Below are 70,508 nucleotides of genomic sequence, written 5' to 3' on the forward strand. Positions count from 1 at the left end.
ACTTTGCCAGAGATGCCAAATACTCCAATAGCTACACTGGCCAATCAAATATGAGGTCCATGTTTGTCTGTCGTGTGTTGGTGGGAGATTACACCAAAGGGCACTCCCACTACCTCCGGCCCCCATCAAAGGACGGAGGGGACACCATCTTCTACGACAGCTGTGTGGATGACGTCAGCAACCCCTCCATCTTTGTGGTGTTTGAGAAGCACCAGGTGTACCCAGAGTACCTCATCCATTATGGTGAGGACGTCGCAGGGTCGCAAGTCTACCAGCCATACTACCGTCCAGCTCCTGTACCTGCTCCAGCACCTAGACCAGCACCAACATACAGACCAGCACCAACCCCTGCACCTAAACCTGAAAGCTCATGTGTCATTAGTTGAGGCTGATTGTGAGGTGTGAACTGTGAACCCTTTGATATTAAACTGAGGGAAAAAACGTACGCTTTCGTGAATTAGAGAAATGGATTTAGCACTCTGTTAAATGTGTTTGACAAATTACAGCTAATCTTGGGATGCACCTTACTATGATTACTACATGTGCAATTATCCGTTTTCGACAATGGACACATTTTTGTAGTGCTATTGACTTTATATAATGGCAAATTGTAACCCGCACAACATGAAGTAGTTGTGTACATTTTAAGCTTTATACCTTTACAGTACAGTACTTTTACAGTATCTGCTGATGTGCATCAGTTCAGTGTTTGTACGATTACGGGGTTCATTCATTTCATGAATATAATCCGTCTGTTTTCTTTGCATTGATGGGTTCTGACTTCTAAACTTGAAAATATGAAATATCCTTATTCATGTCACTGAGGGAGAGAGGGGAATGCAGAACGTTTACATTCTGTCAGAACATGTTATGGTCAGGTATCCTATGGAAAGGAGTAGGGCCACAGTCTGGTACAAGGCAGCCGTGAGTTGGGGAGAAGTGAGGAATTTGGGCCGAAGTCAGGTCCGATGAAGTGAGAAAGAACAGGAAGTCCTGTTCTAGCACAGAGATCTATTGGCTGTCCAGATGTGTAAGGAGGAGACTCGGCATAGGAGGAAGGTTTAAATACCAGTGTAAATATGTCTTTGTCTTTCAGCTGTTTGAACCATTGGGTGAATAAACTTGGTTTGAGCTTTACTAGTCGTCTGTGAGTTTTTACTCTGTTTATTTAGAAGCTAACAGTTGGTGCTGCGAGCAGGGTTCACCACTATTTACAGTCAAACTAGAGAGTCCGAATCTGTGAAAAAAATGCCGGCACCAGAAACAAGGTAGGCACAGTTCCTACACCTGTTACCACTCATTCTGAAATCTTGGGGAGATGAGGATCGTAGGCTGAACAATTATAGGATACGGACCTACAAAACATGAGTTTATTCAATAGTGTAACGACCGGTCGTAAATACACTCAGCAAAAAAAGAAAGGTCCTCTCACTGTCAACTGCGTTTATTTTCAGCAAACTTAACATGTGTAAATATTTGTATGAACATAACAAGATTCAACAACTGAGATATAAACTGAACAAGTTCCACTGACATGTGACTAACAGACATGGAATAATGTGTCCTTGAACAAAGGGGGGTCAAAATCTGGTGTGCCCACCAGCTGCCTTAAGTACTGCAGTGCATCTCCTCCTCATGGACTGCACCAGATTTGCCAGTTCTTGCTGTGAGATGTTACCCCACTCTTCCACCAAGGCACCTGCAAGTTCACAAACATTTCTGGGGGGAATGGCCCTAGCCCTCACCCTCCGATCCAACAGGTCCCAGACGTGCTCAATGGGATTGAGATCCGGGCTCTTCGCCGGCCATGGCAGAACACTGACATTCCTGTCTTGCAGGAAATCATGCACAGAACGAGCAGTATGGCTGGTGGCATTGTCATGCTGGAGGGTCATGTCAGGATGAGCCTGCAGGAAGGGTACCACATGAGGGAGGAGGATGTCTTCCCTGTAACGCACAGCGTTGAGATTGCCTCAATGACAACAAGCTCAGTCCGATGATGCTGTGACACACCACCCCAGTCCATGACGGACCCTCCACTTCCAAATCAATCCCGCTCCAGAGTACAGGCTTCGGTGTAATGCTCATTCCTTCGACGATAAATGCGAATCCGACCATCACCCCTGGTGAAACAAAACCGCGACTCGTCAGTGAAGAGCACTTTTTGCCAGTCCTGTCTGGTCCTGCGACGGTGGCTTTGTGCCCATAGGTGACGTTGTTGCCGGTGATGTCTGGTGAGGACCTGCCTTACAACAGGCCTACAAGCCCTCAGTCCAGCCTCGCTCAGCCTATTGCGGGCAACTGCGCACTGATGGAGGGATTGTGCATTCCTGGTGTAACTTGGGCAGTTGATGCTGACATCCTGTACCTGTCCGGCAGGTGTGATGTTCGGATGTACCGATCCTGTGCAGGTGTTGTTACACGTGGTCTGCTACTGCGAGGACGATCAGCTGTCCGTCCTGTCTCCCTGTAGCGCTGTCTTAGGCGTCTCACAGTACGGACATTGCAATTTATTGCCCTGGCCACATCTGCAGTCCTCATGCCTCCTTGCAGCATGCCTAAGGCACATTCATGCAGATGAGCAGGGACCAGGGCATTTTTCTTTTGGTGTTTTTCAGAGTCAGTAGAAGGGCCTCTTTAGTGTCTTAAGTTTTCATAACTGTGACCGTAATTGCCTATCGTCTGTAAGCTGTTAGTGTCTTCACAACCGTTCCACAAGTGCATGTTCATTAGTTGTTTATGGTTCTTTGAACAAGCATGGGAAACAGTGTTTAAACCCTTTACAATGAAGATCTGTGAAGTTATTTGGATTTTTACGAATGATCTTTGAAAGACAGGGTCCTGAAAAAGCGACTTGAGTTTGCTGAGTTTATATGGTGTAGGGTAGGTTCCGTGTAGTGGGGGTATTCCCCAGTGGGGTTATTCCCCTGTGAGATCTGTAAGAGGGACGAAAGTCCCAGCCACAGCGACATTGAGGCAGTAGAGTGTATGAAGATAGTGATAAAATGTTGCCTATAAGTTCTGGAGGAAAGCCTCATCCATGGTTAGAAAAGGAAAAAGATATTCAAACGTTGTTTGAACATGATTCGAGTGTATTAGCAATAGCGATAAGGAGAGATGTTGGCTTATGCCCTATTGGGGCGCAGAACCGTGACAGATTATATGGAAATGAGAAGACTGTGAATAATTTTGGTTACATGTGTTGTCAACAACAATGATATTTGAATAAGACATGTGGTCACCCATATTCTCCAGTAGAAAATTGTGTGGTAGAATTATTGTAATCAAAAGGAGAGGCTTAGATTTCTTCAAAACAATCAAACTTTATTATGTAATCAGTGCAGTAATGGAGCTCGTTGGTAATCACCCCTGGAGGTGATCACTAAGAACTGAACAAGCTGGTTTCAGTCACAGCATTTTATAGCAAAGTCCATCCTCCTTCAGTCTACATGGCAAACAACAGATGTATGGAATGGGTCACAAGGTAAATATTTGTATGAAAGATACTTATAATTCACAGCAGACAGTATCTGCTGTAAAAACTGTCCTCATTGTGTAGAGACCAGGGTCTGGCCCCCCCAGCTCCATACTGGAGCCATCTCCCCCTGGTACTCCAGTACAGAAACATTAACTCATACTCTGGAATGCGGTGTCACCCAAAGACATCATAAATCTCCTGTCAGTGTTAAATCCCCCAGGCCCACTTTCAGTTCACACAGACACAGTAGAGTTATAAGAACCCTCTATTCTGTTGCATAAAACAACCATTTGATGCAATTACAGCATTATAACATAACCTTGCAATTTTGCTCTCACAATTGTCAGAAGCTTCAGTATTGTTTCTAATACAAGGTATCAGGTCCAGTGACCAAATTATTAGGTACAGATACCGAAACTACTCTCCGGGAAGTGGGATAACTACATAAAAATATATATACAGTACCAGTCAAAAGTTTGGACACACCTACTCATTCCAGGGATTTTATTTATTTTTTACTATTTTGTACATTGTAGAATAATAGTGAAGACATCAAAACTATGAAATAACACATGGAATCATATAGTAACCCAAAAAGTGTTAAACAAATCAAAATAATATTTGAGATTCTTCAAAGTAGCCAGCATTTGCCTTGATGATAGCTTTGCACACTTTATATAATGGCAAATTGCGAACCTCACACCATGAAGTAGTTGTGTACATTATAAGCTTTATACATTTATAGTACAGTACAGTACATTTACAGTATCTGCTGATGTGCATTAGTTGTATGTTTGTACGATTAGGGATTTCCTTCATTTTATGAATATAATCCATCTGTTTTCTTTGCATTAATCACAATTTTATAAACATTTTGTGAAGTATAATTTTGCTCATTAAAGTAGCGCTTTATTCATTCTCATGAACACACCAGAATGTAAGTGTAAAGTTATGCATCAAGAATGAAATGAAACCAAGTGATTGTAATTGTAATGATGGGTTGGCTGACAACGCCACATAAATAATGCACGAGCATTGATGTGGCCGGAAGCTGTACTTTGTTATGATTCTGAACGGTCAGATAGCTGGTAACAATGACAAGAAGCTGCCGTGTGGGGAATTGTAGGTGGCTCGTTTCAGCTAGTTTTATCTTGTGCTTGATACCATGTCTTGTTTAGAATTTTTTTGACTGATTTTATGTCAGTGCTAATGTAACAGGGTTGGTTATGTTTCCACTTGCCTCTAAAGAAAGGTGTATTTAATGTTCAAGCATTCTTATTGGTTGGTTCAACTCTGATGACAATAAGGCGTGTTGTGATTGACCCCGCTTGCAGATAGGGGGTACATTACTGATTTATACATGTGTGGGTATATGGTACCTGTTAGGGATTGAGGGGCTTTCTGGGATGTGCTTTGGCATATGATTGCTGTAAATAAGTGTGTTAGCTAGCATACACCGATGTAATGGTCACATAAGCCCACTGCTAACACAGTTGTCTTCATGCTACAGATTTTGCCATCGACAGCCATCAATATCGTTAAGCCCTGCACAACTAACGTGCAGTTTCCTATTTAACAACAGGTATTTACACATGTTATATTTTGTATTGTATTTTGTATTTTGTTCCCCAGTATGAAAATGTGATGCAAGGGATTTTGCCATCGACAGCCATCAATATCGTTAAGCCCTGCACAACTAACGTGCTGTTTCGTATTTAACAACAGCAACAGAAATAAATGATGCTCAACTGGGACCACTGGCTGAGGTGATTTATTAGGACAAAACACAACGCAAGGAGAGTACGATTTTCATCTGTAACACTAATATGGCAAAAATTCACTAGCTAGCTAATCAACAACTGTAACGATGTATTTGAGAGATAACAAGTGCTCATTATGCAAATGAATTTATGTTTTCAATAAATATTTGGAGACATAATAGAGTTAACATGTTGTCAACAATCTAAGATAACCCCACCAGTTTTGCCCCATAGTTGCGCACAAGTCGATTTTGTTGCTAAACATCCAACCCGTCTATGAGGACTGCTCCTTCTGAGGAGTACCAATATGGCGGACGGTGGCTTCAAAACCTCTCATTGGGCAATACAAATATCAGCAATTTAGGGTTTATATACATTATTGGTAAAAAAACAAGTGACTGGGTCCAAAAATCGGACGTGTCCTTGTATCCATTCGGGTCTGCTTTCTTTTTTTATTTTAAATGACCAGGTCTGTTCGGATCCGGGTCTGATTGTCCTCGTTCGGGTCTGGGACTAATGTTTTGGACCTGTGAAGTAGGGCGTCATTTGGGTATGGCAGAGTATGGCAGTCACCATATCCTACCTAGCTCACCACCAACAATTTAAAATTGGCAACTAAAATCATTCCAATCCCAATTAAAAGGCAAATCCAGTTTAGCGGTATTAGAGGGCTGGCTTTAGGAACATGCGGAGGGCTCAGAGCAGGGCGGGAAGGCTGTTTGCCCGGTTAGCTAGCTTTAGGACTATGGTTAGCTGGCTTTAGGACGATGGACAGAGAGAGCATTGACACAGTTCTCCAGAGAACAGTGCAGATCTGGAAGATAGCTAGGTAACTGTTTGACTTGACGTGTAACTAAACTAGACTGTTTGACCCCTGTGCTGAGCTAGTGCGTAGTAGCTAATTGCAGTATGACATATTTGTAGAAGGTTAAGTCCCCTATTGACTGAGGTGAATGAAGCTACTGCAGCCAAGGTGATAATGGCTGGAGTGCATTTAGGTTGTTTTTGCTGTTCTCCTAAATGCATTTGAGAGTTTTTGAATTGTGTAGAAATGCAGTAAATGAGCTTCAACCCGTCCTCCAACTTTGCCATACCCTAGGTTTAGGAAATGACGCCCCTGCCATGAAGACCTCAACCCCTGGGAGCTTCATCCTCATTCTCCGCTGAAGAAATGACAGTTTGATCAGGTTTGTCACTAGGGGATGCCATCCAACCAACTATGTGGGTTTCATACTGTACCGCTCTGAAGGAGGCCCCCATCAATAGTTCTATATCTTGTCCCATAATACGTCCCATATCTTCTCTTGCTGCGAAAGGTTGCCTCCATGCTGATTTAAAATTGTTGCGTACACAGCTGTCTAGCACTATGTGGGCAACCTTTTACATAACAGAAGTCCATTTTGTGTTAACTGTCGCTGTCAACTACTTTATAGTCTTGACATGGAATTTTACAGGAAAATGACACTCAATGCTGTTTTAAAATACTGTATATGGCGACCTCAACAAAGCCCAACAATAAGATAAGATAGAAATCGGTAGAAATGAATGGCACTTAGCCCAAAGTCCGGCAGATGGCGATATAATGGACTCAGTTTCGTTAGTTTCGTTTTTACCTAAAGTTTGACAGAAATAGAAAGTGAAAGTGATGCCGCACTAGTGTCAAGTCGCGTTTTTTCCATATATTTTTTTCGCAAGGCTGTGGGTAGTCAATGAGATCGATAAAGTAAGTGAAATAGTTGCTGAAAATAAATACATATTATGCTATATGCAGTGTTTTGGATTCACAAAAAATGCACCCCTAATGTTAGACGAGTTTCTCAAAGTTGAGTAAACTCAGCTATGTAAAAATGTATGATGACGATCCAGTTATTCATTTGTATTTCACTCACAGGGAGGTGCCCGGACCCCTTGGACTAATTAACTCAACAACAGTAGTCCAACAATAGACCAACTAAAACGATAGCCCTGATGGCACGAAGAATGTTCTCAAAGTGCTGCTGTAGTTGGAGTCTACCTATCGGGAGTAGGTCAGAAGGTACGGGCTTGGACTGAATGCATATGGTGGAAAGTAGATTCTGAAACAAGCTGATGGGCTGGTTATTTTTCCCTGATCAGGGACCTGTTTTACACATTTCCCTATAACTGAACCCTACTAAGCCGCTATAGGGTCCTGAGTTTTGCCTGTTCAGATCACATGGTCAGGAAGAAATTCTGACCATAATCAGCAGTAGCATCACTGCAATTTACACCACACACTTTGCATTGATCAATATGGACACAAGCACAGGAAGCTGTTGAGTGAATGGAATGGCATCAAACACATGGAAAACATATGTTTGATGTATTTGATACCATTCCACTGATTCTGCTCCAGCCATTACCATAAGCCGGTCCACCCCAAATTAAGGTGCCACTAACCTCCTGTGAGACATAACACATTATTATTACTTAGCTGTCTGGATAGAATTGAGGAATGCAGATATGTTATGATCATATTGATACCCGTAGGCCTAAGAGGTCTGATGAACTATGGCCTGTCATGCTGTGTGAACGCTCTGCTGCAGTCCTTCTCTGCCACCTGGGAACTGGTAGATCTGCTAAAAGGGTAAGCCAGGTGGCAGGTTAAAATGTGTCGCTATTAAGAATCAACATGTAACAAAGATATTAGTTAGCTTACTGCTAGTTATCAGGCTGCTTGTGGGAAAGCATTGAGTGCTGGGAATGCTATGTTCTTAGGTGGAACCCAGTTGACAAGGAGAGTGTCCCTCTGTATCTGAGGAAGGTGCTACTAGCCATGCAGAGTGACCAATCCCAGCCTGCTCCTCATCAAGACTTCCTGCGCTGCCTGGACAGAAATTACATCTGCTGTATGAGTAGTCTACGTGTCATTACTTGGAGAAAAAAGCAAAGACATTTATGAATTATAAAGAATATAATTTTCTGTCTGCAACTTTAACATTGACAAGAATGTTTTTCTCAGTCCATGTTCAACAGGATGCAGATGAGGTATTCCTCTCCATTCTAAACCTTATCCAACAACAGATGAGTGACAAGGCCTTGGTATGTACTACTTAAATTGACATAATATTAGATCATCTAAAAAATAACAACAGGGACACCCAACAAAAAGCATGTTGGAGATGATACGATAGGAAGTTTCTCTGTCTGTGTTCTCCATCCCCAGGCTCAGGAGATTCACTCTCTGTATAAGGTTACCGTGGAGACATACCTTCAGTGTCTAGAATGTACATACATCGAAACTGGGACCAGCTTTCTACTCAGCCTCCCCATGCACATAAGTGAGAGCCATGACTCCCTGGTGAGGGTTCCCTCAAACTTGGCTCGAGTTTTCTCTTATATTGGGATTCTATTCAAAGTCCTTAGCTCTGAATGTTACATTGCCCTTTTTGATAGCTGTCAAAGGGAGGATGTGGTTTGTTTAAAAATTTAGTCTCTGTGTCTTTCCTATTCTGTGGTCTTCCAGGAGGACTGTGTACGGTTCTTCTTCAAGCTTCAGGAGCTAAGGGATGGAGATAAGTGCTACTGTGAAAAGTGTGGAGAGAAGAAGCCATTCAAACAGGTCAGCTCTTTAGAACTGAAAGGATGTTCCATTGTAGAGACTGTTGTGATTTGCCTGTTCACTGAATTACTCCATCTTGTTCTTTCTTATGTAGGGCTTCAAACTCATCTCCCTGCCCCCTGTCTTGTGTCTTCACCTGAAGAGATTCCGTAATTCCCATGGTTACACCAGGAAACTACACTACAAAGTCACCTTCCCAGAAACCCTGAACATTTCTGAGATCTTGACAGCAGAGGCACTGTCAGAACGTTATGTACAGGTAGATAGGCATATGTTTACCATATTTGTTTGAGGTATGCTAATATACAACATTATGCTCATAAAAAAATTACACATGGGCCTACATAAACACATTTACATTTTATCACAACATAATTGGAGGGAAATTATACAGCTTTACTGACATATATCAAATTGTATTTGTTCATTTTTTCAGAGTGACAGCCAGTACAGTTTGTGTGCAGTCATAGTGCACTCCGGCGATGCCATGTTTGGACACTACACAGCATACGTTCGTCACAAGGACCAGAGCTGGTACTACGCTAATGATAGTTATGTACGGCAGGTAAGAGAAAATGAGTGGAAGAATGTTTACACCACTCAGCAAGTTTGTATTATGCATATACCTTTCTTTGGTATCATTAAAAGTAACATAACTTTTGCACAAACACAGGTTAGCTGGAAGGAAGTACAGAACACCTATGGAGGAAGTCAACGGTAAGGTTTTAACACACAATTACTTCTCTTTAGAATGGCGACATCTCTCAGTAATATACAGGATCAATTCTGTGGGGGAAATGGCATCAGTTGACAGGTGTCTTATCCTTTGTTAACAGAGAAGACACAGCGTATATGCTGCTCTACAGACGAACCCCAGAGGGAAAGCAACAGGAGTGGTCCTCAGGCTGACGGAGCTAAAGGGATAAAGAGTGGAGGCTGGAGACCAAACACAAGGTGCACTCACTGCAGGGTGAACTACCTATCGGAGGGGTTGTTGTCTTCATGTAGCATTGAGGATGTCATTTATCTTGATGATTTTCGCTTTAAAATGATGGGTAATGGGTCATTGTTTATGTGCAATTACATGGATTTGTTTAAGTATATTTGGTGGGGTGTGTATATGTTTTGAGGTTTTGTTTATGCTGGATACGTTGGACATTCATAGGGCATTACTGAGCTTAGCCAATAGGTGGAGGCAAACACCCTTCACCCTGTCATTAGTACAGTCATCCTGTAAGCTTCAGAGACCACACGTTCTGAAACCACTATAAGACGGGTGGTTTGAAGAGTGTGCTGAGTTGAGGTATTCTGGGGGAAAACCTGAAGAAGGCCATTGACTCATTGGTGATAATATTTGCCTGACATGGAAAATATGTGACTCACCTTGTTTCAGAACAATTGGTTTATGCAGTAGTTACCGGTACTCTGTTCTGTTTCGATATCACTACTGTCAACAGAGAAATAAACTGTAATTTTTCCAGGTAGCACCTGAAAATGTATTGCGTCTTTTTCCAGTTACTGAAGTGAGCCCTGCAAGACCTAAAACACCCACTGTATGTGCCACAGGCTCTCTCAATACTCGTACTTAAATGTGGTTTGGAATGACATGCATTGAAATGTTATGTTCTTCTATAGTCTTCTCTATTCTGTTATTTTCTGTTCTTCTATTTTCTTCTTTTTCTTCTATTGGTCATTTGCCTATCATCTTTCTCTCAGAAAAGGAGAATGAGGGGCAGATAGAATATCTCCAATCCACCTATTCCTTCTCAACATACTTTACAGTACATACTTTACAGTACATACTTTACAGTACATACTTTACAGCACATGTACAACTTCGTATAGCCCGTCTGTCTGGGGAATCTCATACATAGTTAATAAAAACTGTTCCCACTACCTTAGCCAAGACACTGAGGACCAGTTGAAATGGTGCCCGTGTGCTCACAGCCTGCCTCGCACTGACAGAATGGAAGATGTCTACACAGTGCCACTGGTAGTAGCCTACGTGGGCATCTCCAACCCACAGTCAGCGGACAGTAGCAGAGTAATGCATTCAGTATGTACAGTGCTGATGTACAGTGCTTTCTGGCGTGTCACTGTTCCTTTTAGATGTTGCATTTCTAGAGTTGACGCTTGAGTCTACTCTCGACACTACACAAATGTGACAGTTTTGTAACTAAGTCTTAAACCTCACTCTTGATTGGCAGATATATTTTTGGGCTGCCCCCTATAAATGCTGCTCTGTTTTTAATAAAATCCAATAAAATGTCATTTGTCACATGCTTCGTGAACAACAGGTGTAGACAAGCAGTGAAATTCTTACTTACTTTCCAACAACGCCAATAGAAAAATAATAACACGAGGAATGAACAGAAAAATAGGATGCAGGTGTGTTTGCATCTGGAGGTATTTGACTTTGATAGTTCAAATAACAGTTTTGAATTTCAGTAATGACATAGAACAATGCGTCCAAAATAATTCTGAGCTTGGAGTAAGATGACAGACATCTTTCTCTATTTCTCTCTCTTTCTCTTCTATTATAGTTGTAAATTAATTATTGATGCCCAGTTACAATGAGGCCAACACTAACCAGGTGTTATTGCATGAATGTTCCCCTTATAATCACAAGATGGCTGGCGTGTGCCACAATTTTCACTCGGGGAGAACACCTGCCGTGACACACCCCTCCATACCCCATCTGTGGCTCCAGTGTACGCTTAACTTACCTTAACATAGGCGACACATTAGCACCTATTCATACGTGTGGCATACGCTACATGTCTGCACCACCATTGTTGAGCCTCCCAGTCTGTCGTCTGTACCTTTGTACTGTCATTACCCACCTGGACAGTGGACACCTTATGGGAGGCACCTTATGAACCGTTCTTTTATTTGGAAGGTTTTCAGTCGGTCTGGATTGGTTACTGTATTGTGTTTACATGATTTACTCTTCTAGATCTTGGCAAGGTGACTTATCTCTGCCCATAACAGTGACAGTTCTTGACACGCCAAGAGCGAGGGAAGAGACTAAACCTGCATGTGGGCCAGCTGAACTCATTGCCTGACCACAGTGTCATCTATTTCTATGGGCACAAGCACTGTTCATGACACACACTGTTCACAGCCCTCTTGTTGGCAGAGAGAACATTTTGCAGGTTTTAAAACGTATTTCCTGCAGTTCTACACATTTTGTCATGGGGTGCAGAGAACATTTTGCAGTTTTAAAGCAGATTTTCTTGCAGATCTATATATTTTGCCATGTCTAATGTGTATTGATGTGATATTTGAGTGACTCGAACATCACTACAAAATCTATGGGCTAAACAACCTAGCTAAAAAACGTTAGCTGACATGGACTACTTGATCTGGACATTTCTGACAAGTTATAAATAGCTCTCTAAGGTCTGCAATGACTGACATAACAAGAGGAAAACTGATAAGGTACTACCCAATTTCGAAATTGCACCCTCTGCATTCGTTCTACTATTGCAACTTTCAAGAGTAAGTTGAAAGCTGGACTGAATTCCCCCAAAAACTGATCTAGGTGATGACATTCTACAGGCTTTGCAGTGTGGCAGCGCTCAAGTGCTAGTGTTGTCTTTGGACATGGTTTCCTAATGCTTTGGGTTCTTTGTTTATGTGTGTGTACCAGTTACTAGGAGAGTGTGGATGGTTTATGGTGGATTTCAGGAACTCAGGTCAGTGGTTTGCTTGAGAATGTGAGTGAATATTTGTGACATATCCCTACCCATCCCAGTATTCCGTCTGTCTTGCCAAAGATGCCAGTTTCAGAATTCAACATGGCTTCCTTCTGGCATTTCTTACTGCTTTCATCGACTTAGTGGCTGTGAAAGAGGGGTGCTACATCACTGGTGTCATCCGTCCAGTCTTCCTTCCTTCCTCTTGAGCAATATTTACTGCACAGTATATGCTGTTAGGCAGCGGATTCCATTCACAAAAATGCCCGTTGATTTTGAGGGCTTAGTAGTCTCATGCAACATTTTCTAATTATTCAGAGGACAATGACTTTCGTAGGATTGAGAGACAAACCACCCCTTTTGTGTTGCCTTTGCAGTCACCATCTCTTATCTAGAATCAGGACATTGCCAATGGTGTTAGTTAGAATAGTTTGATTTAGTGCTGAATTTTCACCTACTTCACCATGAAGAAAAGCCTATGTTCCTCCATATGTCCAATGACCACTACTTTAATCTCTGACGTCCACCCTGTCATAACTAGACCTACTCTTCTACTTTAATCCAAGTCAACCTGTCATCATGAAATCTCTAGCTCATCTACCGGCTGTCATGAAACGGGTTTTCAAAGAGGAAATGATTCTGCTTCGCTCTCCGTGTTGAGTGTGCAGACCCTGGTGTCCATGGTGAAGTGAGGATGTAAATAATAACAAACAAGAACTGAATGGGAATGTCTTTTGCATGACTTTGATGTTTCCATTCGTATCAATGTAGAATAATATAATGGAATGTAGCACTGAAACACTATCCACTTGTTGTCTCTTGAAAAATAAAGGTGCATGATTCTGACCTGCCACAATAAGTTTATCAAAAATTCTAGCTGTACCGTCTAGTGGTAAATGTAGACCGACGCCTAATTCTTGTGAGATGGTCTTCCATCTGCTGAGCAGTGAGACATCCATCTGTCAGTTCATTGTGGAGGTATCCCTGTGATGTGCTTTGATTGGTGGCCTGTGGCACTTCACCTTTGCTTCTAGGGTCATGACCCTTGACTCATATTGATATCAGCACTGACTGACTGTGAATGCAGGCATGTGTTCCTACGATACACGGGCTAAATGGTACTCCTGGTACTCCTTCTTACCAGTAACCCTTGTCTAAGATTCACTCATAAATTAAACTGTCTGGAAACAGTGGAATCTTTTCTCTGGTCATATATAGGCTGCCGTGCTTCAGCTTTCCCCTTCTGAGTTCATAAAATATATCCTCTCCAGAGGGAGTCTGGACCTCATGAAGTTTACCTCTCCCGTCGGTCAGCTTTGCTGCCTATGAGTCTAGTTGGCGTGAGGGTCGTAAAACTAAAACCACACGTCTGCATTTTCTAAGAGGATGTTGGATCATATGTCTGACCACCATAACTGAAGATTCAAGACTGAGGGAGAAGTGTGGTTCGGATTTGGTTCGCTTTGTGTTTGTAGACAGTTGGCAGTGTCTGCTGCTCACCCAGGAAATGAACTCAGACAGTCTAATCTTCTTCAGCACGTTGGCTAACAGCTAACATGATATGATGTCCCAGTCTCTATTCATTCTACCTCTATTACTATCCCTCTGTTAGCACCTTATCTTCGTTAGTTGTCAGACTGGGATTCTAGGCCAGATCAGTGATCGGTCTCACTCCGTGAGATAGGCCTTCTCAGGTTACAGTCCTCTCTGTTGACTTCACACAGGGCCCTTATAGCTGGCTCTGCCTGTGCATGCCATCGCAAAGCCTCTGTATTCTCTTGCTCCAACATGTACAGTGGCATTCATTGGTTCCCACGCTTACAATGGCTTTTTATTTTGGCTGGTATTGGAAATGATTGCAAATGTTTAGATTCCTCTCAAGTGTACTTTGAGAATGTGGGTTTCTTGTCCAAGGAGTTACTCATGTCTCATGTAGCCTATCAAATTTAACAACATTCATATGCTATCAGAAGAGCAGCATGCTGCCATATCATGTCAGGAAATTGGTGCATCGGTTTAGGAATTACATCACAAATTGCTGTTCTGCAGAGAAATGACTGTATTTATTCAGCGAGAGTCCACTTTATGCAGGCTATGACATACGAATTTAAATGAATTTATGCACCGATTATAACCCTTCTCTTAGCAGTGCTGAAAGCCCAGACTATGCTTATTTAATCTAGCATCCTCAGGTCTCTCTCACTGTGCTGTACTGTCAGCATGCAGGAACGTATGGAATTAGAACTCCAGGCTAAACGACTGCCTCATCATTCCAAGCTCTGGGCTGAAATGATAAGTCCACAGCACAGTGTTGTATCTGCTCCTGACACATTTGGGCTGTGTCCCAAAGCACCCTATTCTCTATTCCCGAAGGGCTCTGGTCAAAAGTAGTGCACTATATTGAGAATCGGGTGCCATTTGGGACGCTGCCTTAGATAGTGATCGTGTCGAGTGTGCTATGCGTGCAATCAGTTCTCTCATCAGCAGAAAAGTTAATGATTTGTGCAGGGGGACGTGTGGGGGGAGGCTCTTGTGACCCGTGACTCAAACTCTTGTGACTCAAACTGCGCAAACATACTTTTTTGCCTCTCTGCTTGTGCCCCTTTGCCATGTTTAAACATTGATCCAGACCGCATGTACTGTTCATTTGCTAAGGATTGTGGGCTAGGCTCCTTCGAGCCGAGGTATCAACTGTCAAAGCTCTTTTTCTCTTCTTCAGCCGTTCCTATTTCCGGACAAAGGCCCTCTAATGCAGGTAGCTGGTGTTGGCATTCCGGCTGCATTCCTACCATGGGGAAGTTGGTGGGATCTGGAGGAAAAATGCATAATAACAAAGGCAGACTCTCATTCACAGGGTTTAGAGTTCTGTGGGAAAATGTGGGCAGGACAGGAGGTGGATGGCAGAGGAATGTGAACCATGGCATAGCTCACCAGTTACTATGACGGTAACACACACAGCCTTTCAGAGTGATAGGGTGGAGGTCCATAGAGCGAGAGAGAAGGGCAGCTATATAATAGGGTGTGATCTTAGTCAAGAGGACAGAGCAGAGTTATTCTTTTAACATTTAGGCCTAGACTGTCGTTTTCGTAGTCGTGTAGACATTCAACAAACCATCAGTCTATCATGAGCCATGATTGACAGAGATTGGGCGAGGGTGCTTCTGATTATGAGGTAATTTCCTCATAACCCCAGACTAGACTGTCCTATGGGTCTTCTCAATGGTGTTCTCCTCTTAAAGATGAGGAGGATTTTGAACATAGCGTAGCATATGAATGATCAGTCTTCTGTTGAGCTAAGTTACATTGTCTGAAGCCCTACATCGTTCTATGGTAGCCAGGCTAGTTCTACCACACACAATCACACTTTTTGAGGAGTGAGACAAAGAGAGTTCAAGGTTTATTAAGGTTTGTTAAGGTTCTAATCTCACCTTACTCCCAACTACTATGACCCTCCTCTGAGCTGTATCTGAGCTGTGGTCTTTGAAGATTAAGAGAGGGATTTCCATCAAAGTGCTCCGCTCTGCTCTCAGCAGAAGAGGAGCCCAGATGCTCTTGAAAAAGCATTTTCAACTTTAGGGGAAGTGAAATGAGTTGGAATGTTGTCATTTGGCCACTGTCACGTACCTTAGAATGTTTCGGCCCCCCAAAGAAACGTTCCCTCAGTGAAAGTTCTGTGTCTACCATGAGAAACCTCCTACTTCTGAGGATGAGAAACATTGGGCTTAACCTGATGTCATCCAGGAAGATTGATCAACATCCTGAATGTAATCTGTTGATAAACACCCCAGTCATTTTCGAATGTAATCTTGTTTAGCACTTTCTCTTGTCTTAACCTGCCATCTGTTCATCTTGTTTTATGTATGTGTTGGTTGGTTCTTCTTACACACAGATATAATTAAGTGCATTCTTGTCTTGCAGTTTCTGAGACCTTCAAGGCACTGCTATATTTAAAGGAAAACTCCACCCAAAAACGATATTTTGGTGTTTGTTTCATTAGTCCATTCTTGACATAGTTTGTTTGTCAGCAATCACATTTTGCGTCATATGAAGCTGTGTTTTGCATCATACGATGCAAAATGCATCATACGCGGATGATTTCTTTATTTTGAAAGTTCCATATCTTGAAAATGCGATTGCTGACAAGCAAAAACTATGGACAGATGAAACAAATACCAAAACATAGTTTGGGGGTTGAATTTTCCTTTTAAGGTGTACCACCTGATGATGCCACGGAGTTTCCCTGTCATATAAGACTACATAACAGTCATTGGATGTCACTGCACTAGCAGTCTTTTTAAACTATTTCCGTTACACGCCTAAATAGTCCAAAACAAATATTTATTTCTCAGAGCGGGGTTATAGAAAGAGCCTATACTCCTGGTGGGGAGTGTGTGTGGAGTGTGTGGTTGGAGAGTTCTGGATGAATTACATGGGGAAATGAAAGGAGGCCTGCTAGTAACCCACAGGTCCATTCTGGGAGAGGAGACAGCCTCTGATGTGGCTTTATAACATTTCCTAAAAAGCGCAAAGCCCTCTGGGATGATGCCAAAACCAGTCATCAATGAAGTGGTGTGTGTGTGTGCCTCATTGTGCTGTATTGTTCATCCTTCCTTTGATATCCGAGGACACAGTTGGCTATCTGTGGCTTTCCACACAAAAACATGTCCTCCAGAGGCCTAGGCCAGGGGAGCACACCCCATCAGTCAGTTGTTTTCTCTCCTGTACACCGTGTTGTGTCTTCAGGGGTGTGGTTCATTCAGGTGTGCTGTTCCTCTCTACAGAGGTCCTGCCTTGGAGGCGTTTTGTGCTGTCTAACAGCTATGACATCAGTCATTAACACCCATGTGGTCGGCCACACCCATCTGTAGCCCGGGTTGTTATCTGAGACTGCTGGTGCACTAACATCTACTGTCGGCGTGTTTCTAATTCAATTCTTACACAACCTTTGATTTTGCACCGCAAAGTGACGCAAGCACCTATTAATATTGAAGAAATATTAATTCTGTATTAGGAGTCTGTGTTTCTGCAGTTTGTACAGTCAGATCCTCCTTGTTTTAAGTCTTCAGCTCCTTTGCTGTGCCTGTGTGAGGCACATTCATTTGGCTTGAGACCCAGCCCTCTCTAGTCCAAAAACCCGCTCATCTGCAGTCTGTTATGGCGGACCGGGGGATGACATCATGCTCGTCTCGGAGAGAGCAGTTGCTGGTAATTGGCGCGCTCTACTCCACCAGCGATGCGGGCCAAACGGAACACACACGGCGGAGCCAGGCAATGCAAGTCAGATGCACTGCTGGGTTTTTCCAGAGTGGCTGACTTGACTGGGGCCACAGAGAGAGCCAGATACAAGAGGCCTCCGAGAGGGGGCTGCTCCAACTGTAAATGTCAGAAATGAATGAAGGGGCCTCAACCCAAAATTGAATCTGATATAATGCGCCCCAGGCTAGCCCAGACGTTTGATCTGATTCACAATGCAGCGCTGTCGTCGACGTCAAAGAGGATAGAGCTGTGCCTATTCTGGATGTTATGACATGGCAGAAAGTATTTTCATGTGTTCTTGGATGCTTTTGTAGAATCAGAGCTAGGCCTACGTCATTGAGTGCACGGCTACCCACACAGTTTTCCATTGAAGTTGCATTGGAGCTCTGTTCCTCTGTAGATCTCTCTGGTCAATAGTCCTATCCCCGTTTCAAAGCGGCTGCAAACGTCTTAACGACGTGCAGGGAGCATGTTTTTGTATCTTTGGTCTTTATAATGCAAAGGACCACGAGGCATTCATACACCGCTTATTCTGAAACCCTTAGCGCATGTTTGGTGATGGTAGGAAGATTACACGTCTGGAAATAAGATTAGGCATTTGTTCACGGTTTAGATGTGTGTCTTGGGGACGCAAATTACATCAGTGGGACAATAACATGCAAAAAACAGATAATCCCATTAGTTTTGTAACCAGCAATTTGTTGTGGCAACGTGAGGAGAGGCTATTTGGCTACAGTGAATATGTGAATAAAAGCATGCTTTTGCCCTCCCTTTGGTCAGCCATCCACCTCTGTCTTGCAAAGAATCCTATTTGTTTGTACAGAGAGCTGTGCAGTCATGCCACCATGTTTCCTGCTATGTGGTTGTCGAAGGCAACACCAGAGGCGAGGCATGTTGATTCTGTGATATTGTTGTTTGTAGAAATGTTGTATAAGCTTCCTCCTCATCTTTGTTGTTATCTGTAGATGTTGTGAGAACATGTTTGCTGCAGTTGGCATGTCTGGGAAAACCCATAGAGTATGACAAACAAGTGAGTGCAGAACTGAGCGTGTTGGCCCGTGCCCGTCTCACCCACCTTCTCATCCTCCTGTTTGAGAGCGCTGGTGCCCCATATATTTATAGGAGGCAGTCTGGGGGGTGAATGGAGGGCAGGGGAGAGGCTCAGCGTGCCTCGTAGTTGGTGAGAAGAGATCATCACAGTTCCTGTCAAGAACAAAGTGCAACTCGGCGTCTGTGGGTAAAGAGCAGAGCATGCAAAACTGTCAGAGGAAGATGCCTCACTTACTATCGAAAGGAGATGTGTACTGTAGAGTGGTTGTTGCAATAGCCAGGCCTTGAATTTGTTAATGCATCATATAAATGGGTATCTTAGGCAAGATAGTGATGGAATTTATCACACGTTTCTTTGTCTTTGCAGTCACCACCTATTTAATTAATTTCCATTAAAGTGAAGAAATATTTGAATCACACTTAATGTAAGATAAAAAATGTATTTTTTTATATAAGCTATTCCTAATTTATTCTCTGTGGACTGTGTTGGGAAATGCATGCTAGTTTTAGTTTGGCTGGTGTACGCCGTTACTGTGATGACCTAGCCTCCTGACTTCCTGTGACAAGTCATCTTGGGACACGAAGTGCAGCTTGTGAAGGGTGACCCAACTAGCTCCAGTCAAAGCCTATCTCATGACACTGCCTATTGGCTTGACTGTGAGAAAAGACGTTTCCAATACTGCTGAAGCGTCTTTCTTTTTCTTCTACAGTAACTCAATGCTGAGGCATATTTTCCAGCACATCCTCTCCCAACTGGTGAGCTAGCTGTCGAGGCAGCAGCAGTGCCCGAGAGAGGAAATGAGTGTAGCTTAAGGGAATGTGTTATCTCTCCTCTTTCTCCCAGTAGATCCCTCATGCTCCATACTGTACCCCACACATGGTAGAACCTTATCAGTTAGATGTGAAGAAATACATTTGGTGGCTCTGGCCGAATGACATGTTTTCTTTCTGTCCGACCTCTTGATGTGAATTGTTCCTGACGTGTAATGTCAGCCAATGTCTATTCTAAGGTCATGTATATTGAAATGTGTTTGCCAAATGTCATGTTGGTACTTGTGGTTAGCCGGCACACAGTGGAAAGTGCCTGTATCATGTTCCCCTTGCATGTACCACTCTCTTGAGGAAGCAGACACAGCTGGGTAGACATACCTCTGTTGTTCTTCTTCCCTTTTTTTAGTGAAGACATCAAAACTATGAAATAACACATATGGAATCATGTAGTAACCAAAAAAGTGCTAAACAATTCAAAATATATTTTATATTTGAGATTCTTCAAAGTAGCCATCCTTTGCCTTGCACCTGGAATGCATTTAAATTAACAGGTGTGCCTTGTTAAAAGGTAATTTGTGGAATTTCTTTCTTTCTTAATCCGTTTGAACCAATCAGTTGTGTTGTGACAAGGTAGGAGTGGTATACAGAAGATAGCTCTATTTGGTAAAAGACCAAGTCCATATTATGGCAAGAACAGCTCAAATAAGCAAAGAGAAACGACAGTCCATCATTACTTTAAGACAGGAAGGTCAGTCAATGCAGAAAATTTCAAGAAAGTTTCTTCAAGTGCAGTCACAAAAACCATCAAGCGCTATGATGAAACTGGTTCTCATGAGGACCGCCACAGGAAAGGAAGACCCAGAGTTACCTCTGCTGCAGAGAATCAGTTCATTAGTGTTACCAGCCTCAAAAATTGCAGCCCAAATAAATGCTTGACAGATTTCAAGTGACAGACACATCTCAACATCAAGTGTTCAGAGGAGACTGCGTGAATCAGGCCTTCATGGTCGAATTGCTGCAAAGAAACCACTACTAAAGGACACCAATAATAAGAAGAGACTTTCTTCAGCCAAGAAACATGAGAAATGGACATTAGATGAGTCCAAATTTGAGATTTTTGGTTCCAACTGCCGTGTCTTTGTGAGTCACAGAGTGGGTGAACGGATGATATCTGCATGTGTGGGTAATGTGGAGGAGGTGTGATGGTGTGGAGGTGCTTTGCTGGTGACACTGTGATTTATTTAGAATTCAAGGCACACTTAACCAGCATGGCTACCACAGCATTCTGCAGAGATACTCCATCCCATCTGGTTTGCGCTTAGTGGGACTATTATTTGTTTTTCAACAAGACAATGACACCTCCAGGCTGTGTAAGGGCTATTTGACCAAGAAGGAGTGTGATGGAATGCTGCATCAGATAACCTGGCCTCCACAATCACCCGACCTCAACCCAATTGAAATGGTTTGTGATGAAGGAAAAGCAACCAACAAGTGCTCAGCATATGTGGGAACTCCTTCAAGACTCGAATCTCAAATATATTTTGATTTGTTTAACACTTTTTTTGGTTACTACATGATTCCATATGTGTTATTTTATAGTTTTGATGTCTTCACTATTATTCTACAATGTAAAAAATAGAGAAAATAAGAAAAACCCTTGAATGAGTAGATGTGTCCAAACTTTTGACTGATACTGTATATTGAAATGCCTTTGTCAAATGTCATGTTGGTTATTGTGGTTACCCGGCACACAGTGGAAGGGCCTGTATGATGTTCCCCTTGCATTTCCTATGTAGTCATACCTCTGTTGTTCTTCTTCCCTTTTCAACAGATTTGCAAGCAGGTCACAGTGTAGACTAATAGCCTGTTTGTTTTGGGCAACTGGGAATCTCCACAGGACCCCCTATTCACACTAGTGTGTACTCACTGGGCACAGACATCATTTTAACATCTAGTTTTGATTGAGTTGTCAACTAACGTGAATTTAACTTGAAATCAACAAAAATGTTAGGTTAAATGTTGGGTGAAGAAAATCCTAAATTCCTTTTTGTTGATAACGTTTTTCAATTCCAAACAGTTTTCCATGTTGATTCAATGTCATCACATTGCAGTTGTTGTTTTCTTTATGATGTGGAAACAACGTTAATTCAACCAGTTTTTATCCCAGTGGGTATACCCTGGGCCTGCAAACACACACTCAGTTTACACTCCCAGGAGTAGTGATCTCAGAAGGTATGACTACCATGACAGCAAAGGACATGTAGAAAAGAGCCACACCTTCAATGCTCTGTCATGTCTGCAAACATCTCGGTTTGGATAGTCACTCCTCCCACAATGTGCATTGCAGAGATTCCTGAAAGATCTTTGGTCTCTTTACCAAGACAATTCGATTAGTTTGACCAGGGCTAACCATAAAGAGAGCCTCCCTTTGCCTTAATCTTCTCTGTGACAGTGGGAATCCTTACTAAGGGCCTGAGCCCCAGCACAGCCATCACTCCAACCATAACATATGCCTCACTACTTCCTGTTATGGATGCTGACATAAGGCTTGGAAACACAGACACCCAAGGTTGTTCAATTCCAAAAACAGCCAGGACACTTTCTCTGTATTTGGCATCAATGAGAGTTCCAATGGGGATATTGTTCTGTAACCCAACCTTGCTTTTTTCTTATCAAGACATTACCAGATTATATAATTACAGTATGTGCATCACTGTGTGTAAATTGATGACGGCAGGTGGATAAAGCAAGATTTTTGATTATGATTTGTTTACATGACTTTAGTCTGACATAGAATAGTGGAACAATGCAGCTTCCAGGAGAAGAAAGTTTGTTTTTTAAAGATTGGATATGTCACATTCATCATTCCTGGAAATGAAAAGGCTACAACAATCTGAGTGCACTGTATGTCTGATGGATTTGATAGATGGGCACCATACAACAGTGCACTATGTAGGTCAGTGTGATGGCCTGATGGGCCGTTTTCCCAGTCCGGAAGACCACGGAGGATCCAGAGCGATGGGGGCCAAAGCTGGATGAGTGATCCCCAGGGATGTGGCCTTGGTCCTGGGAAATGGTGGCCCAGGATGAGCCTGGAGCATCGCAGTGAAGACTCGGAAGCACTGTGAACTTCGCTCTCTCCTCTCACACAAGTGGACATTGGAATAATAACGTTTAAGGGGAAAAAGCCTATATTCTTCTTCCCAGAATTTAGGTGGGAAGAATCGATGACTTCCTCTCGTTTGACCTCAGGGTGGAGGAAGGGATGTCTCTTCAGAGGGGTATCTGGTATTAAAATGCCCAATGGAGCGAACTGAACAGTCCTTGTGGGAATGTTTTAGTCTTGATTGTCTATCACTTGTTTCTCAAAATGTTTAAATAAGGCTTGTGTGTGTGACATGTTGTGTGTATAATATACCTGCTACTCTCTGAGTGGTCCCTTCATAATAACTGTCATAACCCTGCTCTCTGATTGGCCCGGCCTTAATTATGACATTATGATATCATCATAACACTTCTTTCTGATTGATCCCTTCATAATGACGTCATAACACTGCTCTCTGATTGGTCCCTTATTATGACATCATCATAACTCTGCTCTCTGATTAGTCCATCATAAGAGCATTGTCATTACGAAAGGACAAATCAGAGAGCAGGGTTATGTCAATGTCATTATGATGCACTAATCAGAGCGCAGAGTTATGATGATGTAATAATGAGGGACCAATTTTACATTATACACATTGTCTTACCATGGCATTGTTGAATACTCATTTCTGATTGGCTTGAAGGGCATTTGAGAGCGTGCATTATTTCAATACATATTTCAATACAACTCACGGTATCAGCACGATAGAATTCAATGGCTATAGTTCATTCTTATATGTTTTATGTTTGTGCTGCTTTTGAAAGCAAAAGTCGAATTGAAAATATTATTGGCATTGTTGAAGCAAGCTAGGACTGATGGTTTGATTAGCTAAACTAGCAAGTTTTTTTGTTTGGTTACCAAGGAAACTACTGTAGCTATCTAGTAAACTTGCTAGCTACTTCAGTAGATGTTGAACACATTTCTACCTGCAAATGGACCCATTTCTAGCGGCAAATGTGTTAAAATATAGCCATGGTATAAAAGCGATAATCAACTTCAAACAATGAAACTCCGTGGAGGGTCAGTTCCACGTCGCGCTAGAACACACCATCCACTTCGTTCATTGTTTCCATAACATGCATAGCCTCTCGTTGATTAACCCTTACATAACCCTGCTCACTGATTGTTCGTTCATAATGACATCATCATAACCCTGCTCTCTGATTGGTCTCATCATAATGCCATCACCATCATCAGCCTGCTCTGATACACCTCCCATTTCTTGGGTGTCTCTAGCTTTGTATGTGACAACACCAGTATCAGGTCTTATTAGGTTATTAGGTTCTTCATCTCCAGGTTTGTATTTCAACTGGTTTTCAATGTGGAGAAAGAAAGTGCTTATTGCCCTCTTGCTAAATAAAGATCCAGCCTGTCGAACGGAATTTAGGCTCCCAGCTAAAAAAGGGCTGTGCCCAAAGTAATGTGTCATGTGAAAAAATACATTGGAAAACAGTGACCATAATTCTGAACGGACAGGCAGGGAATTATGGGAGAACAATTAAACAGATTTTCAGTGTAATTTGGAGGAGGAGGAACAGGGAAGAAGAAGAAAAAGGACATGACTTATCACAACACCACATTATTGAGCAATCAACACTGGCTCCATACCATTCATGTTTGAGTCTCATATTTCTCCAATTGAGTTTTGAGATTAGATGATTTCAGTGTGCAGTTGGCAGTATGTGAAATTCTTTGGCTTGGTCCAAAGGAATGCCCTGGTTGGTACAGAGCTGATGGCACCACGCTCTGATCCCAGGCAGACCACTGCAACACTGGTCCCACCCTGGTCAGGTCAGCCTCCTCTGCCTCCCTGGTCCTCCACTCTATAAGAGAAATCACAGGATCAAAGCCAGGCCATGCCCTGGGGGACGGGGGGTAGCAGGGGGAATGGTCACTGCCGGTCACACCAACCTCACCACTCTAATTCATATCATGGCATTTCCTGCAGTTAAGGCGATAAGGCTGGTATGCCTGGTGCTTATCTCAGATCTTCTCTAGGCTGTTTGGAATGTAAGATTATGCAATCTTGTTGAGATTTTTTTTTAATTACCGTCGTAATGTGAGAGTGTTGGTTTGTTTGCTTTGTTAAACGCCGGTCTGTGCTGCTGGACTGGTTTGTGGTGAGCGGTTGGGACTGTAGATGGCCACAGCCATCTCTGGGCGATAGGCCCCCACCCTATGGTCCCTGAGTGTGCTAACCAAGCCTGTGCTGCAAGATTGTACTTGACCCAGCCATGATTCCTAGAATGGCTTTTCACTTTGAGAGAAATATGTTGAGAAATCAGTCAGAAAGACTTACTGTACATCACAGGCTTTTTTTCTCCTTGAATTGCTTGAAGCTCAGCAGTGTCCCCAGCCATTGCTGTGTTTGAGGATAACGCTCTGTGCTTGCTCCAGACCTGGGTTCAAATACTATATGACATTTTTCAAATTCGTTGAGCGTTTGCTTTAGCTTGGCTGGAGTGCCAGGTGAGCGGGGTTTGCACTTTTGGGGACTTTTCTATTGGTCCAGTAAACCAGGCAAGCTCAATCAAGCACAGATAAAGTTTTTGAAATATTCTAATTATTTCAACCCTGGTCTGGCTTGCACAACCCTTTTATCGGGATGGAATCCAAGTCCCACTTTGGGCTGCACAATGACTTCCATCGTCCTGTTGAATGGCTGAGTCTGGCGACAGGGAAGCTCTCTCATCCTGCGTCCTCCCTCAATCTAATCAAGCAATGAGACCAATAAGGTGAATTAAGATGTGAGCTGAGATTGCTATCCTCTCACAGAGGTCTCTTTGTGCCTGGTATAGGAATAAGAGGCCCATGGTTAGCATACATCACACACAGGAAAGGAGCAGGGCCCCCAGAGCAGACCCCGGAGTCTACCCTCCCCTGCTAGCGATTTATAGGGAGTCGGATCACCTTGCTATAGCAGTTTTCAAAGCACTTTCTTCAGCCATGTGAGCTAGGGCCCGTTTCCTCCTTTCTCTCTGTAGGGAAATGTAAGTGTGCTGGGGAGGAAATGTTGCAAAGACGGAGGGAAGTCACAAAGACAAAGAAAGCAATGTTATTTGTAGACAAGTGGGGCCAGCGCCTTAAAATAAACTTATATGAAAATGTTTTACTGGAATCGGCTCGCTACTGATTAACACACCATATTTTCAACAGGCTACAGAAAAACAGCATTCATCAGTTTGTACAGAACTGTATGTATGACCAGCTAGTCGGTCTATCTGCCCCCTGGGCCTGTCTTCCTGTTGGACATCCTGTCCCTGATGAATCCGCCTTTAAAGAGGAAGCTGGTGGTCGCAAGGACACACCCCCTCAGCCCAGCACAACCAAATACAGCATCCTCCCCACTCAGAAAGCACCAGCCGACGCTGCTGCTGACAGGAGCTCCCTCACCGGAATCTTATTTGTTTGTGTTCTCCCTTCCCCTGATCTTTGACCGCACAGACCCGGTCCACTTGTGACAGGCAGCCCACTGCCTATTGGCTCCCACTCAGACCACTTCCCTTCTTCACCGCCTTGAGATGTCTGTGATGTGAGGAGAGGCAAACGGAGGGAGAGGAAGGGAACTGACTCAGTGAAGGCTGCTGAGGGGAGGACGGCTCATAATAATGACAGGAATGGAGCAAATGGAATGGCATCAAACACATGGAAACTGTGTTTGATGTAGCTGATACCGTTCCACTGATTGAGCTCCAGCCATTACCATAAGCCCGTCCTCCCCAATTAGGGTGCAACCAACCTCCTGTGAACTGACTGTAGAGCTGACAGACGGAGCAGCATGGGGGGCCTCAGCCTCAGCCTGGGTAGTTACATAACGCAGAGTCCCTCTACCAAGAATGGCGTTCACAGGAGCTACATCACTCGCTCATAGCCTACACACACATCACACTCATGTACGCATACTGTATACTGTACGTACAGGTTAACATACAGAGACACAGACCCCGTCTCAGGCTCATCACAGTGCGCTCCTCAGGCATCAGAGGATGAGTTTTGTTCTCTGTTCAGAGGAGAGGATGTGATCTCACCCAGTAAAAATCCGACCTATTTCGCTAGCTGCTCGTGACTTAATCCAAGCTCCCCCTTTGTGCTAGGCGCTCCCCCCCCTTTCCTCCCTTCCTCCTCTCCCCTCCTTCTCTTGCGCCCTCTCTCTTTGCCTCACTCCTGAGTGTATGGAAGGAACAGAGTAGGCCAATGTTCTCGGAGAGATGCTGGTTACGAGTGAGAGACACAAGCTGATGGACGTCAGAGACAGAGATAGAGGGAGAGAGATATAGAGGGAGAGAGAGATAAAGGGAGAGTTGTATATAGGAGGGGCTGAGAGAAGGGGGGACAGAACCATTGACTCAGGTCTGTGTTCAAGACCAAAGACTAAACCCAGAAGTGCTTACTGTCTCAACATTGTCTTCTCAAATGTTGCCATTGGGTTTTGAATAAGGGCTTTCAGTTTCCCTGAGAATCTCTCAATGCAGAATGTGGGAAACACCCCTCTTTTTCTTGTTCTGAATGTATAGTTTTATCCATTAATTTCTCTCTAGCTCGTCTGAGGGTAAATTTAACTGTTTATGCATGTCTGCATAGACTACATCTGTGTGTCTGTCTATGTTTTCTATGTACATATTTAATAATCTTCCCTCAGTCTTCAACAGGACTCAAATTGAAAGGAATGACTTGGGCTGCAGTCAGGCCAACCCACATGCCTTTTGCTCTCTATGGTTTTTATTCTGTGCCAGGTCAGCTTTTCCGCATTTCACTGGCTTCTTCATAGGTTCACTTTGCTCTGTAGAAGAACCATCGGAGTGATGCGAGTCTCTTATGTAAAATGCTTACTACCCTACACATACATAACTCTACCGAGTGTGTTAACCCCATTACCACACACAAACCTTGAAGCTGTGCATGTCATGTCCCTTACCCGATATCTGTAATGCAATTATCTCACCGCATTGGCTTCCAGTACCACTCCGCAGCTCTGAGAGAGTTTCTCACCACTGACTGTTCACACACAGGCATTCCAGCTTGGAATGCTCGTCTCTGCTGCAAATAAACCAAAATAGACATTGTGCCTCTTCATGTCCCATCGTGGTGCCCTGAGTTTTCCCTGACGGGTCAGACTGTCAGGAACAAAACTGGGGTCCCTGGCTATGTGGGCACGCTATAATCAGGTTTGGCAGTTAACTGACACTTCATTGCAGTATTTATTTACCTGTTTCGCGGTGCATTACTCACTCGATCACACATCATTCTTAACATAATGACGTTGACCTTCAGGCCAATTTCAGGGATCAGCTAATATCTTTCTCTCCCCCAGTGTGTGTGTCTGTGTGTGTCTGTGTCTCTTTCTTTGACCCTGGTGTCATCCTGTGATCTGCTCTGATCTGGGGGCCTGTATGTCTCGGAGCCCCTGCTCTAATGGGTTCAGTGGGCTGGTATGCAGCAGGAATCTTTGGATCAAGGTGATTTCACGCTCCTCCACATTTTCCCAGGGCTCTGCCCAGTCTCTGTTACCTCTGTGCGACTTGGACTGTGTGATAGTGGCTGACACGTGTTATCATTAGACACATGCACACACAGCAGCACTGACTAAAGGGAGCTTTATCTGTCTGACACCTCCGTTTCCCCCAAGGTTTGGATTATGGCTGCCTGGTATGAGCATGGCAGCCAGAGTCCCAGCTGAGACTCCTGCACACCATAGCTGAGTTTGTCAACTTGCCTATATTAATTGCATATCTGTCTGACCTGAAAGTGGAATGCAAATTGAATGCTTTCAGCCTGTCCCCTTTGAAGTAAAACTAATCTGACTAACCTTGACATTCCCATAGAGACAATTCCCACTCTCTTTCTAGGCATTCCGTTCTCACAAAAACTCAGCAGATGCTGCAGCAGTTTGTTTCTCTCAATGAAACTCCATATTTCATTGTTATTTTTGGTAATGATTGTGAAAGAGGACATTTGTGTAATCATCCCAGTAAGATGTTGCTTTCTCAGCTCAATGATGTTTAGTTTCTGTTTCAACAGTATAGGATATTGTTCTGTAAACATTGAAATAGTTGAACTAAAGAAAAGCTTGCAGTTTAGTTTGATAGATTCCAAGCTCTTGATAATTAACCAATTAAGTGCCAATTAAGAATAGCCTAGTTATAATCTTATAATAACACGGTTATTTCATATTCGTTAGCCGTAGTAGAAGCAGTAGCCTGGTGATATATGACAAACTAAGATGTAAGAGATACAGAAACCTCACAATGCTAGTGCGATCGATTAGGTTTTTGCCTGACATTTCTATAGCCTAATTTTCGATTTCACTGCATCAGCGCATGTGTGAGACAGGAGTTGGGGTGGGGAGAAGGACAAGTTAGACGAGTGAGGTGGCATTCATCCGGTTCCTGCTTCTAGCAGCACAGCAAGAGACAGAGAAAAAGCTTGTTGTACAATTTATCACTATAGCCTAGCCAACTGTTGTGCAGAATGAGATATGCTTGCATCATAGCCTATAGCATACCCTGTGTTTATTCAGACTTCAATAAGCGGCAAGTAGCCTAAAGCCCAGGGCTGAGAGGAAACAGAGGCTATCGAGTGGCAGGACTACGCTGGAATAAACGCTGCAGTCTCACCCATGCTTCCTCCCGAATAGCCTACTTATCCATCTGTTTTATACTGTCCCCACTACTGTTTTGACGTTATTATTTTTTTTCTGCAAAGGCAAGAACCGAACCATGGAACTTATTTGCTTCGAGGACAAAGTCGTGCTAGCCAAAATTGACCCCAACATTCTCTATGACGACAGAGTATTGCAAAGTCTGCTAACCATTGAAGACAGGTTTCTACCGCAATGTTCGTATTTTAAATGTGTCCAGAAGGACATTCAGCCACATATGAGGCGAATGGTTGCAGGATGGATGCACGAGGTTTGTGAGGGTTTTTAGCCTACATGTGCATTGGTCAGGTATATTGCTGTTTTGAAGGCATGTGTGCATTGGTCTGGTATATTGTTTGAAGGCATGTCATTTACTTCTCTCGTTCTAATAAGTGTGCTCTGTATAATACGATTTGATTTCTCTAATCCAAATCAACCTACAGGGGTGTGTGCATTTTTGTGTAAGAATTGTGCATGTTGCTCATAGGCGCATGTTCTAATAACTCACTAATAAGATTGTGCATTTATTCAGATGGTTTATTACAGTTTCATAGCATGGTTGTTTTGAGAGCTGACATGCATGCATGGCATGTAGCCGAATTTTTACAATTTAATTCACGGAGAAATGACCCATGCAAGGCATGTGGTGCCTCGGAAGTTCCAGCAAGCTAGCTAAAGTCATCACCATGCATTTAAGTTCGCTGAATGTCAACAGCTTGGATTGTATTGGTCATGGAATCAGTCAAATGAAAGAAGACATTCTAAGCTTCATTTTCATGTTGAATTTATCCAATTTGTCCGTTCTGAATAATTATGACAATTTTTTGAAATATTATTTCCAGTTGCTGCCTCAAAACAACAAGCACGCAAAGGGTACTTTCGTTTTTGCCATTATGAACTTTAATCTAAGACAAATTACTCTCACAATTTTCGGGAATGGTTTAGGAATGGCTTATGAACATTACGCATACAATTTCCCTGCTGTAGCTAATTTATTTATATTTGTAATTCTTTTTGGAAAATATGACGGACATGGCGAAATGAGCAGCGTGGGTGTTTGGGGACGATTTCCGCTGCAGGCTATGATGACTGAGATCTTTGATATACTTTAATATTGAAGCTTTTAATGCGGATCCACTGACGGAATATAGATCACATTTGGTTTTCCCATCATGCACATTTTGAAATGGGATATTTTCTTGTTTCTGCAGACATTCATGTAAATATTGATAGAATAATTAAAAATAGTAGGTCTAATATAATAATATTCTCTCCCACCAGGTTTGTGAAGAGGAGAAGAGTGAGGAAGACGTTTTCCCCTTGGCTATTAATTATTTGGACAGATTTTTAGCGGTGGAGCCCACTAGAAAGTGTTATTTGCAACTTCTAGGAGCTGTATGCATGTTCCTTGCAACAAAGTTAAAGGAGAGTCGTCCATTAACTGCAGAAAAGCTGTGCATGTACACAGACAATTCCATCACACCAAGGGAGCTGCTGGTAAGAAACTATTGTTTTCTCTTAATGCATGGAAAAGTATGCAATTACTTAAAGCATCATACATTCAAATATAGCTCAATAATTGTACAATATTATAATTGTTTCTTCTGCCATATTTAGTTAAATATATCAGTGTACAGCTCTGGAGACTTGATTCATTCCTTGGCCATACAGTGGGCCTATGCATGCATGAGAGTGCCTGATCAGGTCTGAACTAAAGTGGCCTGTGTTGCCACCTAGTGGCAGTTATTCAGTTTGTCTCGTTTTATAATATCTAACTGTGTTTTCTTGACCACTCTCTGTTGTTAATTGAATGATTGATCTCTCTCAAGGGTCGGTTATTCACAGGTTATCCCACAGGGGACCCCCCCCCCCAGTTAAACAGCCCACCCTCTTAGCAACCATTTAAAGTCTGTCACTCCCTAGTATCAGATAAGACATTCCTCCCTACCATTACATCAATATTTCTGCAGTAAATGAGATGTCCCACCCATGTTGCTCAAGGGGCTAAATATGAATCACCATAGGAGAGCTATAGGACTGTGTCCTCTTCTCCTCTGCTGTCCAGCTACTGGGGTTGCATCATCACACAACCCTTGTGCTAGAGGTTTCCTTGGAAAAAGTGAATGGAAACTTATAGTTAGAGGCAGGTCCCAGATGTGTTTGTGCTCTTGCCAATTCCTAAGGTCACAGTAATGCCAACTCATGCTCGATGGCACAAACAGACCTGGGACCAGGCTAAGAAGAGACATGGTGAAATTGAGATTATTTGTCAATGAGCCACTGCTGGTGCATCAGCTGGGAGAGAGAGGGGAAATCAGGGGGTTTCTAGCAAGGGCAGCTGTCCAGGAAGTGAGCACAGCAGCAACAACAGACCTCCTCCGTGCACATCTTCAGTCAACATTCTCCACGGGCTTACAATAGGTTAATCGTTTGCATGTGTGGCACTGTGCTGGTAGGAAACACATATAGATGAATGAAGTCTTGCTGTATGGCTGGCACTTGTCCTGGACTGCCCCTATAATCTGAGAGAGCTGCTCAGAGAAGGGCCTGTCCCTGTCCTCGCTAACAGAGGGGTTTCAGTAAACATGGGCATTCCCTGCCACAGCCTCCGTCTTGGGTTGACACATCATCTCAAAAGATGAAACCAGTCGGGGGGGGGATCAGCTGAATTTGTCACATCAGCTGTTTTGTTCCATTCCTTTTCCCCTTGGGGTGAGGTTGCTTTTAACACGAAAGCACCCCGCAGCGCACTAACCAACGCGGACGGTGCAGACCAAAGACGCTAGCTAAGGCGTGTGACAGGAAGGAAGCAACTGTGGCTGCGATGCTGCTGTCTCTTTAGTTGGAACCAGTGGCGAGGCTCGACACGTCACACAAAGAGCAGTGAGAGAACCATGCAGACAAATATTCAGAAAGAGAGACAGAGAGGGAAGCGAGAGAGAGATAGAGCAAAGAGAGAGTCAAGGAAAATGTTTCTCTGGTGTTGAATGATCTCTCCTCTGAATTGAGACAGACTTGTTGGTATGCATGGTATTTCATGGCAAACAGAAGAGTAACAGGATCAATAATCCTCAAACATCCCCTCAATACCCTATAGTGCAACAGAATAAAACCATGAATAAAAGTCCCATAATGGTAGACTGCCCATTACCGCTTATCACTTATTAACCATCATTTCACATTATTTTGTGTATATTACACTTGTTTTATTTGAGGACTATTATTTAATTCCATGTCATCATCTCATCTCTATAGAGTGCTGCCTATGCTGTCTTGACAAAATCACTATTTTAGTAGTCCTTCAATGTAAATAAGGCATACTTTTATGACTGCTGAATACCAACAATCTATTTTCAGGTAGAGATTCCTCGCTAAGCAACAGCTGCTCTCCATTCTTCTCATGCTTTGTTTTCTTCCTTCCGTCTCTGTCCTCTAGGAGTGGGAGTTGGTGGTTCTAGGGAAGTTGAAGTGGAACATGGCGGCAGTAATCCCAAACGACTTTGTGGATCACATCCTACACAGACTGCCCCTGCCCAAAGAGAAGCTTTCTGTGGTCCGCAAGCACACACAGACATTCATCGCCCTGTGTGCCACAGGTAATAACAGGAAATTCCTGATAGGATAGTGTTGCTAATTCTCGTTTACAATCTATCTGACATCGTGACTCATTGATTGCACTCATATGACCCTATACTCAGCAGTCTAAGGGGAGGGACCACAAACACACATCCATCCAATGGCTGCTCTCCATGTTTCTCTTCCCATCACTGGAACACTGCTCGTACCCTAATTGGGTCATCTTTACATTAGAACGGCTGCTAAAAGCAGATGCAAGCTGTATCGAGAGCACTTTGAGCATATAAGGCATTAATAGTATAGTTAAAGGAGGCTGGGAGAATCCTCTCAGTGCGTGTAGTGTTTAGGTTAGCCTCCCCCTGTGATGACAGTGGGTGGATGAGTCTCCTCGCCTGCTGTTTGGCTCCCCTTCCACCTCCTCCTCTGTGGACTAGGATGACTCGGGTGCAGCAGCTGGGTTGCTCGCTCTCTCTCTCTCTCTCTCTCGCTCTCTCTTTCTGCGTATTGTTTGTTGACAGAGGGCCTTCCAGGTTTGATAAGTCAGAACTGGCAGCCGGCGGTCTTCCTCTTAGGGTGAAGCCCAATGGGTTTGTTTCCTTTCCTATATCCTACTGTATGCCCTACCTCCTATGTCCTTGTTCTGATTGAATGGACTGCATTGATAAGACAGTCACAAAAGCTGACCTCTCTTCTATATATTGCATCTTTCACGTCAGACAATTTTAGAGGGAGGAAATACAGCTTAGGAAAAAAGTCAATTTTGGTGTATTGAGATTTACTGCCATGTGTCTCTTTGATCCGATCTGGCCCATAAATCCTTGTTTACTACATTATGTTATTCAAGCCATAGGCTCATTCAATGAGGTTCATGGCCTGTGGCTGTTAAGTGCCATTTTAGTGTTGCATTTTTTGGGGGGGGCGTGTTTCAGTGGTCTCCCCACTATTCATAAGCAGCCCGTTTATATCACAAGCGCAAAACAGCCACAATAAAAAAAAAAAGTCAGCTGTGGTTTAGCAGTAATGTAAATGTTTGGGGTTTTATGTGCTGCACTGAATGTTGCTCTCATGACAGGGGAGCTCTCTGGCCTCTGCACAGCTGGCCTCTTGAGGAGGAGACGAGAGTGGTTGGACTACTCTCTGGGGTTGATCCAAAGCTATCAGTCACATCCTCTTTCTATAAAGAGCGAGAAGGCCACAGCACAGAGACCAGGGTCTGTGCTTGGCTGGACTGTGCTTGGGCTAGAGCTGGAGCTGAAGCTAAACCCAGTCCACGTTAGGGCCATTTCCTTTCCTCCAGGCCTGCTTCCTCCCTCCCCCGCCAGCCGGCAGGGCTATTGTCGCTGAGGGCTCTGGGCCTGGTTGATGGAGAACAAGAGGAAGAAGTTCCTGGAACTCATTGCTCACTGAGTAGGAGGATTCCTGCTCTGTTTTCCTAATCACAGCTGAGGCAGAGTGAGGGAAAACACACAGGCTCCACCACAGCCATGTTGGACATGTGTTAGACCGTAGGAAAGTTGGGTTAAGCTCTTTAAGAACTTATATTAAGAGATTATGAAGATGTTTGAACATCTTTAAATGCTCGGCTACTTCATTTGGACTACATCTTGACTTGATAGTGCATCTTGTGGGAATGTGTTAGTCTGTGGGAAAGTACAGTTCAACTCAGTTTGTAATTTAAATTGTAGATTTTCTTTCCCCCTCTTTTAAACGCTTCCTCACTTCCTTTGGACTACTCCTTGACGTGAATGTGCAACTCTGATTCTGGTTTGTCACCCCTTGACTGCTGTGAACTCACTGATGTCCGACAGGTGACTGACGGATCATGTTGTCTCTTGTCCTCAGATTTCAGCTTCGCCATGAACCCCCCCTCCATGATCGCTACGGGAAGCGTGGGGGCGGCCGTCTGCGGCCTGCAGCTGGACCAATCAGACCAGGCCCTGAGTCGAGACCGTCTGACTGACCTGCTGGCCAAGATCACCAACACAGAGGTGGTAAGTAGCGTTTATAGCCTGATCCCAGGTCTGTTTTTGCTGTTTGGCCAATTCCTTGTTATGTCAATGAATGACAAGGAGTTAGCGAGACAGCACAAACAGATCTGATATCAGGCTAGGTAAGTGCTACACGGCCAACATTTTAGGAGCATGGCGGGGAACGTTTGAAGAGGTGGTAATATCAGTGTTGGCGAGCGTATAGCGCAAAATACTTACTGTGTTCCAACATTGGGCACGGACACCCTCTTCGCCTGCCGGTTAGACTTAGCTATTCACCAACGTTTCTGGGCTTGGAGCACGGAGATCTTCCTGGTAAACAAGAGCGATGCTACAGTATTCCTGCAGTAGTCGCACATTGAAGCTATTTACTTTTCATGGAGTCAGAGCCTGTGGGTCTTGGCTCGGGACCTAGACTGTAGCTATAAAGAGCGGAGGCGAGGGAATGTCTTCTTAGAACACAGGGCCCACATTCTTGTGGTAGGACACAGGCAGGCAGTTCCTTTGCATGGCTCCCACTTTAGCTCTTCTCTTATGCCTAACAGAGGCTCCATCTTTCCAGGGGAAATGGCAGACGAGAAACAAACACAGATTTCCTAACACTGAGAGTTTTTAGGTGCCTTTTGGCAAACTCCAAGCGTGCTCTCATGTGCCTTTTACTGAGGAGTGGCTTCCGTCGGGCCACTCTACCATAAAGGCCTGATTGGTGGAGTGCTGCAGAGATGGTTGTCCTTCTGGAAGGTTCTCCCATCTCCACAGTGGAACTCTAGAGCTCTGTCAGAGTAACTCCTCCGATTGCTCAGTTTGGCCGGGCAGCCAGCTCTAGGAAGAGTCTTGGTGGTTCCAAACTTCTTCAATTTAAGAATGATGGAGGCCACTGCGTTCTTGGGGACTTTCAATGCTGCAAAATTGTTTTGGTAACCTTCCCCAGATCTGTGCCTCGACACAATCCTGTCTCGGAGCTCTACAGACAATTCCTTCGATCTCGTGGCTTAGTTTTTGCTCTGACATGCACTGTTAACTGTGGGACCTTATATAGACAGCTGTGTGCCTTTCCAAATCATGTCCAATCAATTAAATCCACCACAGGTGGAATCCAATCAAGTTGTAGAAACATCTCAAGGATGATCAAATAGAAACAGGATGCACCTGAGCTCAATTTCGAGTCTCATAGCAAAGGGTCTGAATGAATACTTATGTAAATAAGGTATTTCAGGTTTTTATACATTTGCTAACATTTCTAAAAACCTGTTTTTTTTCTTCGTCATTATGGGGTATTGTGTGTAGAATGCTGAGGATTTTTATTTATTTCATCGATTTTAGAATAAGGCTGTAACGTAACAAAATGTGGAAAAAGTCAAAGGGTCTGAATACTTTCCGAAGGCACCGTATATGTATATATACTGTAGATGCAAAAATCTATAATTTTACATCACAGAATAAACCGCTGTTTGTAGTCTAAGATATTTCTTTATCACTGTAAGTCTGCTCCCTTGGCTTACACAATGGAACCTGAGTCCAGTTCAGCAGCGCACAGGGACTCAGGAACCACAGTCAGTCTAAGACTAGGAACAACCCAGCAGCTCTCGATAGACCTGTGGTTATTATGTGGCCATGGCAACACTGGCGCTCAGACTGCGGCCCATTAAGTTTTAATTATCCGTACATTTCAAAGGAATGTTGGCCTCTGCGAGCTGTGTACACTCTTTAAGGCCCGTGCTTTTGGCTCCGTAGAGTCAGACCTCCCACGAGAGGACCGGAATCAGAGAAATTACTTTTCAGATTCACCCACTGTCTCCTGAGTGATGAGAAAGGTTTCTTTGGTCTCAGGGCTGTTGTGATCCTCTCAACAACCCAATGGGCCTTGGTCAAAAATGTTGCACTATAAAGGGAATATGTAACCATTTGGAAGTCCAGCCCATTCTCCACTTTAGGACTATTAGGAATGTTCTACCCACACCTCACGTGTGTTTAGGAGGATTCAAAGGCCCAATAGTCGCCACTCTCTGCCTGGTGTCTGTGTGCGCTGGTACCCATTGTTCTAGTGACTGACTGGTCATGAAACAGGCACGACCACTTATCACAAGACTCATAATACCCTCCCGGTCTGGCCTGCCATGCATGTGACCAAAGCTGTTCCAATAACAGTCAGATGTCGAATGTGAAACTGCGTGACAGCGTTAAGTGTTCGTCCACAGGTGTCTGGGGTCAATCAAGAGTGTGTGTGTGTGTGTGTGTGTGTGTGTGTGTGTGTGTGTGTGTGTGTGTGTGTGTGTGTGTGTGTGTGTGTGTGTGTGTGTGTGTGTGTGTGTGTGTGTGTGTGTGTGTGTACAGCACCTAAAGTAGACGTGTTAGTGTATTGATGTCTCTTCTCTGTGTCTGTTGCAGGACTGTCTGAAGGCGTGTCAGGAGCAGATAGAGAGGGTGTTGGCCAGTAGCCTGCAGCAGAGGCAGGAGGCCCTAGGCAGGCCGGGCAGCAAGGCCATGGAGCAGCAAGACCAGTCCAGAACCCCAACAGACGTATCCAGCACCCCAACAGACGTACGCGACGTCAACCTATGAGCTTCCCACCACCACCACCATCTACAAGAGTGACGTCCACCAGCGAGCTCCCACCAATCACGTCACTCTGTCAATCTATGGGATCCAACAACATTCGCAATGTCAAGCAATGAGCTGCCAGCACATACGCCAAGTCAACCAGTGAACTCCCACCACTAAATGCCTCACCAACCTACGGTTTCCCACCCTTGTTAAGTCAACCTGTGAGGTACCACAAAGTTTGGGATGGCAATCTATGAGGTGTCAACGGCATCATGCTGGAATTATCAACTGATAAGAACTTTTACAAACAATATAGAGAATAGGTCCAAAAAAATGATTAGCTGGTCACATATTGACATATGTGCCATATTAAATTCAACAAGCTCTTTTAGACACAAAATGTATTTGGAAACTTTGAAAGAGCCTTAGGTTTGCAGAAAGGAAACCTGAATAGATTTGCATACTTGAATTATGAAATATAGAAATATTAGTTTTTTACTTGATAAAAATACCAAATATAGTTTTTCACTCGAAAAAAGCTAGCAAATACATTTAGTTATTATTCATATTATTGTATTATAATTAATGTTATTCTAAATATTGTTATCATTATTTCAATATAATTTAGTTTTATGATTATTTTAATAATAATTGTTAATCATTATTAAGCATTTATCAATTTCACAGTGAGTGGGTGTTTCCCTCAGTTTCAAATACAGGAAGCCCCTGTAGTACTGTGTGCATTACATTACATTAAGTGCTGGTTTGGTTCTGCACAGTGTTCATACACCTTTATTTAGGAGAAGCTAATGTACAGGACGAGGAGAGCCGCATCTCCTGCCTGCTAAACTGTGCATCTGTAGCACTGCTTCCTATTTATGCTCTTATATGCTGGCCAGGAGAGGGCTGGGCCCACTCACACAGAACACAGAGAGAGAGTGAGAGAGGGGGTAGAGAGACACGCGTGTGGAGTCCTGAGGGTGTGTATATACTGCCCCCTAAGGGTGAGAGTGAGGACAGAACAACTATCAGCTGTTAAGGTCTTGATTTCATTGCCAAGTTATTAATACCAAGCCAATATTTACTTTTAGAAATGAACAAGGCTATTTTTGTTGTTATATGTTATTGGATTGTGTGCTCTGAGAAACTCCTGCACGTTATTAGAAAATGATTGAGGATCATATATACCTTTTATACCAGGGACCACTGTTTTAAGTCTGTCAGTAAAGTTGGCATGAAAGCATGTTTTTGTTCTGGGTCAGCCAAAGCCAATACTAGGGAAAAGGAGACAGCATGTTGGAGGGATGGTCTTAGTCTGGAGATGAAAATGAAACTACAGTTGTTTGTTAGTGTCAGATGGATTGTTAAAAAAGTTTTGTAGAGTTGTAGTGTTTGGAACATTTAGAGCAGTGCAAGTTTGGCAAAGGTGGAGTAGCCTATTGGAGAGTGAGAGGAGATGGCAAAAAGGGAGGTTTTGAGAGTGGAACAAGAGATGGCACGATTGGTGCCATGAAATGAAGGACTGCAGACAGTTGAAATGAGGGGGAAATGGATGAAGACATGGTAGGAAGCTCCCGATTGGCACACCGGAACAAGCCTGTTCTTAATTGGAAGGGCTGCAGACGGTTGTCATTCTGATAGGTCAAGAGTTGATCACGAGGGAGCAGTTTGGTGTGCTGGAACCTTTCTTGTAAGGGCCTCCTGTCGTTACATTCAACTAGATACTTAAGTCATGGTCAACGACTTGGATCAACCTAAATAATGCACTTTTAAAAACATGTTCCTTAAAAGCTGAAGGGGATGGTTATCAAACGGGGTAGGTAGGTTTTCAATGTTTTCTTTTTTTATTATGATTTTTTTTCCTTTAAGTTATTTGATATTCTCTGGGCTGGATTCCCACTTAGGGTTATGCACAAGGACTAGAAAGCATTTCCTGACCAGTGAGTAGGAGTAGGGTTTACCAACGTGGAACCAAATCATTTGCAATGCAAACCTAGGAAAGCTTTAAAAATCACATCTAGACTTGATTCTTTGATTACATCCATTTAACTTGAATTTTATTTTTGCCTGCTTCATATCCAAATCAACATAATGGTCCTAAGAAAGGGTAACACATCATAATGTTTTTTTTCTGGTTCATAGTTTTTTTGAATTTTGTTTTGCTCCACAGTTCAGCTTGTTTTTCAGAAAAAATAATAATAACATACGGTCTTTAAACCTATAGGCAGAAAACTTTGCTCTTTACTTTTGGCATCCACGTTCAACAATGCAGGAAGTACTTAAAACATATTTGCTTTTTCGCAATTAAACGCAATCTGCTAGAAACTGAGAAAAGATATGGGTAAGCATTTAAAGTTTTGTTGATGTTAATTACTTAAATTAATTTCCAAGTGATGAAAGCCAAAATGGATCTGTTTATCTTTGATATCTTTTTCTTGCTGCTATTAAGCTTTTTGTTTTTCAATCTTAGAATTGTGATATTCACTTGAGTGTGCTGCTAAATTATGAATTTTAAAGTATCTTATTGTTTCCTTGCCTTTTCCTTGTTGTATGTAAACTGGAGAGAGTGGTAAAGTGGGACATGTCTTCGACTGGAAGTCTGCAGTTTTCTCAAATAGCATGTTTACTCTTCTTTCCATTTATCTGGTTGTTTCCTTGCTGCATTCTACCATTGAAATGTTTTTGTACCTCAGGTTCATTGGACAATACCTCACAACTCAGTAGTTTTTCAGGGAGTTAGTGGAATCAAATCTGACTCTGATGCATTTTGATAGGTTATAGATTTTTTCCTGGTTGAGAGGCAGGAGATTCACGTGGCACCTACTCTCTTTACACAACAGAAATTCCTTCTTATCTGTCAGATTACACTGATCTGTTGTTTGCCAAGTAGAGGACCATATACCAGATATTTCATATCATACCTAGTGCCAAATAAAAGACGGCTATATGAAATGTATTTGGAAGATTAAAAAAATATATATATTTGTATCTTATTTTTTCTACTTATGAATTACAACTTAATTGGCACATTTAGGATCAGTGTATTGGATTAAGTGGAGTGCATTTTGTGAGGTACCCATTTAGTGAGTTTTTTTAATTATCAAAAAAGAATGTTTAGGTGTAATCTTTCAGTGTGGAAAACTGTGGGTTTCTAGTTCGTTTTGACCCCCACCACTGCCAACCACATGTACCTTAGAAGTGTCTGATCCACAACTTCTGTTAAATAAAATAAATAAATTTGACCCACAAAAAAGAGTGAAGCATCTTTACTGGCTAGTAATGTACCTGTCTCCTGTTCTGTGCTGGTTAAGGGAAGGTTGACCTCATCCCCAGGCTCAAATTGCTGGTGCATAGAGAGCCAGCTGGTGGATGAGATTAAGGGAAGGTGAAATGTGTAGAGTGATTGGGTTGGTGGTAAGTTATGAAGGTAAGTTAAAGCTTGAGGGTGCTAAATGGCTTCTCATTTCATTGATGATATGCTGCACCAAAAGGCTATTGTGTGTCTGCAGCTATATTCTTATCTGACACCTAGTGTCTGTGGGTTCAAACATTTTATGGGGTGAGACGCCAGAACCACAGACTCCTTCAAACGTTCTTCTCTTTGTGATTTTGACATTGAGAGTTGCAAAAACGTATACCTCTTGGCTGTAAGTCAGTGCTATGACTAATAAACCACCAAGTCTGTACCCCTTTCCTGCAGACAAATTACCTAGTGGCCTCATGAGTGGAATCGTATTCATATTTTACATAATTTCAACTCTATCTGATAGAGATTTTTTTTTCTTTTTTTAAGGTCATAACCATGTGTGTGAGGTGTATACTTTTGTTTCAAAGTAGATTTGTTTAAGACTACCAAGAAACACTGCGTGACACTGATACTGCCCACTGCAGTGAAAGGTTAACACTTCTTCCTCTGTTTGTATGTTTGACATTAAGAGTTGCAGAAATCCACACTGAAGTGTAAGAGTAGAGGATTGAACCTTCAACTCTCAGGTGCAAGGTATGGTTTTAACCTCAGAGCCACAGACTTCTTCACACTTTTTATACTCTTTGTAATTTTGACATCGAGAGTTGCAGAAACGTACACGAACGCACACACAAGATGATATTTGAACCTACAAATTCTTGGCTGCATGGTATGGTTTAAATTGCAGAGTCACATACCTCTTCACACTTCTTACAATTCTCTTTGCATATTTGACATATAGAGTTTTGGAAATGAACACTAAAGCACCAGTTGTTTGGGTATTATATCTTCTCACTAACAATTACAGTACTGAATCATCAGGGGTGACATACTAGTAATGAGTAAGTACTATATAGCAGCTTTCATTTAGATTATAAAATATACAGAGTGGTAAACAACCTATGTTGTTGAAGAAAATATATACAACTCAAATTGAATGGTTTTGTACCTTTTCAGTTGCAAGCATCCTTAAACTCCCTCCCTTCAATTAATAGGCTACATTTATCAGGTACCATTACACACCAATGGCTGGTAGACAGGCAATCCAATTCGGATAATTTTACCATTAATTCAGGGTCCCCATACAAAACTGGTATCTTCACATCACGAAAGACATTTAGTGTTCATTTAATGATTATTCTAGACAACAATGTTCTAAGAACTGTTCAGTTGTTCAAATCATTGTGTTTGATCGGGGAACAATCTTAATAAGAGTAACATTTGTATTTCTTGTTAACGAGAACGTTTATTATTCATTTTTCACCTTCTGCAATGCCATTGGTCTGTTAGAGTAGACCTTGTCACGTCACGTCCACGTGTCATAGAACTAGGAAGAAACCCGTAAACATTGAGCAAGAAAGGTGGCGGAACGTCTTTTGGAATAGCCTAAAATGCTTACATTTAGCTTGACCGTTGTTAGACAGTAAGTAAATACCACCACCTTTCTGTTTTGTATGCTGTTTAGATGCTGTATGCATAATATATTTTATAAAATGTACGTAGGCTTCTGCATACGTGACAACCCTATTGAACCACTTCAAGCGAAGCTGTCCGTTGCCGACAATATTAGCTAGCAAGCGTGTTTCCTATTCAAATCAAATGTATCATCTAACATTATTATTCTGTGCCAAAGCGGCTGCCTAGCTAAGTCCATAGGTTTCTTATTCTGCCACCATATCGAAGCAGTGTCACCCTGAGTGTCCTCTCTCCATAGACCGCATATAAAGCCTCTCTCACATGCAGCCTCCTTGAAAGACATGCAAGCGATCAAAGCTACTAACGTTAACGTTTAAGATATTTGTGCACCTCTAGAATTTCCCTGACACTGTGTATCCTTAGAAAAATGCTGTGTATGTAATTTTCTAAATGATTATCTTCTCACTTTCACAGTGGGGAGACACAATACAACAAGGAGAAGTTGCTACAAGGTATGTTGTCATTTGTAAACATTCCAACCTTGACCAGTAATGACCTTCACTCGGGAATCCTGTGTGATTTAAAACCAAAGGCTGTAAGAACTAGCTATAAACCATGTTCACTTGAGGGGGAATGTTAAAAGAAAGATCACTCACACAAACACTGACTAATCCCTTATCCAACTGGTTTTCTAAGTGTGTATACCTGTTGGTCTTGTGCTGTCAGGTCAGGGGGTGGACACTTCCCTGTCAGAGCCAGGGCTCCAGCAGGCAGAGGCTGCGGGACTGTACCTCAGAGAGCTCAGGTTCTCCAATGTGTTTGTCAGTAACCTGCAGCGCGCCAGACAGGTGAGTTTTCCTGAGATGCCACTGGTGTCACATGTGATGTCGACTTAGGTTACGGTTAGGTGACCACTAATCTCATCCACCCAGCTGGCTCTATGTAGCAATTGAGCCTGGGAACAAGGTTAGGTGACCAACAGAAAGATTAACAATCCATAGCAGATGTAGGATGTAACCTCTGTTTAGTTTAGATTCCCAGTGTGCGACATTTAATTGTGGGCCCTGGCTACACTGTCACTGCCGTTCAATAGCAGAAAATGGCAGGAGATGTTGGCAACTGATGTCAAAGTAAAATGATTCCCTACTACAACACCTTTTCAGTGAGAAACACTCAGATAAGACAAAGTCACTTCAATAATTCCTGGAACAAAACTTCTCCATTGTATATGTTACTGTGAAGGAGGGAAGAGAGCAGAGGATATGTTAAACCACAGATATAGACTACAGGATATGAGAAATGTCAGCGGGTAGAACTAGAAGTAATGTTAGTTTCTCGTGATGGCCTAGTAGCTGATTTGGTTGTGAGTGCGGAGATTAAGACAATGCTGTCATTGTTCACACATCCTTATCCTTTGTCAGACTGCAGAAATCATTATGAGGAACAATGTTCACTCCTCGGGCGTTGAAATGGTCTTTGACCCCTTACTCAGAGAGAGGGTAAGTCTTTCATATGCCTCCTATTGCATGTATGTAGTATACAATTGATCCAGCCCAGTCTACCTCGACAGGGACCCTAGAGTTTGACATTCAAATAAAATGCATAGAAAATTATCATCAAAGTGGTTCATCAATCATACAGGGTTTTGGGATCGCAGAAGGACGGCCCAAGGAGGATCTGAAGAACATGGCTAACGCAGCCGGCCAGTCGTGTCGAGACTATACTCCTCCTGGAGGGGAGACCTTGGAACAGGTTAGTCTGTGATCTGAACATTTTATCAGCTTTCCCTTTGGTCCTGCTGTTGGCTAGCTGCCAACAGCTCAGAGCTGGATTCCATGGCCAACAGTGCCATGCAGGGGTTCAACTCGGAACTTCAAGGCAGAAGTTCAACACATCATTAATAGATTTTTTTTCTTCTAAGGAGATGAGTATTATTTTAGTCCTTGAATAATTTTAAGGTGTGTCTATGTCTCCCTCCAGGTAAGGCTGCGATGCAAGAAGTTTCTGAAGTCGCTTTACCAGCGCATGGTTGATGACCATGGCTGCTCAGGACAGAGTTCTGCCGCTGTAGGGACAGAGGCTGGGGCCAGTGCAGCCGAGTCTGGCACAGATGGGCCCCTGGCTGGTTTGCCTGACGACGGGATGGAGGGTGTCCCTCTCCATGCCCTGGTGGTGAGCCACGGGGCCTACATCCGCGTGGCTGTGAGACATTTTGTGGAGGACCTGCAGTGCTCTCTGCCCCAGGGCCTGAAGATGTCCAAGGTGTTGTCAGCCTGCCCCAACACAGGCATCAGCCGCTTTGTCCTCACCGTGTCTCCCAGTGAGTCTGGCCTGACGCTCTCTGCTGTCCGCTGTGTTTTCACCAACAGGAAGGACCACTTGACCTCCCGTAACATATGTTACATCACACATTAAAGATAGACAAGGCAACACAAAAGGTTTAGTCACTACTCTGTTCTGTTTAAATATTATTTACTGTAGCTAACAAACCACTAAAAGTAAAGAATATCTGGGACAGTGACCTGTCTACTATTTCATATGAGTTGGGGGGAGATTTTAGTAAGGTCATTGAAGAACCCTAATCACCAATTTATTATTTTTTAATTTTATACACAGTAAATAAATGAAGCATTTTTGCACACAGTTTATATCTTCGCCTGTTTTAAAACCTTTTAAGTAACCTCCACGTTGTGTGACATATGTAACCATGGTGACCTAGGCTCTTATGCATATGTATTGGAAGTGCCCCAAAGTGGATAGATTTTGAAGACCGGTATCTTCTACCTTATCTGATGTTCTTGGAGTCACTATACCAGTCCTTAATGATGACTCATCACACACACTGTCACTCCAACAATGATGTGTAATGCTGACAGGTTTAACAACAGCAGAAAAGATGCTGGCACTGCGATGGCAATAACACAAAGAAATGTACTACCTCAGTTGTTCTTTTGATTGTGTATTTATTTGGCTAGAGATCGGGGTGGGTTGGCTTGAGAGGTCGGATGGTGTAACTTGAATCAGTCTGAAGTTGGGTCCATATCTCTGTTGTGATTTCATGTATCTATTTTACATAATGTTTTGCTCCATTGTCATTGAGGTTTGTCTGTTTTCCCGGTCTATTGAAAAATGTAATCAGAAATGTATCACAAGAATGGAATGACTACCCAACCACAGACAATGACACTGAGAAGTAGAGGACACAAAGTATTATGGGAATACAGGGTAAATGATTTGCTTTTTAGCTGTCAATGTACCCTTTTCACAGTAGAACATTTCTCAGTGCAAATTCTGCAGAACTATTGGCAAGATGTATGTATATCCTGTATGAGTGGATTTCCCGGTCTTCCAATAATTATCCATGGAATTTTCTATAGAAACTAAACACTTCCTGTGTCATAGTCCAATGAAATGAGGACTTGTTTGGAATGTTTAGTGTGGATAATGTAGTGGTTTGTTTCCACTACTAAGTCGATCATGTCGAAGATTTAATTGTATTGTTTTTGTCATATTATACCAAAGGCAGAAAAGTGTGAGGAATGTCAGTGAGTATCTTTTAAAGCCTTTACAATTCAAAATGGAGTTATCTCTTATTGTGGTCCATGTCCATTACAAGATAATAAATTATACACTATCAAAAGTTGGTGTCTTTTCTGTGAGACTGGTGTGCTATGCATGAACTCATGAGCAATACTGCAAGCAACCTGTCACTGCTACATAGTTACAATAATATCAGACAGTTGTATCAAAACTGTTTAAACATAGTTCACCTATACTCAGACATGGCCGTCCCACTGGAATACTATTTTTGCAAGATGGCTAGGAGCGGGGGATATTTATTTTTACAAACTAGCTAAAGGTTACACATTGACAGTTTTTTGTCTTTATTGTTACACATTGTCATTTTCATATGCACGCAGTACAGCGTTACAGTATTATTTGGTATTGTATTGATTAATCACAACCAAAAAAAAGGCTTCAGTATTGGTGTTTAACATGTTCAATGGCCATGTATCTCAAGTGTTCATAAATGGTCACAAGCTTCCTCTGATCTTGCACAAATGTAATTGTCACTAAAGGTTGCATAAGAGGCAAAAGAGTGTGCAAGTCTTGACATTTCTTTATGCAAAGCAGGATTTGAACCCGTGGATGTTTGCAGGTTGGGAAATATCCGGTTTAATCACCTGAGGGGCCACTTCCGAGTTGTGGACTTTCTCATGTTTAAAACCTGATAGAAATCACCTTCTTTCAGTGCTCAGGCTGAGCGTGACAGGTCAAAGAGCTGGGGCAATTGAAAATTATGCGACAGCTACTGACCTGTGTCTAGATTGTTCCAGAGACAACCATGAGTAATGTTCCAAAGGCACCAGTGGCAGCATAAACATCTGTACTAAATCTGATCCTTCAACATGAATGGGTGTGTTTGCTTAAATCTTATTCAACTTGAGTGTTATTACAGTTCTTCCTTTGAAGGAATATTGCAATATTTGAATAAACTGCCTCAGAAATATTGAAAAATATCTACAGTATATCAATTTAAAAAAACGTGCCTTCACCCATGACAGCCACTGAGATTGTTAAGGCTCCTCTCAGATGTGACAGCCAGGTCAATGTGGTTTAACCTCAAAGTGAAAAAGGACAAAGGTTAGTGGTCACCGTAATGTGTTCCTTTGACTAAAATACCTCCAACATGTTACTTAGTGAGAGTGAAACTAAAATAGAACGTGGAAATGTTTATTTTTAGACAATGATGGTTTGGCAGAAACTAAGGGATGCCAATTTTCTCCATAATGAGATGCGGAAGCGTGAGACACGCAACCTTAATGACTGGAAGCTCGAAGTGAATGAGTCAATCAATGGTCAACCTGCTTACGCACTTAATGTGACACATAGAGCTTCCTCACACTTTTAGCCTGTACTTATATGATTGCATCATACATAGAATTCTAGGATTTAGTGCTTGTGAGTATACAGTTCTTCATCCTGAAGTTCTAAAATATTGATCTAAAATAGAATATAAATTAATTAATTGGAAAGTCATATTTTCTTCATCAACATAATACATTTTTTCAAGATAAATGTTACTAGCCCTCACACACATAGCCTCCTCATAACAGGTTTTCAAAATGACTCTTTAACAGTTAAGCATCCATATAAATAGTATACTATAAATAACAATAAATGAATGGATTTAAATAAATAAATGCTTTCAACTTTCTTCGAACTGGCTTTGTTGCTTGCTTTTCGTGGCCAGCATCTATAACATGTCGTTTCTATTCGTTCTGATATCCTGTAGGGTGGACCATTCATTTCCGTTTAAAATTAAACGTCTCACTTGAAGAACATGCATTATAACATGCAGGTCTACTGGCATATTCAACATTTTAGTAGGGCCAATTTTAGATGGAATATGTTTAAGTTTCATATCAATAGTATTTTCTTGCAGTCTTCTTGCATTATATAACATTTAATAAAGTGACTTCAGCTCAACTCCTTTTTTCTCCAAAAAAGACGCACAATTATTTCGAGTGTCCTGTCCTCTTATCCCATCATTCCATTCATGATACGGGGGCTGGGAGGGGGATTTAGAGAATGCACGTTCCACGGGTCGTCGGAGGGAGACTGGGGGGTCTCCCGGGAGATGTTGCGTCCCTCGGGGAGTTCAGCCTCCTGGTCCATCTCCAAGGTGTCATCCAGTTGCGGCATTGCCCGGGAGTCCTCCTCCGTTTGACCCAGCATGTTGTACGGATCAGAAGGGTCAACCACCCGGTTTCTCTTCTCCCGGTGCAAGAGGCGCTCCAGCGGCACGGTGTTCTTCTCCGACAGGAAGAGGGAGGTTTGCAGTATATTCTGACCCACAGTGTACACTTGCTTTATCCCTTCCAAGTTGAGCAGAATACCAGTTCTGTAAGAGTAGTACACGTTGCGGTGGTTTTCCAATAGCTTGTGGTTAAAAAGACAGTCTTCCTTGAGGCAAACAGTCTGCAAACAGATAAATTGATGAATTCACTTAAACAGACCATTTAGGAACGTACATCAATTAACTTCATTTTCAAAGTGTTATTTGAAAGAACACTTCAACCAATGTAAAAATATGATATTATATTGGCTGTGTGTTTGGATAAAAGTGGTCTGAAATCCGTGCGTAAAAGCGCATTTTTGGTAGGCATATGACAGAAAACATGTATTTCAGTTCAATGGACAATGAAAATGGGCATTTACTTACAGAGCTGAAAGGGTTTCCCAGGGCATCCATGCACAGGTAGCGGTTACTTTTGACTCCAAGTATCGCCACGCGCTCTCTTGTTTCCGCCTTCAATAAAATCACACCTGTTGACAAAATTAATTGTGTTAGCCTGAAGCAGATTAAAGACAATTACTTAAAACTACATTTCAATCAAATCCAAACGCCCAACATGTAAAAAGAACTTACTGTATGAGCTTCGAAGTGTAGTTTTGCTCACGTGGCCATTTAAACTGATCTCAAGGTAGAAATTGTTCACATCTGAAGACGTCTGCAGGTGTACGTATCTTCTCGGATTCCCCCAGTTGGATCCCAGGAGAGGTGATGGGTTTGGAAGAGCGTCTACTAGTCGAAATCCCTGAAGAACAGCCAGTAAGAGCACAAGGACGACGTCCCTCATCCCAGATGTCTTGGTTATTTCCATCTTTTACCCCCAAAACACAGACAATGTATCCCACAGATTTCGGATGGAGCTTTGAGTTCTGCAGCAAGCTGTTTGCAAACTTCAGCTGATCTGATGGTCCAACGTTTGAGGACGGCTCTATTTAAAGGGACCCAAGTGCCACTCCTGCTCACATCCTTTAGCCTACGCAGCATTCGCAGATGTGGGTCTTTCTCTCGGAGGAAGGAAGGGGGTGCACCTCCACCTGAATGTTTGTCTAAAGGTATTGGTCACCAAATAACGTAGTAGTCTCATTGAGCAATGTCTGTACAAAAGTGACGTCTTATATTTTTCCCAAACATCAGCACTTTCATAATCATGATCCTTGCACTAATCTTTAAATCGCATATGTCATCACAGTGTGTGCAATATAACCCTCTGTCCAGTAAGCATATTATAATAGACCTAGATATTTTTTATAGATATAGAAACATATTCATAATTTCACATTGAAAAACTGACTATAGATAAGTCTATAGATAATCTATACAACCAATTCCTAAGGTTTCCTCTCCCTAATCTATACAACCTATTCCCAACACATTTCCAATGTTTTGAAAACTGAATCTTATGATAGTAATGGAATATTATGGTACAATCTGTTTGAATTAAATGATAAGACAACATCTTAGATTTAGATAAATATTTGACCATTTAAAAACACAGATCTAATGTAGTGCTGTATTTCTATCTAGTATTTTCTATTTCATTAGAAAAACATGAATCCATGCTTGAATATGACTAATTAAGCTCCAAATTAACATTACACTGTGTGCATAGTTGATGATGACTGGGGGAGCTAGACTTACCCCAGTCTATAGTCCAATAAAACACCTTGTGTAGAATCAACAGTGCCGCTTCTCATTTAGCTTACTTCCTACACGCATTGTACAACCATTGTCCTGTCTTCCTTTTGATTCCTACACATCTGTAATGGAATCACTTCACCATGCAGTCCTAGTTTGTGCACCAGGTGATCTTGCCCGAACAGATGTCTATTACAGGAACAGATTGCTGCTGCTCCCTCCTCCTGTTCATTCACTACCATTTGCAACTTCCTTTTCTGCAAATCTGGAATCAGGTGATGTTCAACATAAGGCTTGGGTTCTGATACGCCATCCCATCTGGTTTGTTCTTAGTGGGACTATCATTTGTTTTTTCAACAGGACAATGACCCAAAACACACCTCCAGGCTGTGTAAGGGCTATTTGACCAAAGAGAGTGATGGAGTGCTACATCAGACCTCAACCCAATTGAGATGGTTTGGGATGAGTTGGACAGCGGAGTGAAGGAAAAGGAGCCAACTAGTGCTCAGTATATGTGGGAACTCCTTCAAGACTGTTGGAAAAGCATTCCTCAAGAAGCTTGTTGAGAGAATGCCAAGAGTGTGCAAAGCTGTCATCAAGGCAAAGGGTGGCTACTTTGAAGAATCTCAAATATAAAACATATTTTGATTTGTTTAACACTTTTTTGATTACCGCATGATTCCATATCTGCTATTTCATAATTTTGATGTCTTCACTATTATTCCAAAATGTAGAAAATAGTAAAAATAAAGGAAACCCTTGAATGAGTAGGTGTGTCCAAAATTTTGACTGGTACTGTATGTCCATTGGAGGCAAGTCATTGTATTTCTGGGGACACTTGATCTCGAGGACCATATATCCATGGCAGTCGTCCAGGAAATCCCATCAGGTGAATCGGCTAGGAAGGGTAGGGCGTTGTAAACAGCAAGGCCTGAGGGTTTCAGGTGAAAGTTGATGTGCTGGTCTGTCATCTATCGACAGCATTCCTTTCTTGTAGTTTCCTCATGCTCAATGTCCCATTTCACTACGGGCACATGGGAAATGCTAACAGTGTCATACTACATGAAAGCTGACTCACTGTTGTAGTGAATGACGTTGCGCATATTATTGACCTTGTACAACAGTCACCCTGTTGAAGGGTAGGGAGTAGGGACTTTCCTTGGGGGAATAACTTTCAACTTTTGTGACTTGGGCCAACCAGTGTGGGACTGGTGGGCAATGTTCCCTCTAAGCTGTGCACATGCATGGCCTCACAGCTCCCCGGGACTGCCGCACAGAAGAAATATCAGCCTGCGCAGAGAAGCACAAGATTGAACTTCAATACATTTTCAATACATTTTCAGAGCAGAGCAGCTGATATTTGTTATGCAAATAGACCATTGCCATATATGGATCTGTGCTGTTCACCTTGAACTGGATTGTGTTTCCATCATGAGTGGTCTAGATGCACTTGTTTTAAGATCAAAACATGTAGCCATGTGTGCACATTTGTTCATATTGTTTGCTAGTAATTTAGTTATAAGCCCAGTTAAAGCTCATTTCTAGTCATCAATGGGGACGTGGTTGCTTCCTTCAAAAGCACAAAACCTATGCATTTCTAGCCATCTTTGAAAAGTGAGTCAGGTAAAGCGCTTTTTTTCTGTCTTAAAGGGGCAGTGTTATTTTGAGACAGGCTTGTATAAGCTAAGTAGCCAATAGGTAGAGGGTAGCATAATTTGTCTGATTCTCTATAATAATGATATGGGAATAAATCTGCATTTTATTTTGTAAAGTGGTTTCTTACATCAAACACGTTTTCAATCACCTCCTTGTCTGAAGGACAAGTGGATTAACAGGTTAATGTCAAGCCCTGCATGTTTTTTTTCAAAAGTATCATGGAATGTAGGCCTACATTGAACACCACACATTGGCTGCTACTGTAGGCTTAATGATAGAACAGCTATTCCATGTTAAAATGTTATGGGATGCATTTTCTCCATAGTTTTTAATGGTAGGCCACTCTGGTAGGCCTACATTTTGATAAAATAGCCACAGTAAACTACTTGACCACTGTTAAAACTGTAACCTAAAGTGGCCACAGCCTCAGTGTTCACAGTAGACATGTGCCAGAAGTTGCACAGAATTTTCACAATTTTCAAGTTCGCGTTCAACAGACCTGAAATTTGCTCGGTGCCCAAATTCTTTTGAGGGAACATTGCCATTAGGTGTAGTTCATATTCTGACTCAGAGGCCTTGTTTGTATCACCCTCACTCCTGACTAAAACCACTGCTGAGGGCAGAATCTGATGTAGCTGAGCAAGAGTTTCCTGCTGTTCTTCATTGGAGAGGCCAGGTGGATTTTGCCGTTTCCTGCATTTGCAGGTGACCTTCTATCCATGTCTAGGTTTTCTGCTGCATGGCTTGTTTCATTTCACTTCTGATAACCTTTCCACATACAATTAACAACAGCGCATGAGAGCTCTCTATTGGCAGTGGCTTGTGTGCACCCCTCAACAGCAAACAAAACAGCAGCTATGTACCTGCAACACAAGTGCAGTGGGTTGCCACTGCATAGCCATTCTTCGTGTCTAGACACAGCCAAGTTTTGTATGGCAGTTCACTGACTCTGGCCTGGATCCAACGTGGCTGCCACAAATGTGACTGGGCTTTCTTCAGATAAGTCATTGCCTGATGCTCTTTAGATGACCACACAAAGTAATTGTATTCATCAAGTGATTTGTACTCATGTAACGCTTCACCGGTGCAGGGACCAGAGGTATTAATTAGGTAATTATATATGAACATACAGTACCAGTCAAAACTTTGACACACCTACTCGTTCAAGGGTTTTTCTTTATTTTACTATTTTCTACATTGTAGAATAATAGTGAAGACATCAAAACTATGAAATAACACATATGGAATCATGTAGTAACCAAAAAAGTGTTAAACAAATCAAAAAATATTTTCGATTTTAGATTCTTCAAAGTATCCACCCTTTACCTTGATAATAGCTTTGAACACTCTTGGCATTCTCTCAACCAGCATCATGAGGTCAGCTTAACCATTGATAGATTACATTGAATGAACAAGGGGGGACATATCGCAATTGAAAATCGATTCATGTTTTGATGGAGTATTTGGCTGTTTTGGGCTGCCAGAGCCAGTCTACCGCTGAAAATAACATAAGGTTATTGGACTTTAAGGAGTAATGGTAACGTTAGGCTTCTTAAAGGACAGATCGAAATGTACTAGGGGGGAGGGGCTGGTCCAACCCAAGGTGTCATAAAAAAATGCAAATGCAAAGTTACAAATATTTCCACATGACCCTCCCCTTATACTTAAAAAAAATGGAACACCCTCCCCCCTCATAGAATTACCTCAAAATAATGTTTATGACCACAAATAACAATAACTGTAGCGACTCAGTGTTAATAAACGTGGATATCAACGCCCATACCATAACCCCACCACCACAACACTGACATCAGAAAACCGTTCGCCCACACGACTCCATCCTCATGCTCAATGTCCCATTTCACTACGGGCACATGGGAAATGCTAACAGTGTCATACTACATGAAAGCTGACTCACTGTTGTAGTGAATGACGTTGCGCATATTATTGACCTTGTACAACAGTCACCCTGTTGAAGGGTAGGGAGTAGGGACTTTCCTTGGGGGAATATCTTTCAACTTTTGTGACTTGGGCCAACCAGTGTGGGACTGGTGGGCAATGTTCCCTCTAAGCTGTGCACATGCATGGCCTCACAGCTCCCCGGGACTGCCGCACAGAAGAAATATCAGCCTGTGCAGAGAAGCACGAGAATGAACTTCAATACATTTTCAATACATTTTCAGAGCAGAGCAGCTGATATTTGTTATGCAAATAGACCATTGCCATATATGGATCTGTGCTGTTCACCTTGAACTGGATTGTGTTTCCATCATGAGTGGTCTAGATGCGCTTGTTTTAAGATCAAAACATGTAGCCATGTGGACAAATTTGTTCATATTGTTTTCTAGTAATTTAAAGCTCATTTCTAGTCATCAATGGGGACGTGGTTGCTTCCTACAAAGGACGCGGTTGTTAGGCCGGTTGGACATACTGTCGAATTCTTTATAATTACGTTAGAGGCGGCTTATGGTAGAGAAATTACAATTAAATTCTGGCAACAGCTCTGGTGGACATTCCTGCAGTCAGCATGCCAATTGCACGATCCCTCAAAACTTGAGACATCTGTGGCATTGTGTTGTGTGACAAAACTGCACATTGTATTGCCCCCAGCACAAGGTGCACCTGTGTAATGATCGTGCTGTTTAAACCGCTTCTTGATATGCCACAGGTGGATTGATATGTCAGGTGGATGGATTATCTTGGCAAAAGAGAAATGCTCACTAACAGGGATGTAAAGAAATTGGTGCACAAAATTTGAGAGAAATAAGCTTTTTATGCGCATGGAAAATGTCTGGGATCTTTTATTTCACCTCATGAAACATTTTATATGTTGCATTTATATTTTTGTTCAGTGTGCATAGATACAGACACATTACAGAGATAGAGATGCAAAATGCTCAACCTCCGGATGAGTATGAGGGGGGAGTTTAAGTACAATTCTTACAAGCTTGTTTGGCTATTAGCTTGTTCTTTAGATGTTTGGGGCTGCTGGTGAACCATGATGTGCAGATATAATCAAAGTGACACTTGACTAGCACACTTGCCAGAGTCTTTAGGGTGTCTATAGCCTGGTTTCCATCCAGTTGGTAACAGATTTTCATGTGAATATTCTAAATTACTTCAATAGTTTCCTGTAGGAGAATTTGACGCCGGACCACATGACTGAGGAGATTTTAATTTACCAAACATTTGATGAATATAATGGACATCCATATGCAATCAGATCCAACCTGGCGTAGCCAGCGCCATCAATAAATGAGGGATGTTGGCCAATATGAGCCACATTTACGTGTCCTTAAAAACAGCCTATAACAAATGACAAAAACACAGAGATTAGAGCACTAAATATATCAGGGCATCGCATGCAAAGTCCTATAAGCAAGTAAGTTAGACATTGAAGTAGTCAATGATAGAGAATATGGTGAATTGACGTCTAATTTATTTTTGTTTGATTGTAGCCGGCCTCAAATTCTATTACTGCATGGTCGGAACTAGAAGCACAAGCATTTCGCTACACTCGCATTAACATCTGCTAACCATGTGTATGTGACCAATAGAATTTGATTTGATTTAGCCAACTTTATGCCAACTGGTGTGATTGCTAACCTTTCAAACAGTCACACACAGTTTCAAGTTTTAATGTAAAATACACAAGTACAAGGAAATACCTTTCTTGCCAGCTCTAAACATAAGCAAAATAACACATGAAAATCTTATATTGCTGAATATGGGATTTATTGTAATTTATATCATTACAAAGTCCCTACGTTGTAAATTACTGTCAATATCAACTCAATTCAGACGATTCAGAAACAACACAGAGTACGCCTCTTTCTCCACCCAGAACTGCATTTGCTTGCTATTGTGACATCATGGGGATTTCAGGTATACAGTGTTTCATCTTTAACTACTAAAATATTTATCTAAAATATAATAAAATAAATACACAAAAAAACAAAAAACAACAACATTTTTTTCAAGATAAATGTCACCAATACTTCTCACAACTAGCCTAATGTAGCAGCCACAAAAGAAATGCCTGAGCTGAGTCTCCACATCTGGTTTTCTGGGGAAACGGAAGCTATATCCCATCAAAGGCTAACAGTTAAGCATCCATATAAATACTAGAAATAACAATAAATGAATAGATTTAAATAAATAAATACTTTCTTTCAACTTTATTGGGATTGGCTTTGTTGCTTGCTTTTGCTGGCCAGCACCTATCACCAACCTATCCTTTCTATGTGTTCTGATACCCTGTAGGGTGTAGGCCTACCATTCATTCACGTTTTAAATGAAATGTCTCACTGCAATTAAATGGCCAAGAACATGTAGGCGTACTGGCATATCCAACATTGTAGTAGGCCTAATTTTATATGGAATATGTTTAAGTTTCATCATCACAATCTGTCCTTGTACTCTTAGATTTAAGTGCTGCGTTTGACACTGTTGACCATGATGTCCTTCTGGACAGACTGGAGAGGTGGGTTGACCTCTCCGGTCCAGTTCTAAATTGGTTTAGGACCTATTTAACCGGTCAAGAGTTCTCTGTCACCATTGGTGAACAGAACTCAGAGAAAATACATATCATGTGGTTCCACAGTGTTCGATTTTGGGTCTGGTACTGTTCTGTTTATATATGTTACCCCTTGGCAGCGTTATCAGAAAGCACAGGAATGATTGTCACTGCTACGCAGACAATACACAAATTTACATTTCTGTGTCACCAGAGTATTTTAGCTCCACGGATAAATTATTCCACTTTATTATTGATTTAAATACTTGGTTGGCTCACAACTTCCTCCAGCTAAATCAAGACAAGAATGCGGTACTTATTGTTTGAGCCAAAGCCCAGAGATAGAATCTAGCCACACATTTGAATTCACGGGCAATAAAGATAAAACACCAGGTAAAAAAAAATATAGGTGTTATTTCAGATTCTGAACTAAATTTCAAATCAAACATTAGGAATGTGACCAAAATAGCTTTTTACCATGTGAGAAACATTGCCAAGGTGCAGCGGTTTCTCGCTCAGGATGATACTGAGAGACTCATCCATGCTTTTATTACAAGCAGGCTCGACTACTGTAATGCTCTCCTGACTGGTCTACTCAAGAAAGCCATTGGTCAACTGCAAAACATAAGGAATGCTGCAGCACGGGTACTGACCAAGAATAGACGGAGAGCACACATTGCACTAGTTTTAAGATCTCTGCACTGGCTGCCTGTGAGTTTAAGAATTCATTTTAAGATTATTCTATTGGTTTTTAAATCTATCCACGATTGTGGACCTCAATACATGTTAGACATGCTTTTATGTTAGGTCCCTCAGGTCCAATGGCACTGGCCTTTTAACTATCCCAAAGCCAAGGACCAAGAAGCATGGAGAGGCATGCCAGACAACCTGAGGGGTGGTGAAATTGTGGACATATTTAAAAGAGATCTTAAAACATCTTTTTAGCTTTGCTTTTCCTTTGGGTCTTTTTTTGTTGTTCAGTTTGTGTCATTCTTTTGTTTTTTATCTTATGCTTATTGTTTAGTAAATATTTCAGCTTCTATTTTCATAGTTTTTACACTTTTTTCCCCTGTAAAGCACATTGTGTTGCATTCTATGTCTGAAATGTGCTGTATAAATAAAGCTTCATTTGATTTGATAACCAACGATTTTTTTGAAGGCTTCTTACATTGTAAAACATTTAATAAAGTGACTTCAGCTCAACTCCCTTTTTTTCTTCAAACAAGACGCACAAATATTTCGGGTTTCAGCATGATTCTCATAAGAATCCATCCCGTAAACAGAGCACACTCAAGTGCAGAATTTGCGTCATAGAATTAAAAAGCACGGAAACCAATAGTTACATAATCACTAGCTACTGTGCTATAGTGAAAAATGATCAACATACAACGTTCCATCTAATGACTATATACAAATGACTAATATGCTCTAATAAACCTGTCACGGTCAGACTTTCACAAGTGTAATAGTTGGGGTTTGTTTCCAGACCAGCTGGAAAAGACCCAACGTGAACGCGCACACAATTTATATTCTTAAACCAAGGTGTACAACGGCAAGCGTCCTGTCCCCTTATCCCACCATTGCATTCATGATACGGGGGCTGGGAGGGGGGTTTAGGGAATGCACGTTCCACGGGTCGTCGGAGGGAGAATGGGGGGTCTCCCTGGAGATGTTGCGTCCCTCGGGGAGTTCAGCCTCCTGGTCCAAGGTGTCATCCAGCTCCGGCATAGCCCGGGAGTCCTCATCCTCCTCCGTTTGTCCCAGCATGTTGTACGGGTCAGAAGGGTCAACCACCCGGTTCCTCTTCTCCCGGTGCAAGAGGCGCTCCAGCGGCACGGTGTTCTTCTCCGACAGGAAAAGGGAGGTTTGCGGTATATTCTGACCCACAGTGTACACTTGCTTTATCCCTTCCAAGTTGAGCAGAATACCAGTTCTGCAAGAGTAGTACACATCGCGGTGGTTTTCCAATAGCTTGTGGTTAAAAAGACAGTCTTCCTTGTGGCAAACGGTCTGTAAACAGATACATTCATACATTTGCGTAAAAACGCAACTTAGAAACGTATATCCATTAACTTAATTGTTTAAGTGTTGCTTGAGTGCTAAACACAAGAATACTTCGACCAATGTAAACCAAAACAAAAAAGAACAAGATATAGGCTGTATGTTTGGATAAAAGTGGTCTGAAATCCGTGCGTAAAAGCGCATTTTTTGGTTTGTGTCAGAAAGGGTTCAAATGAGGGAAAAGTGCCATTCAATTATCTCACGAGTTTTATTCTCAATGTTAAGAAAACATGTATTTCAGTTTAATGTATAATGAAAATGGGCATTTACTTACAGAGCTGAAAGGGTTTCCCAGGGCATCCATGCACAGGTAGCGGTTACTTTTGACTCCAAGTATCGCCACGCGCTCTCTTGTTTCCGCCTTCAATAAAATCACACCTGTTGACAAAATGTATTGTGTTAGACTATAGAAGCAGATTAAATACAAAAACGTAAAACCAAATTTCATTCAAAACAAAAGGCCAAAAGTAATAAGAACTTACTGTATGAGCTTCGAAGTGTAGTTTTGCACACGTGGCCATTTAAACTGATCTCAAGGTAGAAGTTGTTCACGTCTGAAGACGTCTGCAGGTGTACGTATCTTCTCGGATTCCCCCAGTTGGATCCCAGGAGAGGGGATGGGTTTGGAAGAGCGTCCACAAGTCGAAATCCCTGAAGAACAGCCAGTAAGAACACAAGGACGACGTCCCTCATCCCAGATGTCTTGGTTATTTCCATCTTTTCCCCAAAGAACACTGAACATATATCACAGAGATTTCGGATGTAGCTGTGAGTTCTGCAGCAAACTGTTTGCAAACTTCAGCTGATCTGATGGTCCAAAGTTCGAGGACGGTTCTATTTAAAGGGACCCAAATGCCACTCCTGCTCACATCCTTTAGCCTACGCTGCGCTCGCCCCCAACGCAGATGTGGGTCTTTCTTTCGGCGGAAGGAAGGGGGTGCATCTCCACCTGAATGTTTGTCTAGAGGTATTGGTCACCAAATAACGTAGTAGTCTCCTTGAGCAATGTCTGTACAAAAGTGACGTCTTTTTTTTCACGCAAAAAAACGTTCATAATCAGGATCCTTGGACTCACGTACCGTTTGTCATCTCAGTGTGTGAAATATACCCCTCTGTCCAGTAAGCATATTTTAATTACATATATATGTTTTTGAGATATAGAAAAAAACAATGAGTCAAGGATAACCTTTATTGAATCCAGTTTTACCCATTTTATAAGTCTATAGATAATCTATACAACCAATGTCCAAGGTTTCCTGTCCCTAATCTATACAACCTATTCCCAACACCATTCTAATGTTTTGAAAACTGAATCTTATGATAGTAATGGAACATTATGGTACAATCTGTTTGAATTAAATGATAAGACAACATCTTAGACTTAGATAAATATTTGACCATTTAAAAACACTGATCTAATGTAGTGCTGTATTTCTATCTAACGTTTTCTATTTCATTATAAAAACATGAATCCATGCCTGAATATGACTAATTAAGCTCCAAATGAACATTACACTGAGTGTATATGTGATGATGAGTGGCCCTCGTAAATAAAGTATGGTTGTTGGTGGCGACTTTCCATCACAAACAATTCCACCATTACAGAGTTTGACCAGCAGAGGGAACCACAAGGTAATTTATGTCGCAATATGGACGGCACGGGGTTCTAGTGTGGGACCAAATACAAATAAAATGAACAGTCATAACTATCTTATTTCATATATGTAGCCTATTGCCCTTTCAAATTCATTTTAATATTCTGTTTCTATGTTTTATGTACTTGGTCTTTTTAAGCACCTGACTAAATGAATTTCCCCTGGTGGGACAATAAAGTTGATCTAATCTAATCTTCAGACATGATGATTTCACGTTAGACACTTTTCCAAGCGAGAACTACTGCCGATTTGCCTTTGTTGTTGGTGCTTCAACATAAGAAGTGTCAACATTCTATAAGGGGGTTCAGGGGTCACATTTTGCAGAGCAGTGCCCCTGAACCTTAAAATAGTAGATCACCTTAAGTATTGCAATAGGCTGTAGAGGGCATAGCACACTGGTCAGTGTGCATTACACACTATATGGTAATTCATTCATCTTTGTGAGTGAGGTGCTAGAAGGAAATCAAGTTGATCTCATCCTAGGTGACGTGTACATGATTCTCTGTCATGTTTAACAAACCCATACAGCCCCGGGCTCAATAAGAAACCAAGAAAACAACAAGTATAAAACAAACGTTTATTGGTATCTCAGGAATACAGTAGAATGCTGTGCACAGCACATACGTACAAAAATAAAAGGAAAAACATTTTCAATATATTAGTAGTCTTACGTAGCCTCGTCAGTTTTTCAGAAATAAATGATTGCAGAAGTCTACTATTTTACAATCGTCATAACAAATTAAAACTAAGGCAGAAGGTGAGGTATATGTTAACAGAGAGAAGGGGCATATGTGGAAGCTCACTCCCCTTAGTGCAGGGGTACAAAACCAAGAGAAAGAAAGTTTTCCAGAAACACACAAGGGAAACACATGCAGACACACTCCCAATCAAGCATGATAACAGGATGCCTTCTCTGCTGAAGTTCATTGACACATTTCACAAATCATTTTCAAAAAGAACTAGAATTTATTGTGGTCGTATGTTTTGGTCAAGTCTGATAGGGAACAGAATATGAACCTGTAATCTTTATGCTTCCAGCTTTTAGTTGCCTCACTATCCCGTTACCATGCTCAGACATAGGAAAGACAGCATTTTATAAGCTACTTTGAAGATAGCAAACTTTCACTTTTCACAAGCAGCACTACTTTCAATATTTTAGAAGATATCTGATAAGGTGCACCTTTGACATCTTGTTGACTTTGAGGGAGGGCGTGCAAGACTCTTACACTCACGCACTCACGCACTCACGCACGCACGCACGCACGCACACACACACACACACACACACACACACTTCACACACACTTCACACCCTGGTATGTTGACATGAGGATTAAGCTGTTCAAATGAACTCACATTGAACTTATTAAAAAGATATTTGACTCAGTCTTATCAGAACAATGTATCTGATTATGTTTTCGTTTTTACATTTACCAATGTCAATAACTATCCCAGAATGTTTTCATGTAATACCACATGCAGTCACAGCAGCAATACGTCTTAAGTCTGATCTCTGAGACCACTCTTTAACCAATAGACAAACAATAGGATTTACTTCCAGTACATATATTCTCATTACAACAAGTTAGGAAAAGGAGATTTGAACCAGGCCACTATACCATGTGACAGATTCATTGTATGCCCATAATAATCCATCCTAAAAAAAGTAAATTCCTGTCGCACACCACTAGTAAGTGTACAGGTAGGTAGGTGCTGCCCTTTAGAGAAAGCTTCCATCAATCCTGAAAATAACCTCAACGGACTCTTGTAAACTGTGGAAATTGTTTAACAGTTACACTGCAATATGAAACTCCCCTGCAATACTCCAATGTGCCACTAAAATCTTTAAATAACCGTTCCAAGACCTCTCTGTTAAGATTGCGAAAGTGTAAGGGAAGGTTTGTTTTAGACAGGATTGGAAGCTCGTGTCCACAGTCTTTTGACATCAGAGCCTTGGTTCTCAGGCAGAGCCAGGTGATTCCTGAAGAGCGGTTGGTTGGTTGACGTCACAGTGGCCCACAAGGTCTGCTGTAGAGACACAGAGAACTGGGAGGATAGAGACTTGCAGTGACTTTGCTCTTTGCCTCAAGTACTGCATCAAGTCTGCAGAGGTCCCCTCCCCGGAAGTATTCGGATGTAGACTACGCACAAGTGTGTGAGGGAAGGGGTGTGAGAGGAACAAAAATGAAATCTGCATTCACATTAATGCAGGGCAGAGATGCATCAAACCAAGTGTTTGAACTTCGGCAAGAGAAATTAAAGACGTAACTCAAATAACTGTAGATCTCAGACACATGCATTCTCAGCCAGGCAATCAGATATGAAAAGTGACAATGATAGTTTTTTTTAAAAGCTACAGTCTATGATTCGAAAAACAAAACGCTGCCTAGCCACTAGTTTTTATAGTTTTAACCCACAGTGTTTGTTTACAATTACATTGTTCACAAACAGTGGAATAAACCAAGCTTAAATTTTGGGTTCTGATGGGGTAAGACTGTTTAACTAAGGTCATGAGGCATTTCTAAGTTGTATTCTTTAAGAATAAATGGCTATAAAGGCTCATTACATTACATTTAAAGTCCAAAAATGGATGCACCAATCACAGACTGTAGCTTTAAAGCCACGCACATAAGAGCAATTAAGGACAAGATGGAAGTCTTGGAGGCCACTGATGGTCTTTCTATGGAGACCATTCAAACAGTGCATAAGGAATTCCATAAATAAATAATCAACCCAGCACAGCCCTGTATGTCCCTTTAAAACCAATCAACTAGCTTTACATCAAATTCATTGCAAATTAATCAAATAGAGAGATAACACTATCAAATAGAGACAAATATTGATTTGATGGGAGTGGGGGGGAAAGGGTGGGGAGGGGGTGACTCAAATAGCAGACCCCCCTGGACACAGAGTCAGGGTCAACACTGGTCCATGACTCTGACCGTGAACTAAAAAAGGACTAAAGCAGGAGAGGAAGCTCCTGAGTTACTGCTGGAATCCCAAGGTCCCTCCAGCCCCATGGGTTTTCACAGGGTTATCTGACGACCGGGGTGGAACTGGTTAAAGGGGAGTATGTGGGGAGCAGCCAATCCTCCTGGACTGAGACACATTCTTGCAGGGGATTCAACAAACAGAGACAGCAGGCCGCATCCCATAAGTCTTTCCTAGGTTAAAATAGTCCTGCTCCTCCTCGGCTCCACCAAAGAGAACATTCCCAGAGGGTGACTTGGGGTGGGCAGAGTGAGAAGCCTCAGTTTTCAAGTAACCAGCAGCAGAGGAAAGAACACTATCAACTATGAGGCACTGCACTGTCCTTCAGTCCAGTGCTACACATTGACTCCAGGAACTGAGCCTCCCGTAATTACATTTAAAACAACTTTCTGCCACTGCAGTGCTGCTGCAGAGCACACTGATCTGGGAGGGGTCTATGGGATTTCACCAAACACACTTTAACAAACAACTAAATAAATAATCATGTATGGGAACGATTCTCACCAACAAAAAAAGACATCAGGCACCATCATGGATGGTCACTGTGCAACCTGAACTACGCAACTTGTTCCTGGTTCTTTTTTTCTGGTTCACATTTGTCAATATTTACATAATTTTTCATTGGCTTAACAGACATCTTTATGTATGGCGATGCACAAAAGCTTGCAATTTTACATTTCACACACTCACCCAAAGCCAAACGCTAAAGCTTTTGGGTACGTCAGCAGTGTCCCAGTTTGTGAGCAGATACATGTTTTATTGTGCGTTCTTATGCTAGTCCCTTTTTCAGTTCATTTCAAGCCATGATGCAAATGAGCTCTGAGACAAAGGAGGTTTGAATCCAGTCTGTAACACATAACTGCCCCACCATGTTTAAATGACCTTGCGGAGAGACTGGAGTCTCACATGGCGGTTAAACTTCTACTGTGGGTGGGCAACTGAGTTTCTCTACCTCCCCACACTCATGGAAGTTCTCCTCTAGTCTTCTCTCTGTGTACCAGAGTGTATATTACTTAATCGATCTAATTACAGAAAAATAAAATAAACCAGAGATAGACCTGCCCCCCTGAGGCCCTCCTCGGAGTGTCAGCCCTATTTCTGACTACAGCGGGTGTCTCTTACATGCAAGTTTAAGGGGGCCACAAGTGGGAACACCAAGGCACCTTCACATCGTGCAGCAAGGGAAGTGCATTTAAGTAGTCTCGTTCTCAATCCCCCCTTTTGCTAGAAAATAGCAATCTTGAACACAGGGGAGTGAACCAGCAAGTGCTCAAAGGTCTCAGAGAAAGGATAAACTAAACAGGTATTACCTTGAGCATACAGTAACTCCATGCATCTCTTTATCCAGTCAAGTGGTTCTTTGAGGTAATAAAAAGTATCCATTTCACTCCTAAAAGCTAAGGATATTAGTCATCCACCCTAAAGACAGGGTGAAGATGACCCAGTATCTGTGAGTTAGAGATGTCTTTAACGCCCAGGAAGCTCCGATTCAAGCTCCCATTAGACAGCTATGCAAGCGTTATAATGTCAAAATCCGTTTGTTATGGAGTTTGGCTGCGCAACTATCTTCATTTACTCCCGTTACAACCGGTATGTACTTCCAGAAAAGGTGTAAATACACTCCTCAATCGATAATGATAAGTGATAAGCAGCAAATAATGGCATATACATAAGTTCTAATACAAAGGTAGCTATCCAAATATACATATATAAAGATAATAAATACTTGTGTAGTTTTTGCAGTCCTTTTGTAATGGTATATATTTATATTGTATAATTGTATATTACCTGGGAGAACATCCACATGTGCAAATTAGTGAGTTATTGCCAGCTTTGATCATAATAATCGGGGGAGGAAGTGTGTGACAGTCATGGCGGTGGTGGCCTTGTTGCCTCTCTTTGCGCGGCCATGTTTGCTGAGGGCGATGTAGGAGCCCTTGTAAACCGAAGACTCATAGGCATTGTAGTTGTTTGGCAGCAAGGTCTCCTTGAACTTGCACTCGTCCCGGAAGAATTTCTAAAAATGGCAAATGGAGAGACAAGGTCAACAAAAAGCTTTTAGCATAACAACATTTGGGGAAAAAACGGCTGGAATTTTAGCCTGTTAAGGTGGGATGGAGTTTTTGGCCCACAGCATGACATCATAATTTGATCTGGTTATTCTGACCAATGACTGGTCATCTTTTATTTGTATATGTATTCTCCTACTGTGAAGGGGTAAGCGGATTAGGCTCTATAGTCTAGACGATTCTATCCACCAATCGGGGTTGTGTATGTAAATATATTTACATTTCTACCAACCCGCATACATGATCAGACATAATTTCAATGGCAAAAGGAGGTGCAGTGAAATAAATGAGAAAAAATATATTTGGAGTTATTTTCCATGAAATAGACATACAGCGACGATTAAAAATGTTAATTAAAAAGACTGCATGCTGGCTTTAAATGACCACTTCAAACTTCTAAAACCACATGCTCTAAATTTCTGTTGTAATGCAGTCATTCATATTCAATCATTTCCAAGTTCTATAGTAATCATTTTTTAGATAATTTTTCATGATTAAAATATTGGGTTTTCTGCCAATCTAACATAAACATACAGACAATAAACTATTTCAAGAGTAATCCAAATACAAAGGAAACAGAGGACTGGACTCAACGTGGTTAAAATGAGTTCTGACACTCCTTGTTCATCAACGTCATGATGAATCATTGCCTGCTGATTTACAGTGTCTTGTCAAACTGAACACATTAAATACATTTCAGCAAGTTGTAGATCTCCTCCACGGCAATAGATTTGGCTGTTTACTGCAGCTAAACACTACTCAATTCAGTCACAGTTTATAAAGCCAGAGGCCCAACATCGCGAGACTTCCGGAGTGAAAAATTCTTCCTTAGTTGTTCATTTTCTCGAAATCTAAAGGCACAACCTAGATTGACACTTACATGTTTTAATTTTCGTCAAAAACAACTTCATATCAAAGGAGTGCCTTTGATTGGTGGCCTACACCTGCGCAGTTCGGCGCCAAACGACCATTAGTACCAATGATGTGTTTCTGCGCATGAGCTTAGCTAGCCAACGTTGCCATGACATCACCTACAAGCGAGATAAGGGATTTCTATTGGAGATGCAGTTTCTACATACTGTAAAACTTAAAATAATAGCCAGAGCGGTTTATTTGCTTCAATCACCGAACACAACTGGCACTTACATTATAACACTTGCAGATCTGTCAAATGGGAGTTTGAATTGGAGGCTTCCATTTGAGCAAGGCATCTATTGCTCAATAAAATGTTGAAAAGACTACCACACTTTATTGTGACCAGTATGACCAGTATAAACATTATAATAACACATCCAGTGCAGATCAGACTTGCAATGACTAGGCTGCCTATCACACACCGCAATTTCAGCTTCAGCATCATTCTCTCACTCTTTGTATCCACTGTAATTGAGGCGACCATGTCAAACCACACTGCAGTCTCATCCATGGCAATAATGTTGCTCTCCTGTACCTTCTATTGCGCAATCTTTACCATATGCACTGAAGTTCACTTGTAAACAATGCATTTAGACCCATCGTTTATTTGAAACATGCGTTTATTTGCTGAAATGTGTGACGATGTCCGGCTATTAAAAGGAACAGGCGGCTATTTGAGACTGCATTTTATTGAAGTTTTATTGTATCTTCATACTAAACCATCTTTGACTGCAGGACAAAAGCAGGGTGCAGTTTTATAGGCTAAAATGTCAGAGCCAAATGTTTGCCAATTCAGACCAATTTACAGCAGTAGGCCAACACTAGACTATATGGTGCAATATTTTCATTCAACATTGGGCCATAAAATCAATCTTAATATAATCAATGCTAAAACACCTTCTCTTTAGATTAGTAGGCCTACCTTGAACGTTGATTGATTCCTTCAATAAATAACTTCAGACATTCAACTCCCAGAAAAGCAATCAGATGACTGATAGACTATTAGGCTAGTGTTAACTAACGAGTTCAATAGGCATAATTTATATCGTCTTATTCAACAGATCATATTTCAATAAGAATTACATATTTGTTATCCTTTACAAAACCCCTTTCCATTATGCTACACAAGCTACAGAAAGACCACACTGAAACAAGTTATAACCGGGGAAATTGGGAATTATGAATAATTTACAGTGGAATCATTCCGTGCCTCATGAACGCTTCCTGCAGTGAGGTAATATTTGATTTGTAATAACATATTAACAAAGAACTTAGCTAATCTCAAACACATTGCGTTTTTCTCCATCTCTCTTAGAAATAGCATGCCAGCAATAGAGGGAAATACAATTGCGCACACCTACCGTTCCATACAACCTTCCTCTGCTGTTCATTGCGACAAACAGCTCACTTCTCACTCCATACATACTTATCACTCCTCTCTCCACCGTAGAGATCTCTATTAGACCTAGTCAAACAAAGCATGGTGTTATACAGAGGAACCTTGTCAAATTGACAGTGTATCAATGCGTTTGATTATGGGGGAACAAAGACGTGCATAATGCAGCGGTGGGTGTAACCTTGTAGGTGGCTACTCTGCATGCATCGTCTTTGTTCTGTATCATTTGGGGAGCAATGCTGTTCATTTCCTATTGCCCAAATGAATATCTATCATAACTGCACTTTCTGACGTGCATGGCAATCCTTTTCTGGGCCACAGAAGGAGCCAGTGTAAAAATAAGTTGGCGTCTATATTGGTCCAAGCATTCATGTCATGTTTTGGCCTGGGAAGATATTTAGCACTGACTGATACAAGGTTTTTTAATAGATTTGTCTTTGCTTTGAGAGACATTCAATGTTGCCGACGCCAATGATTAAATATCATGCAAGACCGACAAGGAGCTCTCAAGTCGCCTTTACTTGGGACCGCTCATATTATATGTTCTCTATTGAATTACATTTCAGGATGCGACTCACTGTACTGGCTCTCATTATGTACACCGTTTATCCTGCCGTCAGGGAGGATCTGCAGGTGAAATCCAATGCCCACGTTGCAGTAAAGTCGCCGCACTCTCTTGATGCCCATCAAATAGTCACTCTCCCAGTTCATGTCCGATTTCGCCCCAGAGATTCCCAGAACGGAGCGGGAAAAGAGGGTCTCCCACCTTTGCTCCAATAAAGTTGCATTAGTCCTGCTTGGAATCGGATATGATGACACAATCCCCAATAGAGACCCCAAGAGAACAATTGCAGTCAACGTCGAGTGCGTGTTGGCTTCGTTGCACATACCGATGAAGAACCTTTGCGCAATGGCCATCCAGTTTACCTTCGGGGCACGTGGTCAAAGTTAATGGCCCTAAAAATACCTGTCTTCTTGTTTTTCTTCCTTCGGCATGGTGGTAAAGGCTTATTTTTGGAAGGCAGATCAGGTCTTCTGGCATGAAATGACAGCCCGAAAGAGGAGTAGAAAAAGGAGAGAGCGTGACAGAGCTTGAGGTGGTGGTGCTGATCATCTTTTGCAGCTCCGCGCCTCTCTCGATAGGCAACGCTGGCGCCTCTCTCAATAGGCAACGCTGGCTGTGGAGAATACCACTCACCAAAAACCTATGTCACCTTGCCAGGCACTCGTATCCTTATATGACATCACTCTGACTCCATTGCTGCCAGTCAAAGTGAGGGAGGGGAGAGAGAGAGGAAGAAAAAGTTGCAACCCAGCAAGTGTATGCAGCAAGCGCCGAGCTGCAAGTCTGATGAGAGTATGTGCAGCCACTGTCACTTCACATGTGAGATGGGGCAAGGGGAGAGGAGTTTCATTGGGTAGAGTTGAGCAATCATGGGATGCGATTGGTACTTTGACGGAGCCCAAATTGGGACGCTGGTCATATGTCTGACAGGCTGCTTCCTTATTTAGAATGAAGGTGTAAAAACAGTCCAGTAGTCACCGGAGAGCAATGGCAATCCTGTCCGCCACTTCCTTCGCTGTTTGTTCAGGAAGTTTACACAGCAACACATTTCAGAATTCCTGGAAAGATTTCAGTTTATTATAGAGAGAATGCACTTGCCACCGATTAAAAAAGGAAAACCAATATTAACATGTCACAGGAATGTGAGTGATCTTTCAGTCTACGGGTTCCTTTACCCCCCAACCTCCAGGAAAACGCGGTGTTATTGTCAGCCTTGAACAGACCACATAACGCATACGCCGCGGGGAATGCCTACACGTCAGAGAGTACCATGCTACGTGGTTCCCCAGGTGCTTAGGGTGCCAAGGGGCACAAGTCAAGTCATACCTTGGCAACCACTAAGAGGGGCGCTGTTGCTGATACACAAACAACAGTTATATGAAATCATTGCTTTGCTTTGGTAAAATTCTCATTTGAAAGACAAAGCATTTTGTCTGCTACATTTATATCTATACATTTCTTAAAATCAGAATGTAGACCAGTTTCCATGATAAATAACATTTTAGCCTATAACATTGTATTAACATGTTATTACATAGCAACGGTTGCATTGCAATTGTATTTAGGACTACAGGAATGGAGTTGCAGCCTGATTTTTGTTCTTCCAGAAGTGGATATGGACTGTTCTTCCATTTGTGTAATAACATAAAACACTCCATTACTATTAAATAAGCAATGACTGTTGTAAATGTTGTAACTTCCAAAAATGATTGCTATAAAAATTCTAATTGGGACAGTTGTAGTGGGGTACCAAAGAGTCAGAGCATTGCAATATTTTTCACAATTATACAGTTTAAGTGATCTACAGTTCAAGTGAAAGGGGAACAGTAGAATAGGCAAGCATGGCAGAGAGTTTATTCAGCAGTCTGCACAGAGGCCAACACGCAGGTACAGAGGCCAACAAACCATTACAGAGGCCAACAAACCGCTACAGAGGCCAACAAACTGCTACAGAGGCCAAAAAAACGTTACAGAGGCCAACAAATGGTTACAGAGGCCAACAAACAGTTACAGAGACCAACAAACCGTTACAGAGGCTAACAAACAGTTACAGAGGTCAACAAACAGTTACAGAGGCCAAATGTCACGTTCACTGTCCTCAAACTCCCTGTCATAAATCAGCCAAGGCGCAGCGTGCCGGTAATTCCACATCTTTATTTGAAGGTGAAAATGAACAAAACAATAAACAGTAAAACAGAAAAGAACGTGACGCAACTGTGGCGCACACAAAACACTCACAGAAATAATAATTACCCACAAACACAGGTGGGGAAAAGGCTGCCTAGGTATGAATCCCAATCAGAGACAACGATAGACAGCTGCCTCTGATTAGGAACCATACTCGGACAAACAAAGAAATACACAACATAGAATGCCCACCCCACATCACACCCTGACCTAACCAAAATAGAGGAAATAAAACGTCTCTCTCAGGTCAGGGCGTGACAGTACCCCCCCAAAAAAAGGTGCGGACCCATAGGGAAGGGTCCGGGTGGGCATCTACCCATGGTGGCGGCTCCGGTTCGGGGCGTAGCCCCCGCTCCGCCCGCTGATCCCTCTGCTTTTGTCTCACCGGGCCGTGGATTGTCGTCGGAGGAACCGGACCGTGGATCATCGCCGGAGGCTCTGGACTGCAGACCGACGCTGGAGACTCTGGACTGCAGACCATCGCTGAAGACTTTGGACTGCAGACCGTCGCTGAAGACTCTGGACTGCAGACCGTCGCTGAAGACTCTGGACTGCAGACCGTCGCTGGAGAATCCGGACTGGGGAACGTCGCTGGAGGCTCCGGACTGGGGAACGTCTCAGGAGGTTCCGGACTGTA

The 70,508-nt window shown here is 42.2% G+C and overlaps 7 protein-coding genes across 16 annotated transcripts in view; 4 read left to right on the forward strand and 3 right to left on the reverse strand.

Moving 5' to 3' along the window:
• The window catches only part of LOC106609439 (protein mono-ADP-ribosyltransferase PARP12), a 34,030-nt gene extending 32,893 nt beyond the window's left edge, over positions 1-1,137 (forward strand). For both annotated transcript variants that reach the window (XM_014208283.2, XM_045722060.1), the window contains exon 12: positions 1-1,137. This exon is cut by the window's left edge and continues 6 nt beyond it. In XM_014208283.2, the coding sequence (XP_014063758.1) occupies positions 1-386 (386 nt within the window). In that variant the 3' untranslated portion in view covers positions 387-1,137.
• Positions 1,138-5,015: 3,878 nt separating this feature from the next.
• Positions 5,016-10,313, forward strand: LOC106609458 (ubl carboxyl-terminal hydrolase 18). 8 transcript variants are annotated; one of them, XM_014208316.2, is made up of 12 exons: positions 5,016-5,060; positions 6,338-6,425; positions 7,130-7,273; positions 7,747-7,843; positions 7,975-8,105; positions 8,219-8,298; positions 8,423-8,557; positions 8,723-8,818; positions 8,913-9,077; positions 9,255-9,383; positions 9,492-9,535; positions 9,655-10,313. In XM_014208316.2, the coding sequence occupies exons 3-12, from the start codon at positions 7,207-7,209 to the stop codon at positions 9,725-9,727; spliced, it is 1,017 nt and encodes a 338-aa protein (XP_014063791.1). In that variant the 5' UTR covers positions 5,016-5,060; positions 6,338-6,425; positions 7,130-7,206; the 3' UTR covers positions 9,728-10,313. The 8 variants fall into 8 exon arrangements, with proteins under 8 accessions (XP_014063791.1, XP_045578018.1, XP_045578017.1 ...); XM_014208315.2 differs by lacking the exon at positions 5,016-5,060 and adding an exon at positions 5,610-6,067; XM_014208317.2 differs by lacking the exon at positions 5,016-5,060 and adding an exon at positions 5,614-5,788.
• An 18,884-nt stretch (positions 10,314-29,197) lies between these two features.
• ccnd2 (G1/S-specific cyclin-D2) lies at positions 29,198-40,739 on the forward strand. Its single transcript, NM_001140515.1, is given in 5 exon segments — positions 29,198-29,649; positions 30,660-30,875; positions 32,815-32,974; positions 34,797-34,945; positions 37,331-40,739. Coding segments are annotated over 5 exon segments (891 nt in total). The 5' UTR covers positions 29,198-29,457; the 3' UTR covers positions 37,505-40,739.
• A 1,509-nt stretch (positions 40,740-42,248) lies between these two features.
• Positions 42,249-46,008, forward strand: LOC106609462 (fructose-2,6-bisphosphatase TIGAR B). The gene is made up of 6 exons (XM_014208326.2): positions 42,249-42,375; positions 42,843-42,880; positions 43,095-43,216; positions 43,790-43,867; positions 44,010-44,120; positions 44,349-46,008. Exons 1-6 carry the CDS (start codon positions 42,344-42,346, stop codon positions 44,781-44,783), a joined length of 816 nt encoding a protein of 271 aa, XP_014063801.1. The 5' UTR covers positions 42,249-42,343; the 3' UTR covers positions 44,784-46,008.
• A 1,078-nt stretch (positions 46,009-47,086) lies between these two features.
• LOC106609463 (fibroblast growth factor 23) lies at positions 47,087-49,251 on the reverse strand. Its single transcript, XM_014208327.2, has 3 exons — positions 48,802-49,251; positions 48,595-48,698; positions 47,087-48,350 (listed from the first exon to the last, which is right to left on the reverse strand). The coding sequence occupies exons 1-3, from the start codon at positions 49,034-49,036 to the stop codon at positions 47,910-47,912; spliced, it is 780 nt and encodes a 259-aa protein (XP_014063802.1). The 5' UTR covers positions 49,037-49,251; the 3' UTR covers positions 47,087-47,909.
• An 8,350-nt stretch (positions 49,252-57,601) lies between these two features.
• On the reverse strand, positions 57,602-58,810 carry LOC106609464 (fibroblast growth factor 23-like). The gene is made up of 3 exons (XM_014208328.1): positions 58,576-58,810; positions 58,368-58,471; positions 57,602-58,042 (listed from the first exon to the last, which is right to left on the reverse strand). The coding sequence occupies exons 1-3, from the start codon at positions 58,808-58,810 to the stop codon at positions 57,602-57,604; spliced, it is 780 nt and encodes a 259-aa protein (XP_014063803.1).
• Positions 58,811-60,311: 1,501 nt separating this feature from the next.
• On the reverse strand, positions 60,312-68,515 carry LOC106609473 (fibroblast growth factor 4B). Of its 2 annotated transcripts, XM_014208339.2 has the most exons (4): positions 67,698-68,515; positions 67,085-67,188; positions 64,528-64,756; positions 60,312-61,776 (listed from the first exon to the last, which is right to left on the reverse strand). In XM_014208339.2, exons 1-3 carry the CDS (start codon positions 68,035-68,037, stop codon positions 64,577-64,579), a joined length of 624 nt encoding a protein of 207 aa, XP_014063814.1. In that variant the 5' UTR covers positions 68,038-68,515; the 3' UTR covers positions 60,312-61,776; positions 64,528-64,576. The 2 variants fall into 2 exon arrangements, with proteins under 2 accessions (XP_014063814.1, XP_014063813.1); XM_014208338.2 differs by having other exon boundaries at positions 60,312-64,756.
• Between the last annotated feature and the right edge of the window lie 1,993 nt (positions 68,516-70,508).

This window comes from Salmo salar, chromosome ssa07, assembly GCF_905237065.1.
Source record: "Salmo salar chromosome ssa07, Ssal_v3.1, whole genome shotgun sequence".
Lineage (NCBI taxonomy): Eukaryota > Metazoa > Chordata > Actinopteri > Salmoniformes > Salmonidae > Salmo > Salmo salar.

Coding starts and splice junctions, on each gene's coding strand:
- LOC106609458 (XM_014208316.2), top strand. CDS start 7,207: ATGGCACGAAGAATGTTCTCAAAGTGCTGCTGTAGTTGGAGTCTACCT. Junction 8,299..8,422: donor AGATGAGTGACAAGGCCTTG/GTATGTACTACT, acceptor CTCCATCCCCAG/GCTCAGGAGATTCACTCTCT. Junction 9,078..9,254: donor TGTCAGAACGTTATGTACAG/GTAGATAGGCAT, acceptor TCATTTTTTCAG/AGTGACAGCCAGTACAGTTT.
- LOC106609462 (XM_014208326.2), top strand. CDS start 42,344: ATGCTTACATTTAGCTTGACCGTTGTTAGACA. Junction 43,217..43,789: donor ACCTGCAGCGCGCCAGACAG/GTGAGTTTTCCT, acceptor ATCCTTTGTCAG/ACTGCAGAAATCATTATGAG. Junction 43,868..44,009: donor ACCCCTTACTCAGAGAGAGG/GTAAGTCTTTCA, acceptor TCAATCATACAG/GGTTTTGGGATCGCAGAAGG.
- LOC106609463 (XM_014208327.2), bottom strand. CDS start 49,036: ATGGAAATAACCAAGACATCTGGGATGAGGGACGTCGTCCTTGTGCTC. Junction 48,699..48,801: donor TACACTTCGAAGCTCATACA/GTAAGTTCTTTT, acceptor TTTTGTCAACAG/GTGTGATTTTATTGAAGGCG. Junction 48,351..48,594: donor TGGGAAACCCTTTCAGCTCT/GTAAGTAAATGC, acceptor ATCTGTTTGCAG/ACTGTTTGCCTCAAGGAAGA.
- LOC106609464 (XM_014208328.1), bottom strand. CDS start 58,810: ATGGAAATAACCAAGACATCTGGGATGAGGGACGTCGTCCTTGTGTTC. Junction 58,472..58,575: donor TACACTTCGAAGCTCATACA/GTAAGTTCTTAT, acceptor TTTTGTCAACAG/GTGTGATTTTATTGAAGGCG. Junction 58,043..58,367: donor TGGGAAACCCTTTCAGCTCT/GTAAGTAAATGC, acceptor ATCTGTTTACAG/ACCGTTTGCCACAAGGAAGA.
- LOC106609473 (XM_014208339.2), bottom strand. CDS start 68,037: ATGGCCATTGCGCAAAGGTTCTTCATCGGTATGTGCAACGAAGCCAAC. Junction 67,189..67,697: donor ACATAATGAGAGCCAGTACA/GTGAGTCGCATC, acceptor TTGTTTGACTAG/GTCTAATAGAGATCTCTACG. Junction 64,757..67,084: donor GAGGAAGGTTGTATGGAACG/GTAGGTGTGCGC, acceptor TGCCATTTTTAG/AAATTCTTCCGGGACGAGTG.